At 41.1% G+C, this 72,089-nt stretch overlaps 3 protein-coding genes across 3 annotated transcripts in view; all 3 read left to right on the top strand.

Moving 5' to 3' along the window:
* LOC110341213 (T-cell immunoglobulin and mucin domain-containing protein 2) overlaps window positions 1–13,576 on the top strand; it is a 20,838-nt gene extending 7,262 nt beyond the window's left edge. The window contains exons 3-6 of the mRNA XM_040747972.1: window positions 3,393–3,647; window positions 5,483–5,532; window positions 9,364–9,475; window positions 13,240–13,576. Of these exons, the coding sequence (XP_040603906.1) occupies window positions 3,393–3,647; window positions 5,483–5,532; window positions 9,364–9,475; window positions 13,240–13,247 (425 nt within the window). The 3' untranslated portion in view covers window positions 13,248–13,576. The remainder of the gene's footprint in view (window positions 1–3,392; window positions 3,648–5,482; window positions 5,533–9,363; window positions 9,476–13,239) is intronic.
* A 12,642-nt stretch (window positions 13,577–26,218) lies between these two features.
* On the top strand, window positions 26,219–52,125 carry LOC106021285 (hepatitis A virus cellular receptor 1 homolog). The gene is made up of 5 exons (XM_040747934.1): window positions 26,219–26,267; window positions 28,566–28,901; window positions 36,073–36,122; window positions 38,516–38,624; window positions 51,950–52,125. The coding sequence occupies exons 1-5, from the start codon at window positions 26,219–26,221 to the stop codon at window positions 52,123–52,125; spliced, it is 720 nt and encodes a 239-aa protein (XP_040603868.1).
* Window positions 52,126–52,484: 359 nt separating this feature from the next.
* On the top strand, window positions 52,485–70,891 carry LOC121141086 (hepatitis A virus cellular receptor 1 homolog). The gene is made up of 4 exons (XM_040747932.1): window positions 52,485–52,533; window positions 57,888–58,226; window positions 65,013–65,120; window positions 70,791–70,891. The coding sequence occupies exons 1-4, from the start codon at window positions 52,485–52,487 to the stop codon at window positions 70,889–70,891; spliced, it is 597 nt and encodes a 198-aa protein (XP_040603866.1).
* The last annotated feature ends 1,198 nt before the right edge of the window (window positions 70,892–72,089 follow it).

Here is a 72,089-nt window from a genome sequence, read left to right as displayed (position 1 = left end):
GTCATACAATATTTTGTAGCAATGCAATCCAAAATATTTGAGACTTGCTACTTTCTTAGTCTAGAAGATACAATGAACAGAGAGCTCATTGGATCTTAAAAATTAAAGGGGAAAACCAGTGGACGCTGAGCAAAATGCAAACCCCAAATCTAGACATATTGCATTTTCTTCCTCTTTCTTTCTTTCTTTCTTTCTTTCTTTCTTTCTTTCTTTCTTTCTTTCCTTCTTTCCTTCTTCCTTCCTTCCTTTCTATTTTGTTTTTGTTTTCTTTCTAGACAGGGTTTCTCTGTGTAGCTTTGGCTGTCCTGGAACTTGATCTGTAGAAAAGGCTGACCTTGAATTTACAGAGACCCACCTACCTCTGTCTCCAGAGTGCTGGGATTAAAGGAGTGTTCCACCACCACTTGGCTTTACATTCTCTTTATTAATATAAGGGTATCTTTGCATTGACTAAAAGAGTTCGCTCATGAGAATTTCCTGACTTCTGGTGCTGTTTCTAATCCTTTCACTAAAGGGTATACATGGACAACAGAAATCAATACTAGAAAGAATCTGTCTATATTTTTAAATTAAGATTATTTTTCTGTAATCTCTCAGCTTCTAGACTTTGTTATTCATTCATCCACTCATCATTTTTATGTTTAAATTGATTTTTAAAGCTGTATTATTATTCTGTGGCTATGTGTGAATGATGTGTATGCAGTAGGTATACATACCATGATTAATTTACCAGAGTGCAAACTTGTAGGGTTGGTACTTACTTTATATATTTATATGAAGGTAAGTCAGCTGTTCAGTCTTCCAAGTCAAGTGCCTCTACCCACTGAACCATTATTCTGGTTTCCTGTTTATTGACTGATTTATTGATTTTTGAGACTAGGCCTTGCTTTGTAAATCAGGCTGACCTGTAACTTCTTGACCATGCCTTAACTTCCTAAGTTTGGGCTTGCAGGAATGTGCAAACACACCTTGTTAGGGTGAGGTCCATTCTGATGTGTCAAGGAGCTGCCTTGCAAAACTATGGCTGGGAGGCAGTTTAGGGAAGTCAGAAGAAGATGGTCATAGAGTATGCAAAGAATGATGTATAGAGACAGATTTCGGGAGGAGACATAAGGTTCCCCGTGCCTCTCACAGGTGTAAAATGGTATTATTTACCTGACTGAATTTGAATAACTGTGGATTCCACATGAGAATAAACCTTACACACACACACACACACACACACACACACACCCATACACACAGACATTCACACAGACACACACACACACATGAGAGGGGGGAGGGAGAGGAAGAGGGAGAGAGAGAGAGAGAGAGAGAGAGAGAGAGAGAGAGAGAGAGAGAGAGAGAGAGAGAGAGAGAGAGAGAGAGAGAGATTATTTTTTAAAAGCCTCTTAGGGGATGTGTAGAAATTTGTCAAGCATGCCTATAGCCTTCTCTTCTGTCCCTAGAACTGCAAACACACTAATCAAGTAAAGCCTGTGGTGTAGCTTGGGAAGGCACTTGTCTAGCACACATTCCTGCCTAAAACACTGGGGTTAGATTTCTGGCACCAGCATGAGGATAGGCATGGCATCATAGCATAAAATACCCAATTTCATTTCATTAATTGAAGGTTTTAGGAAGCTTAGAAATTTGTTAACAGGTCAGTGCTTACAGAGTGATTCTATAAGTGATCCAACAACTCTGTTTCATTTCTAACAACCAAGTCTATATTTTCTGCTGGTTTAAACACATCATCTATTTTGAACTTTCCCATCTACCTGGAAAAATACGTCCCCACAGCAAGATAAGCAAAAGTCTGAGCTGTTGATTCTTTCTGGATTTTTTTGTCATAGTGATCTTTTCACTGGATTGTTCCCATGCTTTTCTCTCACCTCAGACATTTCTGCTCTCCAGGGAGCTTTTGTACTGTGTTAAGGCCTCTGTTCACACTTTAGACTGGTCAGCAAATTAACCAGGCCAGGTTATAAACATAACCACTCACTGGTGTGAATAGTTTTATTGCATCACAGCCACACCCATCTTTGCTATGTTGTCAGAAGTGATTTTCAAACTGACATGGGTGCTTGCTCCTGATTTTTTGTTCCTGAACACAAGGCACTTAACTATCTGACCCTCTATAGGAAAGGGGGCTTGAGGGCCAGTGAGATGGCTCAGTGGGGAAAGGTACCCACAGCTAAGCTTGATGACCAGAGTTCAGTTTCTGGGCCCACATGGAGGAAGCAGAGAACAGACCCCTGACAGCCACTTTGGGACATCACGCTAATAAATGAATAAATACACGCATAGAATTTAAGGGGGGGAAATTCTATATCTGCTGCTTCTCTACACATCGTAGAAACACTACTGTTTTTTCTTTATTTCGAGGTAAACACACACTGCATGAAGGGATTATACTATATCTCACATAAAGAAGGGGTTTCAAAGCAATTTTTCCTTATTGCTGAGATTTTATTTTATAGTTACCACATGTAAAATTGAGGGAGATAACTTACAGGGGTTATGTCTGCTGACACTGAGAGTATGAGTCCTGACTTAGGTCCTATCTAGGAACATAGCATACTAAGACCATCGGTATGTGCTTGGGTGCTTACAGACCTTTGGATGCTGTTTATTTGTGAACTGTAGTTTGAACCTGCCTAAAATACTAACTCTTCAGAGTTTCAAAATCTAAAACTTTTAAGCATGGATTTAGTAAAACTCATGGAAAATTCACGAATTATCACATCCAGAATGATCAAGTACCTAAATTACAGACATAATAATGCTACACAAACCATTTTTATACTTGAGGATCATTTATAAGACAATATCTATATGCAAATATTCTGAATTGTTAAGAAAGATATAATTCTGAAACCAAACATTTTTGCATAAGGGGTATTCACCTTGTCTTTCTTAGAGAGGAAGGAACCATAAAAGACAATGTCCACTCTTTACCCAAATGTACAAATCCCATTTGTGTTGGGCTGGTGTGGGATCTGTATGCTAAGACACATGGCTATATGGTGTGTCCTCTTGTGACTGACTGTAGTGAACATTAAGGTCCTGGAAACTTTGGGTTAAGTCAGCAGCCAGTGAGGGCATTCACAGGTTCACACACACTCCCAGTATCACAGATGCTTAGAGATCTGAGGACCTGACAGCTGCCATTTATACTGTCCTTAGGAACATGGGCTCTGTTCTCATCTCCATGTCATCAGTGCAGCTGCCTCCTATTGGTGAGCTGTCCCCACAGCCCTGCCCTGCCCTGTAGTAGTTGTTCAGTGACAAGGAGAGAAGTTCAATCGAGGTACCTCTCTGGGGACAGCCTCTCACTGGTGCTACAACAGAAGCTCTTGTCCCTTCTTGTTTACTCATCCTTGTTTCATCTTGATTTCCAAATCCAGAAATTCCAACAAGCCCTCCAAAAAATTCCACAGATACAACAAGACCCACAACAGGAAGACCCACAACAGGAAGACCCATAACAGGAAAACCCATAACGGGAAAACTCACAACAGGAAGACCCACGACTACAATAAAGCCCACAACTAAAGTGAATCCCACGACTGTGTCAGCAAGACCCACACATGGACCATCATCACCCAGAGTCTCCACCTCGATTCTTACAACAACAGTACATATGCAAACTTACACATCAGGTAAATCCCAATGTAGCTCAGGACCCAGAGTCCCTCTATCAGTGGCTATAGAACATACAGACACTAAGTCAAGTCAGAGTATATATGGGTGAAGAGTTCTTAGCTGGGTCCCAACAACAGCTTCACAAGGACTGTTATTTTCCAGTCTTAAGATACATTTGCCTTCTTCAGTGTAAGAACTTAAAGATATTGATGCACCATCTCTCAATATCAGATTCCCAGGGTATTCACTACTAATGAGACTTATGTAGATCATTGGCTATGATAGTTGAGCATGGGAGGCGTCTGGATCAGCTTGGTATGAGTTTCTGGTGAGAAATTAAAGATTGACTAAGAACTACGATTAGGGTAGGGACATCCATGACCCTTTCCATCATTCTGAAATTGGTCCATGCAGCTGAGGCCATAGTTCAGTGAAGCTAACATTTAGCGTTTACTGAGCACTAGGCAGCATGCTTCATGCTTTATGATAGAGTTCAATTCTCAGACAATTATGTCCTATATAGCTGTGATCTGTTCCTATTTTATAGTGACAGGAACTGACAGAGTCAGAAAGTTCATGTTGGAGTTATTAAGAGTTATTAAGACAGAAAGTGGCTCAGTCTCTGTCCATGTTCCCTTGAGTTGAAAGCTGGTTCTTCTGACTCCAGGGTCAGAACACCTGCCCTGAGCACCATGTGGAGAGGGTTTGTATTGTTCCCACATCCTCACTGGAAAGGCATCATGACAACACATTTTAAAGAGACAATGGATGCCCTGTAAAGGTTTACTTTAAGAATATTTTAAATTATTTATGTAGTGTGACTATTATGTAGTGTAAAACACACAACAAGACCCACAACAACACACACATCAAATTCAGAGACTTTAGGAAGTGATTTGGCATGCTCATGCTTTTGAGTGAGGCCTTGTAGTTCATACATCAAATTACCTACAGGAAAAATTAATATTAATGGGTAGTACCTTGACTTACACATTGGAGAAGCATGTCATCCTGAAGGCAAATTTAGGTCCAAACCTTCGCCATGTAGGAATGAAAAGATAGCTGTTACAGGGACTCTCAAAGCTTCCTAAAACTTGTCCATCCCCTGGGTAGAAGTGGATTGTGATGACAAAAGAGTCCACAAAGCTACTTTTCTTGTTGGGGTAATCTGATGGGTGATATTTATTTCTTTTGCCTTTCCATGACCTTTTGGTAATTTCAAGCAGGAGGACCCTGAAGGAGTAGGCTGCACACCAAGTATGCAGAGTCCTCTAGGTTATAACTAGGGTTGTCAAGCATAGGATTTGGGAGAAAAAATGTTTTGATTCAGGTAGTTTCACATACTGAAGAAATGCAAGGATCTCTCAGGATTAACAGAATTTTTCAATACTTAGTTTCAGCCTGCTTCAGGAGATGGGCTCATGGACTGAGGACCTGTAGTATTCCCCATCATTGCATGGGCACTGTGTGTGCTTTTCCAGCTGAGATGTCTGTCATTTGCTAAACTTGGAAACATGGAGTCATGTGATGTCTGCTGCTTCATCTGTAAAATGCAGTGAAGTGCTCCTTGTCAGGACTTCACAACCTTTATATATGTCTGATATCAGTGGAAAGGGGATTCTGTGTTTCATTCATAGATGATAAAGTGAAAAAATAGATTCCATGTTATAAAATAGGCATTTCTAATATACTTTGAATATCTAAATGTTCAAAACTTGCTGTTTAGTGAGTCCTCCGCCTTACTAAATCCCACCCTAACATGGTATGACACATTGACTCTGTGGGTGACTATTACAGATGTAGAAATAATATATAAATTTTTGTGTTTATAATTTTTCCTCCTGTTGAGCAGATTGGAATAACACTGTAATATCATTGAACAACTCTTGGAATAATTACACTGTAAGTATATTCCTCCCCAACCACCCATGCTCGCTCCGATATCTTCTAGGAAACAGTTTGTAGCTAAAGGTGTTCGTAAAATTAGTTCACAAGTATTTGCATTAAAATAAGAGTCAGATATAATGGTATCTTCCTCATTCTCAGGACTCAGGAAGTTAATAAAAAATGTCACAAGTCTGAGGCCAGCCTGGATGAACATTAGGCAATGTGAACTATATAGTAACATCCTGTCTCAAAAACTGTAAATTAGTAAATTGTAAAGGGAAGCCTTCCCTTGCCAGCAGCTTTGGTTTATCCCCCGCCAGTCGCCTGGGCTCTGCCGTGCTGTAGTCCCTAAATAACACACAAGACGCGGTATTAATTATGAAGCTGTTGACCTTGCTTGTTTCTTCCTGGCTAGCTCTGACTTAAGTATTTACCCCATAATTGTCAATCTAAGTATTTCTCTTACCGGAGAAATTTCAGGGCTTCCTATCCCATGGCGGTTACATCTTGACTTCCTGTGTTTCTCCTACCCAGAGTCCTCCTCAACTCCTAGTCCCACCTATCTTGCTTCCCTATTGATCAACAGTCCTTTATTGACATATATACAGGACTTCCTCAACATCTCCTCTTTTCTGTTTAAACAAAAAGAAAGGTCTTAACTTTAACATAGCCAAATTATATATAACAGAACAGTTATCAAGTAAGAACACAGTTACAATATTTTGTCTATCAACATTCATCAAGATTTAAAGAAAATATCATCTATCCCATTTTGTAAGTCCAAAGTCCTATATGTAGCTTATCTTTTATCATAACTAAGGAAAACTATAACTATCTGCCTTCAACTCTATCAAAGACCACAGAAGAATAATATATAAATACTAGAATTGACAGAGACATCTTACTGTCTGGACAGTCACCTGAAGTTCCTCTATAATGTTGGGGCATCCATCTTCAGCCCATAGGCCACAGTGTGTCTGGAAGACTTCTCAGCAAAGCAGGAAATTTCAAACTGTCCATCTGCATCAGCAGTCTGTCAATCATTTTTCTGTGTCCTGCAGAAAGTCTCATAGACTCTTCCATGAAGCAGGAACCCTAAAGGACTGTTTGAGTTCAGCAGTCACTTTCCTGTGGGTCCTGCATATCCAGATTATACAGCAACAGTTAAGCAGTCTAGGTAAGAGCAGTTTCTTGCCCAAATGGCTAATCTTGCCATGTTGAAAGCAAACTCCATAACGAGTTTCTTCGATGCCCATCTTCCTCTCAGACGTAATTGGTGATGCCAGGAGCAGACATTTCTCATTGTCAAGAAAAACCCTAAACCGTTTTAAATGCCATTTTCTGAAGGTCTTTGAAAGGTTTGAAGACTGTCTATCTCAAATATATCTCTGTATATCTAGGAAACCTAACCAACCTAACTATAAGTTCTGACTATTATAAGTAACTATCTATAGTCTGTATTCAATTATGCATTATTTTTTAAAAGATCAGTATAAGCACAATACTTAATCAAGAGGAGAAGTATACATGTCACAAAATTGACCTTGAATTTGTATCAATAAATGAAAAACCATACCAATACAAAGTACTCATTTCCATATCATAATCCTCTTTTTCCTTTAAAAAGAGATTGGTTGTGATCATTAACCAATTATAAACAATCCCATTTAAATGAAAACAAATATTTATAAACAAGATGGCAATTAGGACGTCGCTCGTTCCAAACTGCTTCATGCTGGAAAGGGGCGCTGTTCATACCATGGGGATCATGACAAAACTCAGGAACCTGTATAAGTCCTTAGTTTTAGGGTCTGTAAGGCTGCATCATCTTAGCTGTTTCAGTTGTTGGATCACTTGGTCCACTGCTTCCGGGCGGGGGTCTTGGTTCATCAAACCACAGAAGCCTGGAAGGAATCCTCAGATTTTCATTTTCTGTAGAAACATAAACAAAAATTCCTTTCCCAAGTAACATATCCTTATACTTAAATTTTGAAGTCAAGACATTTTCAAAAGATATAAGTTGAAGTTCAGCAGCATTTATAATCAAGTGTACTTTAGCAGCTGTTCCTTCCTGAGCAATCAAAAAACTGAAAAACACAATAGCATACAGTATCCGGACTCTCTGTGAATTTTCCATCTTTACATGGCTTATTTATTTATCTATTATTACTTTATTTCTTTTACTTTTATTTCTTTATTTATTTCTCTGAGACAGGGTTTCTCTGGAAATCTGCCTGCCTCTGCCACTACAGCAAATCCTACCAGCCTGTGCCACCACAGCCGGCTTCGCTATTTATTTACCACTATGCCGTTTCTTTTTCTCTCTCAATCTTACGTATACTTTTAAACACACTGTAAACATTTAGAGATTTTTCTTCATCCAAGTCTGACTTTACTGTAAATCTTTACGTTTTTCTGGCCACATGTCTTATCTGTTAAAACCACGGCTGTTTAATCTGCAGTTTTTCCAAGATGGCGGGCATAAGTGTGACTTCAGCTTACCGCTTCAGTCCATGCTGACATCTAGCAAAAGCTACCGGCTCAGAGATGTGGTCACTACCATTTCCATTTGTCATTTGTACATACACACCTTTTAATTGTTAGCAGAGCCTCTTAAAGAACCTTGCTGGTTATTTTTTTTAATGCTAAGTCAGGAAGACTCCCTTAAGCGAGCCGTGTGAGTCTTTGCTTGTCGCTAGCAAAACAGAGCCCACCTGAGAAAAATGCTGCTATCAAAAATCCATGCTTTTCTCCATTCTTTTGTTTCTAAAATTCCCTTAAATCTTTTGTAGTTCTATGTGAAAATTCATCATCCCACTCCTGGTCACCATTATGTAATGAGAAGCCTTCCAGCCAGCCTGGTTCAAGAGCCGCATCAGTCCCAAATAACACACAGGAGGCTGTATTAATTATGAAGCTGTTGGCCTTGTTTGTTTCTTACTGGCTAGCTCTGACTTAAGTATTTACCCCATAATTGTTAATCTAAGTATTTCTCTTACCGGAGAAATTTCAGGGCTTCCTACCCGATGGCGGTTACATCTTGACTTCCTGTGTTTCTCCTACCCAGAGTCCTCCTCGACTCCTAGTCCCACCTATCTTGCTTCCCTATTGGCCAACAGTGCTTTATTGACATATATACAGGACTTCCTCAACAGTAAATATATAAAAATAAATTAAGAATTTGACGTTGATGCTGGAGAGAGGGCTCAGAAGTTAAAGACTCTGGCATCTCTTCCAGACATCTTGAGTTTAATCCCCAGCAACCATATAGTGGCTTACAACCATCTAAAATAAGATCAGGTGCCCTTTTCTGGTGTGGAGGCAAGCATGCAGGTAGAACACTACATGTAACAAATAAATAAAATCTTTAAAAAAAAAGGAGTTTGACGTTTACAAAAGACATTTGAATTCAAGATGTTCATTTACATTCTCATTGGCCAATCTCTGTAGAGCACACTGGTGATATTTTGTTTCACACACACAAAACACCACAGAAGGTGATTAAGCAGACAAAAATCACAAATATGATGCATGAGCCCATATTAAGTATGTGGTTAGATTTTTGACTGAGGTAGCTGCCCAAGCAGTCAGCACAACTAACACAGAACAGGTTTCCAACATGGTCAAAGACACTGATCTCCATTGTCTTGGAGTTCCACTGCCTTTACCACCTCAGATCCTTGCATCTTCCTGCATATCCCAGACTAGCCACAGGCCGGTAACGATGAAGCTCTAGTCCTAGAGTCTAGGTTAATGTCAAGCATGTGTTTTCTGTTCCTCTCACTTAGTGCATCTTGTGTTTACTGCTGTTTATTTATTGCCACTGTTGTTTTATTGTTTGCTTAGAAATCCATCCCTTCACTGAATCCACCCGAGAAAATGATTAAGGACTTCTCTCTTGGCACCCCCATTGCTGCACTGATGCTACTGCTGTTTGTGGGTGCCTTGGCTCTAATGGGTAAGTAATTTCTCATAACTGTTCCCCAAACAATGAGACCCAGGGTTCTCTGACTGCCTTTAAGCAAGTTCACATGCCACATGGGCTTTTAGTTGACATGCCTTCCCTATCTCCAGATCCAAGTCACACATGGTAAGCCATCTAATCCCCACAGGATGTGTTAGGATCCACACAACTCTGTGGCTGGTTTCTAGTATTTGATGAGTTTTCTGCTCAGTGATCTTACACCATTGCTACTACGTCTGCAAATATTCCTAATCTGTAAATCTCAAGGAGCTTAAATACTGCTGGAGATATTCAACTGAAACCATTTATTTATTTACTTATTTGTTTGTTTGTTTTTTCATTTCACATCCAGACCCTGATTCCAGTTTCCCCTCCCTCATATCTTCGATTCCCTTTCCCTGCTGCCCATCTGCCAACCCTCCTCCCAGCCCAATCTACACTTCCTCTGTTTCTGTTCAGAAAGCCAGGCTTCCTATGAATATCAACTAAGTACAGCATACCACTTTTTGTGCCTTCATTTTGTTTTGCTTTTAGTTTGGGTTTTTGTTTTTTGCTGTGTGATCATGTAGTCTGGGCTGGCGTTGCACTTGCTAGGTAGATGAGGATGACTTTCCTCAGGATCCTCCTTCTTCTAACATCCAGTTGCTGGGCTCACAGGAATAGGCTGCAGTGCTTGACAACACTGGTTTCCTAACCATGTCCTTTGTCTTTAAGCTGTTTCCATTAAATGGGAAACATTCCATTTTCCATGAAAAATTAAATACTATGACTCAAGAGATTTTTGGATAGGGTTGACATTTTTAGGTCACTATAAGACCTCTGATGTGTTCTCTCCTTTCCTACACTTGGGTTCTCACTTGTTTCCCAGGATCATGCTGTTGAATATTCTGGGATGTATTTAGTAGAAGATGTAAATTGGGCATTGGTGGAAAACCACCTGACAAATGCTGGAAACCACAATTTGTGGGTGATTCCCAGTGCTACAGGGTTCTTCATGAATTGTACAACTGTACACAGGTTTTTCCTATATGTAGTGCATTCCCTGTGTAAGAACTTCGGTCATAGACTTTAAAAAACATAGGAATGAGCCATTACTGATCTGTTTTATGTGACTGAACATAAAATGGGGAATAATGATATGCCTGTCTCTTGTCTCTGATGACACAAGGCTTTAGTCCTGGCACTTGGGAGACAGAAACAGGAGGATCTCTGAGTTTGAGGCCAATCTTGTCTACATTGGGATTTCCAGGCTAGCCAAAGCTAACCAATGAAATTCTATCTTGAAACACTTAAAAAATCAAGAATATCCCTGTCAAACTTCAGGATGTTTCTTTCTGGTTATTTAGGACTTGTGTATCTGGAAAGATTACTTAAGCTGGCTCTAGTGTCATTTGCTTATTATATCAGCATTCCAAGTCTGTGGTTAGCTTGGGTACATACTAGATGGTGTCTAAAAGGGAGAATTACTAAAATACCACTAGTGTGCTCTGTTCTTTAGTTCAAAGTTGTTCATTCTCAAGGACTTGTTCTCTGGCAGCCCATTAAAAAGTTCTAGCCTTTTGTTTGTCTCAGTAAACAATAATTTACCAATGCCATTCTAGAAAATTAGGCCATGTTGATGGAAATAGCAGACAATGAATGGAAAGAAGATCTTTTCTCCATAGTACAGGAAGGAGTTACCAAAAGTTACTGGTGATGCTTCCATCATAAACAGAAACTATATCAGTTTTTAAATTATTTTTTTATTTAGGTTAGAAACAATCTTGTTTTACATGTCAATCCCAGCTCCCTCTCCCTCCCCGCCTCCTTCGCCCTCCCCACCAGGTCCCCCAGCCCCCCACCCAACCTCCACTCCGATCCCCAAGGAAGGTGAGACACTCCATGATGGATCTCCATTAACTGTTATTTCATCCAGGGCAGGGCCTAGGCCCTCCTCCAAGAGTCCCGGCTGAGAAAGCCTCCCATATTTTGGTATGGGCACTCAAAGTCTATTTGTATGTCAGGGATAAATACTACACAAGGCCCCGTAGATTACCTAGACCTCCTCACTGTCACCAACATTCAGGGGATCTGGGTCAGTCCCATGCTTTCCACACAGTCATCAATCTGGAGTCCAAAAGCTCCCCCTTGTTCAGGTCAACTGAGAAACTATCCTTGATTAGGAGAAAATGAGCGATTGTGATGACATATTCAGTTTTCCTTTCAATTTCTCCCACCTCTTCCCTCCCCAATTTAGGCTGCATCCTTATGAAAAAGAAGTCAGGGTCTATGAGGTAAACTGGCATGGGTTTGTGTTCATTCTTTTTTAACTAACAGTCTTTAGAGTATCTCTCTATGCTCTTTTTCTTATAAATCATTCTTTACTAATTGATTCATCAATTGGTTGGTTGATTTGAAACAGGGTCTTATAAATCATTCTTTACTAATTGATTCATCAATTGCCTGGTTGATTTGAAACAGGGTTCACTATGTGGTGCAGACTGGCTGGATCCTGCTATGTAAACTAAGCCAGGCTGAACTCACAATCCTCTCGCCTCAGACTCTTTCACTCTGGGATAACAGGTGTGTTCACAATGCTTGACCCCATTCAGTAAAAAATAAAGATTAATGAGTCCCTTTCTTGTTACCCTCACCTCTCAGAGATGCATTCTGCATTCTGTATTTCTCTGCATTCAGGGTAGGACAGGAACAGAAGCCCCTTGGGTCCTAATCTCTTACAGGTATACACTGAGCTCTAAGTTTGGTTCCTGAAGCTGATATTGAAGGAGTTGCCCTGACCCACTCTTGTTTCACCCAGTGTTTTCTTTCATCGAGTACTTATTCTATTAAGAATTAATGAATTAAATCACAGAGCACATAAGCTAGTAGAAATGTCCTTTGAGGAACTTTTAGGGAAGTATGCTGGGGATGACAGGGTTAGGTGGTGGGCTGTTTCAGGAAGCCCCCAGAGAGCAGAAGATTTAGAGGAAGATGACTTCTGTGGTGCGTGGAATGTCACAGAACTGTGGTATAACCAGTGACTCCACACCAGTCCACTTCATTCACTACACTAGCCTTGCAGGCGCCTCAGTTTACTGTACTTGGGGAGCTCTGTTAGTCTCCCCAGTGTAAGTCCCCTGTACCTCCTCTTGCCTAGTGGTTACAACTATCTAGTCTTCTTAATTTGTCTAAAGATTGGCTGTACACAGGGCCATTTATTTCAATCAAAATCAATGTCCTTTTGGCTGCTATCTCTAGACTCACCTATGTAATAATAGGGGTATCACTCAGATCACCAGGCACTCCTAAGTCTTTCTAAAGTGGCACAGTGAAAAATAAATACATGAATATCCAGTTCCTAACCCAGTCCTAAATGCACACCCTGATTAAATATCTCAGATTTCTGTCTCTACATCTCACACTTCTGTGTTTTATTATATTAGTGTCTTGAAGGACTCCAATATGAACTGCTTTTTAAAAAATTAATAATTCTCATTTAGTCTGATGCTGTTAATAAAAACAAACAAACAAAGCAACAAAATAACTTTTCTAAGACTTAACCAAGGTCTGTATGGAACCCTAGGGGCCTGTGTGGTGCTGAATGGAGCTCCTGGAGTCCCAAGGACACATTATGAATGAAAGTTCTGTTCAGATCTGAAAGGTGATCTTTTGTTCATTCTTCACCCTCTCTCTCTCTCTCTCTCTCTCTCTCTCTCTCTCTCTCTCTCTCTCTCTCTCTCTCTCTCTCTCTTTCTCTTTCTCTCTCTCTCTCTCTGCAGGTTGGTAGCAGTTGGGGACCTTGAGGTGAAGACAATGTCTATATAATTGAATAGAGCCCTTTCCCTACAGCATGAGTGCCAGTCAGTGGCTCTCTGAGAGAACTTCTGCCTGTGATTAAAAAGACAGCAACAGGATTGGACAGCGCAAACAACCTTTACAGATCCAGGATTATTTTCTGTGTCTACTCATCCAGCAGTGGTGGAGAGGGTGACCTCCAGTACCATCCTATTTCTTACCTCACCACTGACTCAGTCTCTCCACTCAGTGCAGTGCATTCTCTCAAACATGAACATCTTAGAATGCTGTGTGTCCTTTATGTCAATAAAGTCGTTGTTAATACAGTAAATAGACTCCTGCTTTGGTTATTGAAACCATTAAGAGAATAGGATTGAAATGTTAAAAAAAAAGAGTGACGATGGGCGCGAAGGGCATCCTGAATTTGAAATACTTCTCAAACATTTCATGTTTTATCTATTTAATGTAATTTGAAATGTTACTATCCCTTCCCTCCCCAAGGGGTACAACCATGGAAACAAGCAGGTGTTAGTTTCCCTCATAGATAAAAACAAGGGAGTCTAATGTCACTATTAAAATCGGTCATGCTTTCTCATAGCTCTGGAAATGTGACACATTATTATATGGCTAATCTTAGAATAAGGATGGGTGTTTCAAGTCAGGAGTGGTTTCCATGGTGAGTATGGCAGAGGCCCACATTAGGGGAAGAAAATAGTAAACCAAGGGATTGAGGTCCTTAGTGCTTGCTATTTCCCCTGCAGTCTGACTTGAGGCTCAGTGTTCCTATACTCACCTGCTGGGCTCTGAATTAGGTGCTAGAAGGAGACAATGCAGAAATGAAGGGGAAAGGAGGGAGCAGGACACAGGCTCTGCCTGAGAGAAGTCCTAGTCCAGGTGTGACAGAGTTTGGAAATATCACTGGTTCATTCAGAGTCTAAATGTATAATTGTCTCCAGATCATATTTATATTTAAATTTATTTCAGAAGGACAAAGCATTTTCAAAGTGGATCAGTTTGTCACAATCAATGAAATATTGATTTTACTAAGAGTTAACAAAGCCTGTTGTGTTGGTATCTTCATTGACATTTGGTTGTTGAAAAAAAGTGTTACAAGAGGCTAATAATTTCCATTTCAGTGTCAGTAAACCCTGACTCCAGTTAGAAACCCTCAGCTCACAGGAGAGCAGGGTGCTGGATCTCAGTCCACATTCCACTGCTGATCTACAGAGTTCTAGGAATTGAGTGTGAGTCTGATTGAGGGTTTCTTGGGGAAGGTCAGATAGTAGGAGATTGCGTTCTTCACTTGTCTGATCTAAAAAATGTTTGTATTTCAAAAGTGTTTTCTGTTTCTTAAATTTGCAACAATTTCACAAAAAGTAGTGATTTAGTAATGATTACCAAGATTTATAGCTTTTCTAGAAAGATTTGTCAAGACAGTTCTACATTGGCGAGGCCACCAGATGGGGCCAGCCACTCCTGCACTATCCTGACCTCTTTTTGAATCCCACCTGGTGATTGCAAGGCTCTGAGATTGTGATGCCTGCTCTGTTATTCTGGCTTCCTAGAGACATGTGAGAGACATGAGGAGGGGTCTGGAAATCTGTCTGGCTGTCTGATGTATCATTTCCAAAATGTTGCTTGAACTCAAGAACATGGTGACTAATGAAATTCTGTGAAAGTATGTGGGACTGAGTGGAAAATAGTTCATATATATGGGCTCCTATACTGACTGTCAGTAGTAACCATAGGATAACCTCTATGTCTGTTTTCTCCACAAATTTGCTGTTATCATATCCACAATTAACTTGCGGACAGTGGTCATCAACAATGAGAAGTGACGGGTGAGAAGTCCTTAAGCAGTATGAACATTCCAGAATGTACGTTGCCACCTTAGCCGATGTTGAGTTACAGATGAGTCAATGATTTTCATATTACATCCAGGAATCTATTTTGTATGTGTCTAATAGATCTTTAAAATAATCATGTTTCCCTTTGATATAGTTGGTGTTTGTGTTTTTCCTATGCTATAGAAAAAAATCGTCAATTGAGAGAATCGATAGTAAGATCCAAGGTGAATTTTGTTAATAATGCCATCAATGAATCAATCTTGTTGATTTTATTAAATTTTTCTGGGGGTTGTTGAGACAGGGTTTCTCTGTGTAGCTTTGGAGACTGCCTTGAAACTCACTCTGTAGACCAGGTGGCCTTGAACTTGCAGAGATCCTCCTGTCTCTGCCTCTCAAGTGCTGGGATTTAAGGCATGGGCCGACACTGCCCACTTGAATTTTCTTTTAATCTTGACCGTTCTTTTTTGATAAATTTTTAAAATTTTTTAAAATTAGAAACAAACTTGCTTCACATGTCAATCCCAGATCCCTCTCCCTCCCCTCCTCCTCGGATTCCCCCAACTCCTCACCTCATCTCCCCTCTGTTCCCCAGGGAGGGTGAGGTCCTCCATGGGGGATCTCCAAAGTCTGTCATAACATCTAGGGTAGGGCCTAAGCTGAGAGACAATCTTGAACTTTCAAGACACCATTGAGTCTGTTACCTGAGACTTCTGTGGAATAATTAATTATAATACTTGACAATTATACTTTTCTTTTTGAGATAGGGTCTCACTGTATAGCTACAGCTTGGCTAGAACTCTCTATCTAGACCAGGCTGGCCTTAATGTCTCAGAGACTCCCTTGACTTTAAATTCTGAGTGCTGGGATTAAAAATATGTGACAGCATGCCCATTCTGACAACACATTTAAATTTATGAATCTTTGAACATCTTGTGGAGCAACAGGACCAGTTCTTCTCTGAGAACTGTGTGCACAACTTTGAGAGTAATGCAGGTAGGACCCAGAGTAATTGCCTGACTTCAGTCATGTACTTTCAGGAATAAAAACAGATTATTCTCTTTGAAAACTGACCTCACAACATTTTTTCAAGCTCACCAGTTCATTTGGGCCAGACATCTTCACCTTACTATGTGTAGGATCACAGGACATGGGCATATTGGGTTAAAATTTTCCATGATTTAATCAGGTGCTAAGTACCCTTCTTAGGGATGGGCATAGAGTCCATTTGAAGTCTAGTTCCTGAAAAGCTACAGGATGAGGGAATACATGCAAGAGCCCTCAATTCTGGTCCATTAATCTGCTGATGCATTCTGAGGGGAAGTTTTCATGATGGCACTTGGCATCCCAATCATGACATTTGGGACTAGGAAACTGGCATGAGGGATGGCTGGAGACCCTAGAAGACTCTAGTCTCCCCTCTGTGAACCAGTCACACCCTGTAGCTGTGGCTGCTAGAATTGTCTGCTGAGTGACAGTACTGAATAGAATATCTATATCAGAGATTCTCTATATCAGAGCTTTAGCTCATTCTCAGTGACTGTCCCTAGGACAGAGGCTTATTAGAGATGAAACCAAGACATACCAAGACATGTGTATCTCACTGAATGTCTCCTGAAAGGAATCCACCAAATACAGTGGGCCCTGGACTGGAAGAAGCTGGAGTATTCAGAGAGGAAGCTGTGTCCCCAGGACTTATGTTTCTGTCTGTCTGCCATCAGGGAGGGAGGAGGATGGGGAGGAGTGAGACTGGAGAGGCAGGCAGAGAGTCTCACAGGGGTAGAGAATAAGGGACCTAGGAGGACATCTGTTTGAGAAGACTCCCACTCTCAGAAAACAGCACTTTAATATATTATGGGTTTATATCTGCTCCCTAGTACACATGGTGTTAGAATATCAGAATTTGCTTCAGCAGCATGGTTCTAAGGTAGCTAGACTGATTGGGTAATGGGGCAGTAGGGGAAAGTCAATTATTTACCTAGCATCTTGTATAGGAAATCATAATAGGTTTTCAGAAAGGAAGGGAAGGGAGAGAACAATCTACATGCAGTGAGGTCATCTGAGCCTAAGCAGGAGCCGGAGGAAGAGATATGAGATAGTAAACTTGGCCCCAACTACTTTGGGTCCAGCAGGAGCTGAAACCAAACTTCCAGTTCTAAGGAGGTGATGGTATTGGGGCTGTGATGGTCTATAACTTGGTTTTATAGTGACATTGTGCTTTAATCTTTCCATGTGTTCATATTTATGATTCTCTTTTATACATCCATCTTTGCTTTTGTGATTAGCTGGAGGAGAGTGTAGAAGTTTGGGGACATGTCAAAGGCTGATCAGGCCTGGAGTTTGCAACTACAGTCACCTAGAGAGCTGAACACTGCCCACCGATCTACTCACTGGGATCTCAGATATCAGCGGCTGGTGTCCTGAGTGTTTCATCTTGGATGATTTATGTGTGCAGCTTGGACTAAAACCCACTGAGCTGAAGATCCTGGGAGAGTGAGGACTGAGGACAGAGTGCTTTCATGATGTCTCAATTAAGTCCTGCAGAGGAGCATAAAACACACAACATGAAACGGGATGGTATCAACAATGGGTGAGGACAACCAAGTAGGGGAAAGGGTATGAATCCTGTGACAGCAGACCTGCCCTGTGTCTAGATTGCAGGAGGTAATATTGGGAAAATCTGAGTGCTCCCATGCCATTGTTGTGCTCCTTAGAAAGCTGAGACACAGTTGTTAGCTGACTCTGTCCCTGGGCCTTCAAAGGACTCAATATATCCCCCCAAAAGCCTTTAAAAAAAGGCAAGAAAGAAAATACCCACTGTCTCTGGGGAAATCCTCAAAGGTGACCCCTATGCTACACTGCAGAATGCTGAGATGGACTAGCTGTCTGCACCAGCTTCTGCATCTGCAGAAGCCCAGTCATTTTAAAAAAAGACTTTGTTTTTCAAAAATAGTTTTAGGCCAGGTGGTGGTGGCGCACACCTTTAATCCCAGCACTCGTGAAGCAGAGACAGGAGGATCTCTGTGAATTCGAGGCTAGCATGGACTACAGAGTGAGTTTCAGGACAGGCTCTAAAGCTACAAAGAGAAATCCTGTCTTGAAAAACAAAACAAACTAACAAGCAAACAAAAAGAATAGTTTTAGAACCACTGTAAAACTGGGTTTAAAGTACCGAGATTTCCCAACCCACCTCTCTCTCTCTCTCTCCCTCCCTCCCTCCCCCCTCTCCCTCCCTCTCTCTCTCTCTCTCTCTCTCTCTCTCCATCTATTTATCTATCTATCTATTATCACTGGGGGAGAGAGAAGGGAAGGGGGAAGAGAGGAGAGAGAGGTCTGCTGGCATCAGCATACCACATCATGACACAATTGTCAAACTGATGAACCAACATTGGCACAATTGTCAACTGCCATCTATAGCTTCTTTCTCTTGCCATTGTACATTCTGAGTTTTGACAAATGTATAATGACAAGTATCTACTACTGTCGCCTCATGGAGAATAGTGTGACATGCCTGGAAATACAATGATCCACCATTCATCTCTCCCTGTCCTAAATCACTACCATCATTTTTCTTCTTTTTTTATTGTTTGTTTGTGGTTCTTGTTTGTTTGGGAGTTTTATTTTTAGATCTCTTATTTATTTTTACTTATGTGGTGTGTGTGTGTGTTTCTTTATGTGTCTCTCAACACAATGAATAAACACACTTGATAAATAAGAATGGTTAACATTAATTCCTTTGTAGCACAATCATATGTAAACAGCTATATAGGAAAGCAGTGAAGCCATACAAGATGTGTATGGAATCACGATTCCCTTTCCCAGCTCTTCCCATCACCATGCTTCCCCTCCTAGAGTCCCAAAATCAAAATCTTTTGCACACTTTGCTGCTCCCGGAAATACCTGCACACAGAGAAGACTTTCTGTACATGTGGACCTGCACCTTGATGTTCTCTGTAGCATTGTGACTGAGCATATTCTACACTGGGTCAACCAATCAGGTTAATGATTATATTATGGATACAGCATATTTACTTTCCTACTGGTAGACATTTAGAATTTTGCCAAAAATGTGCTTTTACAAACAACATCATCGTGACTGTCCGTGTGTCTCTCCCTTGCCATTTGTAAAATGTTGATGCCATTAGTGCTCAACTGCTTGATGATGAACTCATTCATAAAACTCCTCAGTCAAAATAAAAGTAACTGAGCAAAGGAAAAAAGACTATTTGCTATATGTTTGTCCTGTATGTCAGTTTCCATATATATATATATATATATATATATATGTGTGTGTGTGTGTGTGTGTGTGTGTGTGTGTACAGGCTCAAAAATTTCTTTGTGTGAATGTTGACCGCTAGATCTTAACCAAACTCTCCTGACCTGGAGTTGACTAAGCTGTGGTGGAAAGAAGGCTCAGTGCTAAGGGTGAGGGGCTCCAAGATCTGTCTGCTCCAGGCCTCAGTGAAGGTCTCTGAGGTTTTCACTGTTCCTTCCAACAATGACATCAACCATCCTCCTCAGGCTAACAATTCCTGATACACACACAACAGCTCTACCATCCTGGAAATTCAGGTAAAGACTATGAAATCTGACATTTCACACCCTTCTAGCTGCTTCTTTCTAGTCAAGGTGTCACAAGAAAAGACTCTAGGCAGAACAGCCTGCTTAAAGCTAATTGCATTACAGTAGCCTGGGAAGATACAGATCTCCTTGGATTATTTATTTCCTTATTGTTCCACCTTTTTTATCCTGAAAGAATTTGGATCTGCAGCAAAATTGTAAGTATTCCCGTAATCATCCAATTTCCTCTACTGTCAGCATCATACTCACCATGGAAAATTGATCAATATGAAGAAGCTGCCATGATACTGCTAACTGAACCCTGAACCTTAGTGGGGATCCTGGGATTGCTTCCTCAAGTGTGATTGCTTTAATTGGGTGTGATTACACCTGAGTATAGTTCTAGCACTATGCAGGGGAATTGCTGATATGAGATCAGCGTGGTCCGTAGAGCAAGTCCCTGTCTCCAAATGAACAAACCAAGGGTAGAAACATAGCTCAATGTTATACATACATAAATGACAAGCATTCAAAGATTATGTTAATCTATACTGAAATATTTAAAAATAAAAATAAAAATACAGTGAAAAAGACAAATATGGCGGTGCATACTTGAAATCTAGCTATACAGCAGGAAGATCAAAAGTCTAAAACCAGCCTCAGCTACATAGAGACTTGAGGTTCCTGGTCTACAAGAGAACTCATCTCAAAATAAATAACCACAAAATGAGCCAAGCAAACATCCAAAAAAGAGTGGAGTTCAACTTCAACACAAGGATTTCCCCATTCCTTGTCTCTCTCATTAAGTATTCCCACACTCTTCAGAAGAAAGCTATATAATTGCTTTGCACTTCTAGACCAGCACTGTCCAATATTAATATAGCAAGAAGCATACACGCAGCTTTAATATTCTACTATCCATGTTTAAAAGAAACAAGTCATAGGGCTTGAAAGAATGCTCAACAGTTATACATGCTTGCTACATAATGATTAAGGCCACACTGAGTACCCCAGCTTCCACATAAGAAGACCTAACCCCACAAACATCTGAATCCCACTCTCAAAGTGCGAATGGGAAGAAAGTAATTGCTGTGGTTTTCTGGCTTTCAGTCTGACAGAAGAATCATAAGGCCCTGGTACAGGGAAAGATCCTGACTGAAAGGAATAGGCAGAGTGACAGAAGAGGAAACTAGATACCTGAATCTACTCTGCATAGGCATGTGTCCACAACCGAGTGCACACACATATGCATTTATAAACACACACACAAATAACAGCATTTAAAATAGAAATAAATGACATTAATTTTAAAACCTATTTTATTTACCTCGCATTGTAGATCTTATCTCAACACAGAATAGATAGGAAAAGCACCAAACATTCAGACTCTTTCATTTTAAGTCTAATGAAATCAGAGTGCATTTCACATTTATTACATATCAAGCCACCTGAATGAACCATTATGTAGGCTCCTAAGTGACTATTTTTGAGACAAGGATTATTTTCTAATAAGATATCCAAGACAGGAACTAGACTAGGAGTCAACAACTAGGAATTGTTGTAGATTACAAATTTCAGCCGGACAATGAATGATATGGGACAGCCTTTTAAAACATCAGAGAGAAGTGTCCTAAAAGGGGGAACAGCCATGGAATAAGTGCCTTGACTTGGAGAACTCAGAATATCCTAAGAGTTGACAGAAAGCCAATGTAACTGAAACAGTGATAACAAGAAGTATATAAATAAATATATATATATTTAAGCACATGTACACACACACACACACAGAGAGAGAGAGAGAGAGAGAGAGAGAGAGAGAGAGAGAGAGAGAGAGAGAGAGAGAGAGAGAGAGAGAGAGACATTATGATCCTGGTTGTGGAGGTAGCTGAGCTTTAGAAGATTTTCCAGGCATCCATGAAGCCCTGGTTGGATTCTCAGCACAGCAGAAACTCATGGAGGCAGCCCACACCTGTGATCCAGCAGCAGTGGAGGAAGAGGGAACACAAATTCACTATTGTCTTTGACTAAAAGGGACTTTCAGGACAACCTGAATTACATAGTGTCTCAGAACCAAAGTAGAAACACAACACCCACAACAAAACTGAAATGATCATCCTAACTCCATTCAGTAAAGCCTAATGTTAATAAATTCCAATTACCTACAAGTCTTCACCCAAATGGGTGTGGGGACAGCATCCTACACCCACACCCCAAACAGATCTGGTTTGGTTGGTTATTAGTTTATGCATTTATTTGGTTTGTAGGAGTGAGGACACCCTCAAAATTTACATTTGCTTCTGGAAACTTGCTTGAACAATATATTACCCTCTAATTGCAGATGGGAAAGAACTCAAATCGAGTTTTATGTTTTATACAACTCCTGCACTCTGGGAGCCTCCGTGGAAATTTTAGTAACAACTGAAAGGTGGACCTGGGTATGGAAAAGCTTGACTTTAACTTTTTAAAGATCTCATCTCACCATGCATCTGGCCAGAAACATTCTCTCTCTAACGTTTCTGCCATATAACACAGATCCACCTGCCTCTGCCTCCCCAGTGCTGGGAACAAAGTTGTGCACCACCATCTCCTGCACTCCTTAAACTTTTGGAAGCAGACACTTTGAACTAGATTTACTTTTTTCAAATCCACCATCCTCATTTGGGTTGCTGGAAACATTTATTAGAAAGAAGTAAGTAGAATGGCATTCAGGGTTATAATAAGAGCCAGGTGTCCCCTCTGCCCTTGCTCCAGGGACTCCTGGTTTCCACAGTTTGTTCTTCTTTCTGGAGTGCAGTTTATTCCCCTGTAAACTGAGAGGGTTGGTCCAGATATTAAAGTTCCTTAACTCAAAAGTAGCATGGTCCCCAGGCCTAGAGTCACACTTCAAGTGAAGATCTTTGTTGCACTTGGAAAACAGCCCAGGGCACATTAGCAATGCTCCCACTCACTTAAGTTCTCCTATACTTTGCATCAGTGAGTAGATGCTATCTAATAGGTGGATTGGAGGACTGGAGAGACTCGATTTTCACACAGAATAGGTGAAAATATGGCCCAGAGATGAGGATGGACTTATAAGGCAGATTCCTCTATCTTTAAATAGCTCTGGAAGCATCCCTCACCAGCAGGGGACAAGAAGGAGAAACTGGAACAAGAAGTTTCCACTCTCTCTTAAGTGACAGGTAAGCAGGGTCTTCTACAGACCCATGTTAGAGAGAAGCAGAGCATAGTGCTCTGTGGAGTTTCTTTATCATATGGAATTGTATATGTGATAATGTGGGGACATTAGGACAACTTAGCATCCAATAGAATTCTCAGGATTCTTGGAAGGTGGATCTTCATTTAAATGGAATGGTGGACTTTGTGGATGAGCCATTAAAGCCTTCTTAAGCAAAGTTGACATGAGAAATACGATTAAAAATAACTGTAGAAAATAGATTGGTACTCCTGGTATCTATAAGTTGTACATAGCATTATATAACATAGAAATTGGAATGGGGAGATGAGGGCATAGATATATTGCTCTTCATTGACTTTTGTGGTTGACAGATGAGGAGATTTATGTAGAAAATAGCTGTATGTGGTGTGAAGAAGACCCTCAATTGGCTGCAGACATTTGAGGTTTTGTGTTAGCGGTGAGGTAGCCAAGGGCAGGAGTAACGAAATTTGGCTTTAGCTGGAGTGTTGGAGATGGGAAGGGGGCGGTCATTCTGGGAAGATGAGCAGTTTTTAGACTTGGACTTGTTCTTCAATGACTGGGAAGTCACTGAATTCTTTAACCATAGAGGAAATATTAAAAGAAAAGCTTTAAAATGAGTTTTCAAATATTCATATGTTAAAGGGATTCCTCCAACGCCCCCCCCCACACACACACACCTGCCCAGCCCCAGCCAGGACCTGTTAGAGTCTGGGGCCCTTCTTCCTGGGCTGTCTGTCTGTCTGCCTGTCCTTATCATGAATTTCACACCACTCAAGTGCTGCTGACTGTGTTTTCACTGCCCTGAAGCCCCTCCCACCACCACATCCCTCCCCTATGCATACAGAGACCTTAAAACAAGGATCAGATAATAGAGCAAATATGCCTCAGTGGGTACTGATTAGATTCTCACAACTGTGAAGTCTTATTCTGAACTTAACTTTTTATTACAGGTGTGTGTGTGTGTGTGTGTGTGTGTAGGTCAAAGAACAACTTCCAGGAGTCTATTTTAATCTTTTACCAATTAGTTCTTGGGGATTATGTAACTCATGTTATGAAGCTTAGCAGGAACTGACTTTACATACTAAGCCATCTCTCTGGCCCCTGATGGTGAACACCATCAACCCACAGCTTCTGCAGACACCCTTGGACCCCACTCATATCTAAGCTGCCACTGTTTACTGAAGTGTTGGACATCACCTTTTCGTTACTCAGAAAGACTCTTCTTCCTCTTTGTCAAGAAAGCAACTCAAGAGCTAAGGCAGAATGATGGTGAATTCAATACCTAGCTTAAATAGTCTTCAGATCATTCATACACACAGTGTTATGGGATTTGCTTTTGTTTTTGAGTTGGAGGATTTCATTGCAATCCTCTTTTCTAAGCCTACTGATTGCTAATATGATATGCATAAAATTATTATATCTGATATGTTCATTTTATTTTAAGACATGCCTTCATGTATCTTGGGCTGGCTTAGAGATTGATAGGTAACTAAAGATGACCTTGAAGTTATAATCATCTACTTCCTAAGTTCTTGAATTACAGTCACACACCACAATTCCTGGTTTGTCTGGTATGGAAGATGGAACCAGAGGTTCGTTCACAATAGGCAGCTGTCTACCACTGGTACTTTTATTATTTAACAAAGAAAGAAAGAAGCCCTAGGGTGATGGCAAATACTTTCAATCACAGCCCTTGGGGGATGGAGACACAGGATCAAGGTTTCAAGCCCAGTTTTGAGTCCCAAAGATATCACACACCAACATAAACAAACTCCAGACTATCTCCTCCAAACCCCATGGAGGGAGAAGCTCCTTCCTTCCCTGCTGACATCTCAGGCTTGAGTAACTCATCCTCTTTTGCTCCCAGCATATTGCTTTGCCTTCTGGGCCCAAAGACATGAGTGCCTTGGTTTCATTGATCATATTGCTTTCTATTGTCTCTTCCACACTGAAATACTGCCACAATGTGCCCTTGCTTGTCTGCCTGGTAGTCAGAGCAGTCTCCGGATGGTGCCAGGTGCTGACAGCCCTAAACCTCAGAAATGACACTGCATGACCTTGAAAAAAGGAGAGTGGCTCCTGAGTCCTATTGCCTGTGCCTTGATCCTTTGCATTTGTGTCCCTCCCCTGCCACAGGCACTCTCCTCCATCTGGACCTTTGCCCTCCCTCTTCCTTCTCCCCTGACATCTGTCTCTGGTTGGCTAATTCTCCTTCAACTTTGCTGGACTCCCACCCTCTCTGTGAAAGTATTAGGAAGTCCATTTGGGCCCGACTGCCCAAGTTAAAATTGCACCCATACCCATCTGGTCCTGCCACCAATGCTCCCTTAGCTTGCTCTATGCTTTCCTTGTTGTTTTCCTGCTCTGCTCATGGGTTCATTTATATATAGTAAGAGTGCATTCTATATTTTCAATGGTTTATAAACAAGTCTTTATTTCCTATTTAGATACCAGCTACATGAGACAAAAGGTCTTTGATTCATTGATAGAGTCTAGATTAATAGAACCATATGTAAACAAATAAATGAAACGAGTAAACTTCTTATTATATTAATATTTTCTATAGTAAACTGGATATCTGGTAATTTTATAAATCTATGACGTCAAGGCTATTATAAGCATATTACCATTTTAAGGTTTATAGTTATTGTTTTTAATAGTGTGTTTCTGTATGTGGTGACATGAGTGTGTGTGAGCACATGTATCAGAGGAATGTCTGTGCTTTCTGCATCTCCAGGGATAGTGGTTGTGAGCCTCCCAAAGCAGGTGCTGGGAAACCCCGCCCAGGTTTTATATAAAAGCAGTGGACATTCTTAGCCATGAGTCATCGTAGAAGCCTAACATTAATGTTTAGCTAGAATAGTATTTGTTCATACTCCCTCAGGCTCAATCTATTAGTAGTTGCAGTGGAACTAAAATGAAAAATTTCAAAACCCTGATCTTGGCCTATATGGGACAATGGGCTTAGATACAACACCTCTATTCTTCCCAGGCCATCTTGCTAATAATGAACTTGATTGAGGCTTAGGAACCAACCTCTCCAGTTACTTCCAGGAGCAGCCTGATCACCAGAGGGCAAGTAGACAGCCATTAGAAGATTGGTTCTTGCTTAGGGTTCTACAAAGGAATCACCCTCTTGTCTCTGCCTTCAAATTTTCTCTGTTTACCATCTTATTTGTGCCGAGACCAGGAGAGAGGCTGATGGCTATATGTGGGGAAGGACCAGGAAGAGGAGGCTGTTTGGGAAGACAGGGGTCCCTAACAGAGAGGCCTATATGATTCATGCATTCAGAACTTCTCAGATACAGTGCGGATAGTGGCTGCCAACCATAGTGTCTTGTCATTGTCCTTCAGGTCACCATCATGATGCATCCTCAAGTCCTCCTATCAGGCCTTTTACTCCTTCTCCCAGGTAAGTGAGAGGTGAGCTGGGGACGGCTAGGAGGATGGAGGTTCAGATGAAACATTCCCTGGGGTCTATATTACAGGTTACGTAGTAAGCAATGAACCTGGATGAAACTGTAGCTCCAAAGACATTTCTTAACCTACAAGAATTTCAAAATTTATGCCTAAAAAGTCAGACCCGCAAGACTACTACATGTTACATTCAAGTAAGTGTGGATACAGTGCATGCATGTTGTAGGCAATGCATGAGGGCTGAAGGCAGGACACGGAAGGGCAACCTAATCTTCATTTGGCCCATATGCTGTATAAAAAGAACACTCCTTTTCAATTATTGTATTAAAAACAATAATTGAAAAAATTCTATGTTAGTGAATTGCATACCAATTTTTTGAGGCAAGGTCTAAGGCAGCCTAAGCTGCCCCACCCATACAATGGACAACTGGGAATGACCTCAATGCTTCCCAAGAGCTAAGATTATAGAAGTGTGCCCCTACACCTGCTATATATTCTAAATTTTATAATCTAATCTCTAGGAAGTGCGATTGTGGAAGGTCATTAATTCTTATCAAACATTTCTATAACTTTACTATAAAGTTTGTTATCCTAAAAAATTATTAAGCAAAATCAAGTGACAGGTGTCTCAAGGAGAAACACATACCTGTTACATACTCATTTTCTAAAACAAGGAACATGGTTTCTCATACCATGTCCCATACTCATGGCCTAGGCTTAAAGACAAGTATTAGTTAGCTCACTCACTGTTTCGTGCTGTTTGCTTATCTGTTTGTTCCTGTGCTGGGATCCAATCCAGAGGCTGGCATGGGCAAGGTGAGCATGGTACCCGAGAGCTGCATCTTCAACTCTCAGACCTCCCTTACATAGAAGCAATTTGTGTCTCAACAGAGGCATATTAAAATCATTACTTTAGGTTTAAAAGTTGCAAGGATTAGTTCTTGATTTAACATTCTGATTTTGTGGTTGTACTTTATAAGCGAGCCCTGTTCATTTTCTGGAATGTTAACATATAAGCATGGATCCTTGTTCAGGTTTGCATTTTTTTTAATTTTTAAAGAATTGATCCTAAAGCCGCATTCCTCCTGATGTTATTGCAAAACCGATTGTGAGCTTGCCCTGGTGGTGCACAGTTTTAATCCCTGAACTGGGGAGGTAGAGGCAGGCAGATCTCCATGAATTCAGGCAGTCAGAGTTCTAAATACTGAAGCTAGGCAAGGGTTACATAGCAAGACCTTGTCTCAAAAAAAAAAAACCGAAAAGCATATGTGCAAACAAAAGGAACTGGAATTCTGAAAATTATGTTGAAGTTAGTAAAGCTCTGCCTTTACACCAACAATGCTGCAAACAAGACCTAGTCTTTGTATAGGAGAGGTGAGTAAAGTTAGTGGTTTCATTTTCAGCAGCATTGAGGGGAGTTAAGGTCGGTTTGAGGCAGGGTCTCATGAGCCCAGGCTGGTTGTGAATTCCCTAGTTTCCTGACTTCACCTTCGACTTCTAGCTTGGCAGGCACCCATCATCATGCACAACTTCTGGGAGAGCAGCTTTAAAATTTTAAGACTTAGAGCTAATGTCAGCGGTACATGCTTGAAGTCCCATTTCTCAGGATTCTGAGTAAGTATGAGCCAGCCTGAGATACAGAGCAAGATACTGTCTAAAATCAAGCCAACAGGTCAGGCGTGATGATGTGCGCCTTTAATGCAGGCAGTCAGAAGGCAGAGTTAAAGGTGGATCTCCATGGCTTTCAGGCTAGCCTAGTCTACATAGAGAGTTCAAGACTTTTGATAATTATCTATTGATCTCTGCCTCAAAAAGAAAGGAAGGAAGAAAGACAGAAAGAAAGAAACATAAAGGAAGGAAGGAAGGAAGGAAGGAAGGAAGGAAGGAAGGAAGGAAGGAAGGAAGGAAGAGAGGAAGGAAGGAAGGAAGGAGAGACAGGGAAATAAATAAATACAAAAAATTCAAAAGTTCCAGTGTGAATATAATACAGTGTGATAAGTTGCTTTATCCACACGCATAGCTGTTATATAATCACTGGGAAGAACAAGCTAACAGAAAATTGTTTATAGTGAAAATGTTAAGCTATGAAAACTCTACAAAGAAAAATGCAAAGAAGGCCTGGGGCATAATGGTGGAACACATGTCGCCCGTGCCCTATCTCCCGGGGTCAGGCCTCAGTTGAGCCAAAAGGAAAAATGGGAAAGAAACGAAGAAGTAAAATCAATTGTAGGCAAATGATGAGTGCTCATTCTTCAATTCTACTTTCTTTCTTTTTATTTTTTTTAAATCACAGCTGCTGTGTATTGTTTCCCAGAAGTTCATGGAGTTCTGGATCACCCTGTGAAACTGCCATGTACTTATCCAATCTCTAATGGGATCTCATCCATGTGTTGGGGCCGAGGGGAATGCGGGGATACATGTGGACAAACACTTATCTGGGCTGATGGACACAAGATCTACTATCAGACAAACAATCGCTACCAGTTGAAGGGACAGCTTCTTGGAGGGGATGTGTCCTTGACAATAGAGAATACCACTGAGAGTGACAATGGTCTCTACTGCTGTCGAGTGGAAATGAAGGGCCCAAATGGTGTACAGAGACTTACCGTCTCATTGCAAGTTCAGCCAGGTAAGCCGGCCTTGTTGCTCTATGTCTTGCAAGTGAACCGAGTCTCTGTTTGTTAGCTATTTGTTCTTTTCCTAGAACACGGAAATGAAGGTTCTGAAAACCGTGCTTGTGCTTAAACACTTGCTTTTCAGTAATTTCTAAATGGCACAATCTCATGTATCTCAGGTTGTCCTTTAATGACCATGTCCCCACCACCGCCCCACCCCACCCCTGCAGTCCTCCTGCCAATAGCACTCTAGTCCTGATAATTCAGTTGTATACCACCAAATTGTTTATTTATTTATAAGCCCTAAGATCAACTGTAATTCAAGACGAAGAGCTAAGCCAGGACCCAGGTCCTAATTGTACTTAGAGCAGTCTTGTTTTTCCATGAAACTATATCTATTTTCTGTCCTGAAACATAGTGGGGAGCTTTATTTAAACTCTAGTGACTTGAATGAAAGGGTGTCCCTGCCTCTGTGTTAATGTCTTGTGACAGTAAGTCACCTGTCCCCTATACTGTAAAAGCACTACAACTCTAACCTGAAAAGCAGGCGATGCAGGGAGCTGCTGTGCTGATGAGCTGGCTTCAACATGGTCTGCTGACCTTGCTGAGCACTGGCACATGTATAGTGGAGAGTTCTACTCCATGTCTGCTCTGTCTTGGGCCTTTGAAATAGTCTTCACACCATGTCACAAATTATCCTTTTACATACAAAAATGGCCCCTTGAGAAAATATTTCCCTTCCTACACCTGTTCAGTGGTTACTAGTGAGTAGTTCATGAAAGCCCCAGCTCTTAAATCTTTATAGTTTCCTTTGTGGTGTGGACATCCTCTGTGTTTAAAATGATGGGATCAAAACCCCTTGTCACAATGTCCAGCTGCTTGAAATTATTAACAGTGAGCTATTATCAAGCATAGAAATGATTTCACGGGTCAGTGTTTAAAAGTTCTCTGTCTGGCCAGTCAAGGGATTCAAAAGTGATGTTCTGCCTTATCCTTTAACCACCCTTTATTATAATTGCTTGTGTTTTGAACACACCAAGCTTCCTCTCCAGCTGTCCTAGGACCCTCATCAGCTCCTTTGGACTTTCTAATCTACCTAAGAGAAAAAATGCCCCAGAGCAAGATAAACAGCCCTGAGCTGCTGATTTTTTTCCTGGTTTTGTTCTCTTAGTGGTCTTCTGACTAGATTGTTGGCTTGCTTTTCTCCCACCTCAGAGATTTCTAATATCCATGGAAGGTTTATATTGTTCTCACGCCTCTGCCCACACAGTAGACTGGATCAGCAATCCAATAGTTTGGATCTAATATTGTGAATAGGTGTGTGTGTGTGTGTGTGTGTGTGTGTGTGTGTGTGTGTGTGTGTAGTTTTATTGCAGCATAGCCATATCCACTCCTTGCTATGATGTTAGCAGTGATTTTCAAACTGATGACATGAGTGCTTTTTCCTGAACACCTGTGTTTTTGTTCCTGAGCCAAAGACACTTACTATTTGGCCCTTATAGGAAAGAAGCTTGAGGGCCAGTGAGATGACTCAATGGGTGTCTTAACTGTGGTTTCTATTGCTCTGAAAAGACACAATGACTGTGGTAACACTCATAAAGGAAAAACTTTAAATTGGGGTAGCATACATTATCATCTTGGTGCAATATGATGTCGTGCAGGCAGACATGGGGCTGGAAATGAAACTGGGAGTCCTACATCTTGAGGGGGTCGGGGGCTGAGAGGCTGAGAGAGGCAGAAAGACAGAGAGACAAAGAAATAAATAAATAAACATAATTTTTAAATTTTAAAGCAGACTGAACTCTACTTCTACTAGCTTTCTGCATGTTACACGTGAGCATATTTCTTTTCCTTCTTTGAAGGTTAAAACTGTCTTGATTAAAATGGCACCACATCCTTTAAAGATAAGAGTGTTCAAAGTAGTTACTCCCTGTCCCTGGGGCTTTATTTTGTAGTTAGCAGAGTTAGGATCTAAAGAAGCTGTGAAAACTGTCAGCTCACACAAGCACTGTGTGCACTTCCTGGACTTCTCCATGGACTCTTTCCTTCCAGTCACTGTTTTCCCTTAATCCAGTCTTGAATTTCTGTGTACTCTCAGAACATCAGTAAGCTGCTTGGATTCTTAGAGACACTTCTGATTTTTTTTTACTGATTTGTCAATTGCAGGTTAAGCCTGCCTTGTCCCACTATCAGATCTGCAGTGCCTCAAAATCTGAAACCTCTTGGGCATGGCCTTGGTAATAGACCTGGAAAATTCAATGCCATGAAGTAGTAATACACAGAATTAATCAATAGTTTATAAACCTACCTATAAGTTATGTATATAAAGTGAATGATTATAAATGCTGTATCTATCCATATGTAGACTTGAGCTCCATCTGTGAGCTCTATGTAAACTTTACAAAATGTTCAGAACTACACAGATTTTGAAACTCCTGATACCAAAAATTTTTAAATAAGGAATAGTGACCCTGTTTCTCTCATCTTGAAAGAAATCATAGATGGCTGTGTCTCCTCCCTATATAAATATGCAGATCATTTAGTGTTGGGCCATGCATGGGAATACTTATGGGCCAAATAACCTAGTTAGCCTTATGATGCAGCACTGTGTGGTGTGTCCTCACAGAACATACTGCATTGAACATGCTGTGGGTGAACTCTGTCACCATTGAGAAGATGATCTGTCCCAGGGCGCCATATCCTCTCAGTGTCACAGAGATGCTGAGAGAGATCTGAGGATCTGACCCCTGTGGTTTAGAATGTGTTTCAGTTGGAACGTGGGCTCTGTTCTCATCTCCATGTTGTCAGAGCAGCTGCTGCCTGTTGGTGAGCTGTCTCCACTGCCCCACCCTGCAACATCCTACTTATGTTAGTGACAAAGAACAGAAGTTCAGGAGAGGAGCCTCTGCCAGGAAACAGCCTCTCCTTGATGCGCTAGAAAGTGGCTGTGGCGAAGACTCTTCTTTCTTCTTGCTTGGCTGACCCTTGCTTTCATATTCAGGAGTTTCAACAAGTTCATCAAGGAGACTTACAGATACAAGCAGATTCAAATCTGTCGATATACCCAGACCTACTTCAAGGAACACCAAAACTACTCCACGAAAACTCACAACTACTTCCAGGAAACCTATCACTACTCCAAGAAGACCAGCAACAACTAAAAACCCCACAACTACTACAAGGAGACCCTTAACCACTCCAAAATTCACAACTACTCCAAGGAGACCTACAACCATCACAAAACCCACAACTATTCCAAGGAGACCCTCAACAACAATAAAACCTACTACTTCAAGAAGACCCACACCTCCTATAAAACCTACAACTACTCCAAGAAGACCCTCAACTACCACAAAACCCACAACTATTCCAAGGAGGCCATCAACAACCATAAAATCCACAACTACTCCAAGGAGACCCTCAACATCCATAAAACCTACTACTCCAAGAAAACCCACACCTCCTATAAAACCTACAACTACTCCAAGAAGACCCTCCACTACCACAAAACCCACAACTACTCCAAGGAGACCCTCAACTATCACAAAACCCACAACTATTCCAAGAAGACCCTCAACTACCACAAAACCCACAACTATTCCAAGGAGGCCATCAACAACCATAAAATCCACAACTACTCCAAGGAGACCCTCAACATCCATAAAACCTACTACTCCAAGAAAACCCACACCTCCTATAAAACCTACAACTACTCCAAGAAGACCCTCCACTACCACAAAACCCACAACTACTCCAAGGAGACCCTCAACTATCACAAAACCCACAACTATTCCAAGAAGACCCTCAACTACCACAAAACCCACAACTATTCCAAGGAGGCCATCAACAACCATAAAATCCACAACTACTCCACAGAGACCAGCAACTACCACAAAACCCACAACTACTACGAAGAGACCCTCAAGTACTACAAAGAGACCTTCAACTACTACACAACCTACAACTATTCCAAGGAGACCAACAACAACCATAAAACCCATAACTACTCCAACAAGACCCTCAACTAGCAGAAAACCCACAACTACTTCAACAAGACTCACAGATGCTCCAAAATCAACCAGAATTTCTACCTATACTCCTCCACCAACAACAAACACACTTACACTCAAACCAGGTAAAAAGCATGTTTCAGCAATCAGAGAACTTCTCATGGGATGCTGTAGGACATCCTACAGAGAGCAGCAGGGCAGTCCTAAGACCAATCTAGGTGAAGGTTTCTTAGATGGGCTCTGAACAATTACTTCACAATGTCTGTGTTTCTCTGGCCTTTTTATGTTTGTCCTCTGCTATGAAAGAGCTTGAAGATGAAGGACACCATCTCTTTTTATCAGATTCCCAGGAAACTGACTATAGCCATAGTCAGGCTTAGGTTGATCATTGATCTAGGAGACTTGATGAAGATGGTGGGAATCTGGGTTAGTGGGCATGACTTTCTGGGGAAAACTAAAGTAGGAATGACTGAGAGCTAGGGTCAGGAATAGCAGGATTCTGAACCTTTCTCACCCATTCTGAAATGGGACCCTTCAGCTGAGGCAGTAGTGCAGTGAAGCTGACATTTAGCATTTCCTGAGAACTAGGCAACATGTTCCATGCTTTATGATACAGAGTTTAATTCTCAGACAATTATGTCCTATATAGCTGTGATCTGTTCCTATTTTATAGTGATAGGAACTGACAGAGTCAGAAATGTCATGGTAGAGTTATAAAGACCGAAAGTGGCTCAATCTCTGTCCATGTTCCCTTTAGTTGGAAGCTGGTTCTTCTGACTCCAGAGTCAGAACTCTGGCCATGGGCTCTGAGATTTATGTTTGGAGGGTTTATTCTGTATTCAAATCCTCCATGAAGAAGACTTCATCCTTCTCCCTCTTCAGGGGCAGTTGGTGCTTTCTAAAGTTTTGCTTTGAGGATCTTTCAATTTATTTGTAAAGCAGGAAAAGGTAAAAAATGTTTTTAATATATATACTGATGATTTACATGTTGGAGTTAAAGTCCTTAAGGGTTCGGCATGTTCAAGCTTGGACTGGATCCATGGCTCCATAGCTAAAAGCAAGAGTCCTTGTTGAGGAGATCCTGAGTTAGACCCAGGCACCTACATTGCACATCACACAAATGCCTGTAATTCCACTTCCAGGGGATCTGAGACCTTTGGTCTCCATAAGCATTTGCAAGTAAGTCCAGAAACCCACAGACAGATGGCAGATGTATATGCACACAACTTAATATGAAATAAATTTTATGCATATGCTTTGACTGATACCCTAATGTTTATACTTCAAATGTCTGCAGATATGAATTTAGACTTAATAATAATGGATAGTTTGTTAGAGATAAGGAAAAATTTGCAATCCAGAGACAAGGTGGGTCTAAATCTTCTACAACCAGGAGTGAAAAAAAATAATAGATACTTAAAGCTTTTTCTATCCCCTGGTGCAAGGCTGGATTCTGAGAGACAGCAAAAGGGTCACAGATTTTTGTTTTGTTTTTCTAGATTAATCTGCTGGGAAGTGTAGATTTCCTTGGCTCCCAATGGCCTGTGGGTACATCAACTGAAGCACTGGGCTACAAGCAGAGCTTGTAGAGGGCTATAGGTTATAACTGAGATTTTAGAACATAAGGATTTGTGAGAAAAACACTTTGCTCCAGGCAGCTCTACACATTGGGGAACTGTGAGGATCCCCCAGGATTCACAGAACTTTTCAATACTTGGTTTCTGCCTGCTTCAGAGGATAGACTCATGGGCTCTCGAGTTTGGAGAACAAGGATAAGTTACTGACTTCACTGAAAGCTGAGATTTAGAAAAGCAGTGACAGTTGATGTGATCATATGACTATCTGGGACGGTATTAGTTGATTTTTATTTTGTTGAGATAAGATCTTTGTTGAGACAGGATCTCAACTTGACTGGCATGGAAATCATGATGTAGACCAAGTTTGCCTTGAAGTCACTGAGATCTCCCTGTCTCTGCCTCTAGTGATAAAAGGTGTTTGCCATCATGCCTGTTAGTGTTGAATTAAAATTTTACCTTCTTTCACATTTGAGTCACTCTTACACCTGGAAAGTTGTGCTTAAGGTCCTAGGTCACAACAGAGTCAAGACTGTAGATGCTACCTAACCTAGTCATTGTCTTTGACTCCTTGGAAGTGAGTCCCCAATGAGTAAAAACTGTAAGCTTAGTAATGTGACAATGTGGAGGGCTATAAGTCATCAAACTTTACTCATGTTGGGCAATGCCAACTTTAGCAGTAATTGGGGACTTCCATAGAACTGTAGTATTACCACTCATGTTTTGGGCTGTGTGTGTGTGTGTGTGTGTGTGTGTGTGTGTGTGTGTGTGTGTGTGTGTGTACTGCGAGCAGATACTTCTGTCATTTGGTAAAACTACAAATGTAGAAGCATCCAATGTATGTTTTTTCAAGAGCTAAATGAAACAGGTACTCAAGGTTAGGATGTAAAGCATTTGTTCATTGCTGTTACTCAGCAGAATGATAATTCTGTATACACAGATGTTAGAAAGCTTAAAAATTATAATCTGTTCCCCCAAATAAGGTATTTCAGAAACACCCCAATATATGAGTGGAGTTCAGTGACACTCCTGTCACATGAAATCCCAATGTGTCACATGGTGTCTCGTGGGTGATACTATAGCTGATTTCTGAAGCAACTGGGATCCAAGCCAAGGCTACTGATGTATTAGATAAGAACACAAGAGCTGTTTTGGATGCTGTGGTGGTTCCACTCATTTTGAGAAGCGTCATCCTGACCTTTCAGTATGTGTGTGGCCTGTGTGTGCTTAGCAACCTCAGATAACATGGAAGAATTGATGAGGTGGGACCTTGAACTATTCCAAAACTAAGTGCTCTGGCTCACCTACATTTAAAGAAGAAGAAGAAGAAGAAGAAGAAGAAGAAGAAGAAGAAGAAGAAGAAGAAGAAGAAGAAGAAGAAGAAGAATTTTCCTTGAAGCCAGAACAGAAAGTTTAAGACATATAGCTTCCTAGATAAATTTAACAAAATATTAGCACTTAGTGAGATGCACTTCGTGCCTACGATATTCGTTCGTGCTGTTTAAGTTTCAACACATCATAGAAGCTATTGTGAATATGTGTAGTGCCTATAATACAAATCTAACACTTTTCTAATGACCATTTTCATTCCTTTTAAGCAGATTACACAGACTTTGTGACATCTTCCCACCGTTCTTGGAGTAATCACACTGTAAGTATCTCCTTACCTGTGTTAATGGCGAGATTCATTGTCTATATTCCTGAAATCATGTTGCATTTAAAGACTTGTAAATGAATTTAGTTCACAGACTTTTGTCTCAAAAGAAGAAGAAATAGAAGAAGAGAAAAAGAGTCAAGCATAATTGTTTATTCCCTCATCGTAGGATTCAGGAAGCTGTCACAGGGGATGCCAAATTGAGGATAGTCTGGATTAGCAGGTCAGCTTGAGTTACACAGTGAGACCTTGTCTCAAAAATCCCAGAGAGACAAAGACAGTATTAATTGTACAATAATAAATCCACTGTAAAGAGAAGAATTTGATCTTAAAAGGTTGTTGTATTTATTTTGATGGGCAAGTTTATTAGAGCTGCATAATAAATGATATTTTGCAAATCAATGGAGGGAGGTAAGGACACAGAGAGTTATTGTCCACAGTTAAAATAAAAAGAATGAACTTACTAGAGGAGAATAAACTAACATACCATATTTATGTGTCCTAGTGCAACATGAGAAACCATCATGCCATGTTGAAAATATTGTTAATTAAGCAGACTTGTGCTGTTTTTAGCACAACCCTGCATGATAAAGTTGTACCTGAACTGTGTTAACTGCAATACAGTCATCTGTACCAGCAAGAAGGAATAGTTTAGAATTGAATTCAAAACAAGAATTAGCAAAATCTGGACTCTGGAGCTGTCTGTCTGCCTCTAATTGCATTGAGAGCAGTGCACAGAGATATCGTAGTGTGCTGGTATGCAGGTTTTTAGTTTGTTTTTGAGACAGAGTCTCCCAGAGACCAGCTAGCCTTGAATTCTCTATGGAGCTGAGAATGATCATGAACTCCAGAACCTCTTGTCTCTACTTCTCAAGTTCTGGGATTTTTAGGTATGCGCCCCCATGACTAGCAACAGCAGCATACATTTTTAACCTTTAGATTAACTCCCTGGACTCTGTCTCACAAAGAGATTGAAAAAAACATATGGAAAGATGTGTGAGACAGGTTGGCCATTGCTGCCATTCATAATCTAAAAATGTTATGAAGTAAATGTCCGTGTGGATACGGTCCACAAGACTGTGATCCAGGCACTCAGGAGGTGTAGAGATGAGGATCAGAAGTTCATTATATTGGTTACCTAGTGACTGCCAGGCCAGTCTAGGGTACATGAGACCCTTTCTCAAAACCAACACACATTACTTTATATCCCCACAGTGTTTTTCAAGAATACCTGAGAATCTCTTTCCTGAGAACCCACTGAACACGTTGTTTGAGGACATAGAGTCAGGGCTCACAGAGCTTAACTAACTTGTCTATGCTCCTGCTGACTAAGCAAAGGAGCCAGGATTGTGAGTCCAGAGATGAGGCTCATACACAGCCAAAGACCTTGTCTCTGGTCCTCACTTTCCTTGCAGTTAAACCCACCATGGGCTCTGGTGAGGGTTAGTAGATTAATGCTAAGCTATTAGAGGGGCCTCACCTACTGCCCAGCCTGTCTCCTGCTTATTCCAGTATGTGCTGATCCCTGATCACCTGCATCTGGGCCCTAGGGGAGATTCCTCATTTCTGTCTGATCACAGGGTGTTAATCAGGCTGCATCCAGGAACAGCTTCTTCTGAATGTTTATAAAGATGTAGATCTTCCTGGGCATAGGGACCCATGGCTTTAATTCCTGTCATCAGGGGGCAGAAACATGTGCATCTCTGAGTCAGAGGTCAGGCTGGTCTTCGCAGAGAGTTTCAGGCTAGCTGTGACTTGGCTACAAAGTAAGAAGTGAGACACAGTCTCAAAAAAAGTGGAATCAAGAATTGCCTTTTGTAAGAGTATTGGGATCTGTGAGGAAAGACCAGGCTCAGCAGCTGAGCACACTCTGAAAACATCAGAGCACCAACTTAGGTAGGAACCATTGTTTTTTAATAGAGGAATAACCTAGTGAATATTAGTGAATATCACAAAATATGCAACCACGTTGTCACGTCAAACCTCATAGAAAACATTTCCATCCTTTTCCTAGACACTTTGAATCTTGCACTGTCTAGAGTTGAACAGTTCAGTACCAGCTCGGGTTGTTTGATTTTTACTTTCATGCTCTAGTCTATTTTATTTAAACATGCGATCTCTCCATGTGACCCTGGCTGTCCCGGAACTGCTATGCATTCTTGGAACTGTCTGCCTCTGCCTCTGCCTCTGCCTCTGCCTCTGCCTCTGCCTCTGCCTCTGCCTCTGCCTCTGCCTCTGCCTCTGCCTCTGCCTCTGCAGTACTGGGAATCAAGGTACACAGTCCCACATACTTGCTTGTTCTAGAGTAGAAGGAAAGTCTACATTGAGGACTAGGATGTATTTTCTGCTCATCTCATTTGGTGCCTCTTCAATGATTGATGTTTCCTTAGGAAGTGGCCCCCACATCTCACCCCCTGAAGATCTCCACTATGGGCCTCTATATTGGAATCTCTGTGTCCACTGGGGTGCTGCTTCTCACGAGCATCCTGTTGGCCATAAGTGAGTAATTTTATCAAGACTTCAGGGTTAGGAATGGGAATGGGTCTCCCTGAGAAATGAGCACAAAATCCAAGGAATTTTGACAGAGCAAATCTTTTATACCAGGCCGGGCAGTAGTGCACACCTTTATCCCAGCAATAAGGAAGCAGAGGCAGGCAGAACTCTGTGAGTTTGAGGCCAGCCTGATCTACAGAGAGAGTTCCAGGACATGCTCCAAAGCTACACAGACAAACCCTGTCTGGAAAATCAAAATCAAAACAAACATAGAACCTTTTACCCCTGTAGCATAGTATAAAATCACTTTAAACCCACTGAGCAAATTATGCCTGCCTCTGAGTGCTGAGAGCTTGGCTTCACATTCTATGAGACCAGCCATGTAAAGCTGTGCAGTGACTGGAGAGAATGGTGTCTGAATATAGATTCTGACCCTAGGAAAATGCTTACTCCACAGATATTCTTGCTAAATGGTGTCTTCCCACTTTTCTTTCAAGATGGCAGTTCCTCTAACTTATTTATTCCTTCGGTAGGAGACAGTATGTTTCATTTATATTTCCCAGACCTAGTAACTAGAGCAAGGATTCTTAGCCACTGTGACTGGATTCAAGGAACTCCACATGCCATGGGGTTACATTCCACATGACTGCTCTATGTTCCCCAATCCAAGATACATATAGTAGTCCTTCTGAATTCCAGGCATGTGTTTCTACATACTACGCCCTGAGATTATTCCCAGCACTTAGGAAATGTTCAGTGACCACTGTTACAGCATCATAAAGTTTCCTGTTACATATACCTTGTAAAACTTAAATACTGGTGGCTTTTTTTCTGAGTACCAGTGTTTGTTTGATTTGTATCCTTTGGCATTTTCGAGACAGGATCTTGTACATCCCAGGCTGGCATGGAACTTACAGTGTAGCTGAGGCCAGCGTTGAACTTTTTAATCTTCTACCATCCATGTGCTGTACTTACAAGCATATGCTTTATGTTTCCTTTGTTGGTCACCTGAAGAGAAAATTTAAACTCAAGTTTTCCACAAATGAATTTAATGTGGGGCTGGAAAGGTGGCTCTTCACTTAGAAGTATGTACTGCACTTACAGAGGATGTGAGTTCCATCCCAGTTCCTGGATGGGTGACTCATAACTGCCTGTAACCACAGCTCTACTTGATGCCTCCATAGGATGCCTCCACTTTAGCAGGTTCCTGGTCTAGAGTGTATATATATACACATACACATACACATACACACGCTCGCACGCATGCATGCACGCATGCATGCACGCACGCACACACATACACACACACACACACAGAGCGAGAGCGAGAGCGAGAGCGAGAGAGAGAGAGAGAGAGAGAGAGAGAGAGAGAGAGAGAGAGAGAGAGAGAGAGAGTTCTTGCACAGGGTGAGATCTTGATGGCAGCACACCTTCACAAGACCTATGGTGTGTTCTGCCTTAGCCTGGAAATCTGGTTTTGACCATGTGATATTTATGAGTGTTCTGGAACGTATATTTAATAGAAGAGGCAAATGAAGCATTGGAAGGGGAAACTACATGGCTAATGCTAAAACAGAGTTCTTTGAGGATGGAATCCATACCTCAAGACCATTTCCTGCTGAGATTGAGAGAGCAAGCTCAGTGTTTCTGTCTGTGTAATCCACTCCCTGCGTAAGACCCTAACTCGTCAACTGTTCAAGACCTCACACATGAGCTCATTACTGATCTGTCTCACATTACTGGACAGTATAGCCTACTTTAGTGACATTTTAAAGGGTCTTTGATGGAAGAGACCATTAGTAGGACCTTGTGTTTCAGGCCATCTGGAGATTTCACGTTTAGCTTGTTCTCCAGCAGCCAATTTACAAACCTACACTTCATTTTTTTTTCAGTGAAAGACAATTTTAAAATGCCATGCTAGCACATTAGGGATGCTGTGTGTGTGAGGGCACCAGTCTGTGAATGAAGAGAAAAATCTTCCTGTAGGGTGTAGGAAGGAACCTCTCAACATTATAAGGGAACAGTTTAATTGAAAACAGAAATAATACCCTACTTAGAAGAAAATATAATGAATGTGTTGATGACATGTTCAATTTTCCTTTCAACTCCCCACTCCCCCCACTCCATTTCAGAGTGCAGTCACAGGAGAAAGAAGAAAAAGAGGTAAGTTGTCTCGGCTTTGCCAATTGCTTTGGAACTTGTGGTCTTGTAGATTTCTCCTTGTTCCTTTTTTCCTTTTATCCTCTTTCTCCTTCTCCTCTTTTTTTATTTACTTATTTTTAATTAAAGTGTTCCTCATATTACCCATTTTGGTCATGTTCCTTTCCACCCACCAACTAACTCCTCTTAGATCACATCACTTTCTACCTACCCTATGTTATATTCTCTCTATCTCAACAAAAGGAAAAAAAACAGATGAAACCATAATACAAAAATGAAGATCAAAACAAAAGAAAAAGACTTTTGTTCTGTCAGTTGTCACATTCGCTCACCTGAGCTTTCTGACCCTAACATGGTTCTGTACATGTACGTTTGCTACCCACCCACGGGAGAAAAGCTTTGTCCCATCTTCTTTGTAAATGGCAGCACAAGTGTTCTTCATGTGGCTGACTGGTTCTACATTTCAGCAGTAGAGATGGCCATTGTACAAAAGACAAAACTGCACTCTGTCAAAACACTACCCATGAGTTAAAGTTAGTCCATTTTCTACTCTGAGTTGCTACTCACATAGCAGTCCACTGTGGCCATCAGAGTAAAATCCCCTCCCACACATAATGGGAAAGGACGGCCCACAAACACCAGTAGTTCTTTCCCCAAATTAGTCCCTCTCCCGACAGTGCCTGATGTTTTTGCGCATGTGTTGCGTGAGCGTGTGCCACACTATGAACTTTGCAACTGCTTCCCAGACCACCAGCCCTGTGGAAAGGGCCTGTTTCCTTGTTTTACACATTTCCCCTCTATGTTAGCATTAGTGTGTGCAGATACTATTTTAAAACCATTTCTTTTTTAAACAAGAATTATTTATTATTGTGGTGGGAGGTGATGTTGCTATTGTTGGTGAGCGTGTGTGTACACATGCAGTTCAATGGCATCTGTGAAGGTCACAGGACAGCTTTCTGAAGCTGGCTGTCTCCTTCTACCTTTCTGTGGGTCCAGGGATCTAGCATGGGTCACCAGGCCCTCCTAACCCTTTCTAAAGGACTACAATCCTACGCTAAATATACGAGTCATCTAGTCCTTAGCCCTGCTCCAAAGTGCACACCCTGATTGATTAGGTAACTAGGTTTGATGTTGGGTATCTGTCTTTTTAGACATTGTACTTTTGTGTTCTCTTACATGAGTGTCCTGATGGATGCCAATATGAATTATTTTTGTTTTAATGTTTCCTAATGTTCATTAAGCAAACCTTTCTATGAATTAATATCAGGTCCCTATGTGGTGCTATTCATTCCCTGTTACAGTTTTGGGAATTGGGATCCTGCCATCCTGAATACCCCATCTTGCTGAATCGTAAATGAAAACTCTGCTCACACCTAAAAAGTGACTGGCTTGTTCTTTGTCTACCAACTCTCTCCGCAGCTTAGTCATCTTCCACGCTTACCAGAACAAAACTTTTCAGTCTCCAGAGCAACCTAAAGCCACTGAAGACAAGTTCAAAATTATTGATGACACTTTTCACTCAAGTGTTATATCCTAGTTGCCCTCTGAGGGGCCATCATCCCAAGACTGCAGAAGAAAGCAATGGGATACAACCACACTCTAATATTTATTTTCTGTGGCAGTTCATCTGATGTTCCCACTTGGAGCAATTGTGGAGAGAATGGCCCTCAAGCAGTTCATATGCATAGTCACTGTTAGTATAGTGCTTAGTCTTGTCACATACCAGGGAGTGTTCTTTCAAACAGGAATGCGTAGAATTTCTTGCATTCCTTAGATGCCATATGCTGTGTCCACAAGAGACAATCATTGGTAATGCAGGAAATGACCTGCTATCTTAGTTACTAAAACCACCAAGAAGAGAGGACTAGGATTTAAAAGAAAAAAATGAAATGTAAGTGGGGAGGACATTATAGAAGTGCCTCAGAATAATGTTTTATTGTCACTCAAAACATCGTCTTCCTCACTTTCCACAAAGGGAATTAAGTCACAGGAGCTGCAGGTTTAAGTTCTCTGGTAGAGGTGCATGTGCTTTCTAATGTCTTATGACATATGAAATATGATCCATTGCTATGTGGTTGATCTTAGGGTAAGGATGGGTGTTTCATGTCAGGAGTGGTTTCCATGGTGAGTATGACCCAGGAATTAGGGGAAGAAAACAGTGGAACAAGGGTGTGAATTCTTTAGTGCTATTTCCCCTGCAGTCTGACTTGATGCTCAGTGTTCCTATTCTCACCCACTGGGCTCTGAATTAGGTAGAAAGAGGAAGCAGAATAGGACCCAGGCTCCCTGCCTGAGAGAAGTCCTGTTCCAAGTGTGGCAGAGTTTGGGAATATCACTGGTTCATTCAGAGTTCAAATGTATAATTGTCTCCAGATTGTATTTAATATTTAAATTTATTTCAGAAGGACAAAGCATTTTTCATAGTGGATCAGTTTGTCACAATCAAGGAAATACTTGGTTTTGCTAAGAGTTAACAAAGGCTCTTGTATTGCTATCTTCACTAACAGTTTGATTGTTGGTAAGATCAAGGCAGTATTAATTTCTATATAAGCTTTCTGCCTCTTGAGGTTTGGTTCCCCTAGCTGTTGTACAAACACACACACACACACACACACACACACACACACACACATATGCACACATGCACACAAACACAAATACACTAAATAATTAAAATGTAATATAATTTTAGATAATAAAGTAGAATGAAGCAGAAAAGACAAATGAATAAATGCTGATTTATTTTTTTTAGTGATTTACCTAAAATAACATTTGTACTGACTATTTGCCAAGAATGACTTATCTAGTTACCTACCACAGAATGATCTGGAGAAACAGCTGAAGCAATGGGCCATTGACCTTGACAATTTACTAACTGACATATATGCTTCTCTAAAATCTTGTGTATTTGTCTACTCAATTTGTATTATTTAATTATTATTGCTTAAATGTCTGGTTGTTTTCTAATGAGAGAAAATTGTGTGGATTCGGATGGGGGGAGATGAGAAGGATCTCAGAGGAGCTGGGGGGAGGAGAAACACTAATAATAATAGATTGTATAGAAAAAAATATTTTTCAATAAAAGAAAATAGGAAAAATGAGAATGCCATTGCACCCGTCATTGAAGCCTTTCCATAGCCATCCAGGCTTTGGGCCATCAGTGCCATCTCCTGTCTTCCCCTTTCATTGAGCTCAAGTGATTACTCCAGGGAGAGGCCCACAACAACAAGACATGGATAAATGATTATCTTCTTAAGTGAAATGGTGACCACATCTTATTTGGTGAAATTTGAGAATATCCCAAATTAATTTTGAGTCAGAGTGCATTTTCCCAAAAGAGGAAACCCAGAGGTTTGTGTGATCACCCTTGGATGGAAGAGGAAACAGAGATCCAGACAAGGGAAAGGCCTTGACCCGGGTCACCAGGTTAGTTTGTGACTAATGCAGAATCTTAACACTTAGTGCCTTTTTCTCATCCCAACATGATAAAAATGGCTTGGTTGGCCAGGCAATGTGGTACACACCTTTAGTTCCAGCATGTTGTATGCAGCGTCACCAGTCTACCCCTGAGCTACCCTGTTAGTCCATGTGCTATAATCTTAAAACAAGAGAACATGCACACATAGACACCTACCACAAACTACAAACTTGTTCAAACCAGGGGTTCCCACTGCTGGCTGTACCTGGTTCGGGTGGAGCTGTGTAAATGAGAATTCAGACTGTAACTATAGTCATGATGTTCCTGTTTCAAGGAAGGGCCTGAGCACTTGTTGCTATGGTACTCTCCATGTGATCTAATGATCAGGCAGGGTCGTGAACCTCTGTTCTAGGCCTTTCTTCCCCTTCTCTAGACTGCATCCTTGAGTATGAAAATACATGGAAGGTATGTCACTGGCCTTCACAGGTGAGGCCTCTTCATCCTAGGTCTTCCCATACTACCACCAGGACTGTAGCAAGGGAAGTCAGAGATGATAATAATCTATATCTTTTTATGATATCATGACCCATGAGTGATTCATACATGGAAAGTTCTACTCACCTGGTGTGATGACTAATTGCAGGTCTAATTCTTTTTATCATTCCCTAGACCAGGGAATTCTACCCTGCAGCAATCCCATGGTCATCTACAGTCACATTCTCTATGGTCAGGGACACATCTCCTTTGAGGAAATTCCTCTCTAACTAGTATCTTCTGGATTTCTTATATGTTATGTTTCTTTCATCAGTGCTTAGAACCCCATTGCCACACTGTGATCAAGGACAGGGTCCCAGAGCCAGGTAGAGTGTAGCTTCAGGGCAGATATGCATTCTTACCAACCTCGACTCTAACTACATCTTCCAAAGACCCTACACAGGGAGGGAAGGAGGACAAGACATGCAGGACTGAGCAGGTCCATTTCTGTTGACAATGCATCACATAGTTAAAGAGTGAACTATGGCTGCCCTGTTGGGAGGAGAATTGACTCGGTCAATGACTCTCTGACATTACAGGAAGCAGAGAGCCCTGTTCAAACACCTGCTATGGTTTCACATGCCTCTAGTCCTGGAGCTTGGCAGGTGGAAACAGGAAGATCCCAGTTAGAGACCAGTCTGAACTATAGAGCAAGTTCCAGGTAGTCTAATTGATGAACTCATTTCTCAAAAAACAAACAAAAAAATTAATAGGTCAGAACTGAAGACTTACACCCATAATCCCTATACTGAAGAGCCTGTGTCAGAACTGCAGTTAGTTTGAGGCCAGTCTGGGCAACCTATATTCATTTCCTAAACTGTCTGCCTCCATTGGTCTGAGGTGGAACATGGGAAATTTCATTTCTCACATTTCCCACATGTTGTGTGTCCTTTACTCCCCACACCCCACTTTCAGCATCACGGGCCTCAAAAAGAATTGTTAACAGATCTTTGAAGATAAAAGCCTGGGCTAATTGTGTCAACTATCAGAAAAATAGACATCATTGACCAGGAAAATGGCCCACCTATTGAGTTAGTCTGTTCATTTGCAAAGGAAAGGTAACCTCTTCTTCATTCTCTCTATCTCTCTCTGTCTCTCTCTCTTCCTTCCTCTCTCCCTCCTTGTCTCCATCTCCCCCCCTCTAGTGAATAAAACACTTTAAAAAACAGAACAAGTCACCTACACATTTGAAACTCCTTATGTGTTGTATTGAATTTTAAAATAAATTCCTCTATAATAACACAGCTATATAATAAAGTATTCTAACCATGTGAAAGGTACTTGAAAGCTAGACTCCTTCTCCCAACTCTTCCCATCCCCAAACTTCCCCTCCTGGAGTCTAAACATTAAAAGAATTGCATACACTGCTGATCCCTAACAATGTGTGCGCATATAATTGGGCACCTTGATTTTCTCTGTAGCATTGTGATTGCCAGCACCTATATCAGGTTGTTCAATTAGGCTCCCTACTTCTATCATGGATACCTCAAATTTACTTACCTGGTTGAACATTTAAGTTGCTCCCAAACATATGTTATTATAAATTGCCTCATGATAATGATGCTTGTATCTCCATCTTGCCCTCTGTGAAATAACCTTTTGCCATCTGAAAAGCTCCAGGCCTGTACATGCATGTACGTAGTAGTAGTAGCAGCATGTCAGAGATGAAGGAAAGATGTGAAAATGTGAGAACATGGCATAGAAAATCAAAGGCCAGCTGTGTAGGCACAGCTTTAGCTCTCCAGTTAAAATGGTGCTTCCCCAAATGTCTGTCTGTCCTGGAGCTCAGGAGAGTGGTAGAGACAGGATAATTGAAAATAAAAGGCAGAGGAGCTACATAAGAAAGTTACAGGTCATTCTGAGCAATGAGACACTTCCTCCAAAATCAAGGAAGTCAGGTGGCTCACTCAGGAGGCTGAAGCAGGAGGACAGCCATGAGTCCCGGCCCAACCTTGGCTGCAGCGTGAATTAGAGCCTAGCCTGAGATACAGAGGATTTCAGAGCCTCCAGCTCAATTGGTCAGGAGTGAGTCTGGGAAGTTGCATTGCTGCTATTTCTTCTCATATACTGGTCCTGCTTCTTCATGTACAGAACCACTGCCTTGGGGAGAATTGTGGATCAGTTCTGTGAACATGAAATGATGGGGCTAATGGAGGTTGACATTCAGAAAAATGGGCATTGTTGCCCATGAAAATGGCCCCATCAATCTGGGATCTGAGCTAGTTGTCTGTTCATTAGGCAATGCAGGGATGATCGAATCACCCCAATACAGTGAACAAATAGGAAGCTTGTACACTTCAAACTATTGGGGTCGTTATCATGTTCAACATTAATTCTTTTCCATACATTTATATGTCCACATCTATATAGGAAAGCAGTCAAGCCATATGAAAAATGTAGGAAATAATGACTCTCTTTCCAAACTTTCCCCATTCCATGCTTTTCACTCTGGGTCCAAATATTGAAAAGTTCTCCACAAATTGCTGTTCCCTGACACTGTGGGAGCAAACACGAGTCTACTATGTGCATGAACATGCACCTTGATTTTCTCAGTAGCATTGTGACTTTGGCATTATATACCTGGTGATTAATCAGGCTTATATCATGGCTTATATCATGAATGCATCACATTTATTTACCTAGCTTCCCACTGATAGACATTTACCATGCTGTCAAAACCTGTGTTGTTACAAACATCATTTCTATGACCATCCCTGTTTCTCTCTTCTGCCATCTATGACATACTGATGTCATTGCTGCTCAACCATGAGCTGAACTTACACATAAAACTCTTTACTAAAAAAGCAAAAGTAACTGGGCAGTTCCAGGAAGACTGTTTCCTACATGCTTGTTCTATAATAGATTTCTACATCAGCACCCCCTGTTGGACTAGAGAAATTCCATTATGCCTAATTTGACCACTAGATCCTCACCAAACTCTCCTGCCCTGGAGTTGACTGAGCTGTGGTAGAAGGAAGGCTCAGTGCTGAGGGTGACAGGCTTCAAGCCCTGTCTGCTCCAGGCCTCAGTGAAGTTCTCTGAGGTTTTCACTGTTCCTTCCAGCAATGACATCAACCGTCTTCCTCAGGCCAAAAGTTCCCGATACACATGCAACATCCTAGAAATTCAGGTAAAGACTACGAAATCTAACATTTCACACCCTTCTAGCTACTTCTTTCCAGTCAAGGTGTCACAAGGACACTCTGGGCAGGGCGGTCTACTTGAAGCTAATTGCTTTATAGTAGCCTAGGAAGATACAGATCTCCTTGGATTATTTATTTCCTTGTAGTTCAGTTTTTTTTACTGAATCTGGATTTGCAGCAAAATCACAAGTGTTAATATAATCATCTAATTTCCTCTAATGCCAGCATTGTACACACCATGGGACCTTGACCAAAACCAAGAAACTGGCATGATACTGTTAACTGAGTCACATTTCTTACTGGGTGTCCTGGGATTGGCCCCTCAAGCATGAATGGTTAAGTTGGGTGTGGTTACACAAGAATGAAATTCCAGCACATTAGTGAAAACCTAGTACTGGGCAGGGAGATTGCTTACATGCTGTCCACCTGGTCTACATAGCGAGACCCTGTCTCAAAAAAGCAAAAATCTAAAACAAGGGTTGGTATACAGGCCAGTAGTATACATAAATAAATCAGCTAAGTAAATTACATATAAAGATTATGCACATCTATACTGATACATTAAAAAAATAAAACGTAGAGCAGAAAAGACAAACATGATATCTGGTGCTCCAGAATGAGATCTGATGGGCAGTCTAACAACAGCCTCAGCTACAGAAACTTGAAATTCTTGGATTACATGAAACCTCATCTCAAAACAAACAAAAAAATCAGTCAAGCATACATGGAAACAAGTAGAATCTAAGTTAAATGCTGGAACTTCCTGGTTCTCCTTTCACTGAGCATTCCCAGGAGAGATCTGTATAATTACTCTGTACTTCTAGACCAGCACTGTCCAGTACTAATACATACATTAAAAAGAAACAGGTGATAGGACTTGAGAGACAGCTCAGCAGTTAGAGGTACATGCTGTATAATCTTGAAGGCCAGACTTAGCAAGCCAGCATGAACATAAGAAGACAGTCCCAGCCAGGCGGTGGTGGCCTTTAATCCCAGCACTGGGGAGGCAGAGGCAGGTGGATCTCTGTGAGTTCAAGGCTGGGCTGGACCGACAGCCTCCAAAACAATACAGAGAAACCCTGTCTCATAAAAACCAAAAAAAAAAAAAAAAAGTTCCGCAAGAACACCTGATTTCCAGCCCTGAAGTGTGTGGGGAAGGGGGCACAAGGGAATTGTGGTCTTACAGCTTCCAGTTTAATGAGAAAACATGAGGTCAGGATTCGGGGAGAGATCCGGACTCAGTGGAATAGGCAGAGAAATAGAAAAGGTCACCAGACACTCTCTTCTACCCTGTGTGTTCATGTTCACACACACACTGGTACAAACACACACCTGCATATCCACAGAGAAATGAAAACAAAAAACTAAAACCTCCATTGAACATACTTTAGTATATTAGTGAGTCTTCTCAAATACTCAGTAGATATATAAATATAGAATATCAAGGCCAGAAAGATGCCTCTGTGGTTAGGAGTACTTCCTGCCCTTGTAGAGGATCAAAGTTAGGTTCTCAGCACCCACAGGACAACTCATCCAATGTATCTCCAGTTTCAGAGGCTCCAAGGCCCTGCCTTGGTGCCTGAGGGATCATCCAAGCACATGGTGCACAAACATACACTCAGTCCTTCCCACTCATATTAATATAATATTAATAAAAAGAAAATTATTTTAAAAAATATAGAGATTTGAACTAAAAGTTGTCTTACTTCATCATGTTTCTCTACCAAGTACTTTGAAGAGTCTGGTGGTCCCCCCCTTACACACACACACATTTCCATTCTACAGACATATGTATGTAAGTATGGTACTACTTTCTCTGTAGACCATGCTGCTATACAACACAAGATCTGCTTGTTTCTGCTCCCCAGGGCTGGGATTAAAGGTGTGGGCTGCCACCCCCAGCTCTCTTAAATTTTGGGAAACAGACACTGTGGATGTATTCTTTCATCTATTCCATTCTGAGAATGGGCTTCTAGAAAACATTTATTAGAAAGATTTAAGTAGAATGGCATCCATTCAGCTCTTGCCCTTGTTCCAGGGACTCCTGGTTCCCACAGTTTCTTCTTCCTGGAGTGCAGTTTATTCACCTGTAAATTGAGAGGGTTGGTCCAGGTGTTAAAGTCCCTTCACTCTGCAGCTATCTCAAAAGCAGGAAGGTCCCCAGGCCTAGAGTTACACCTCAAGTGAAGATATTTGCTGCTTGGGAAACAGCCCAGGGCACATTAGCAATGTTCCCACTCACTATGTTCTCCTATAGTCTATATCAGTGAGTAGATGCTATCTAATTGGACTGGAGAACTGGAGGGACTCAGTTTTCACACAGAACAGAATGGAATTCTGGGAGAGACTCGTCTTAATTCCTTGGGCATCTCTGGAAGTCCAGCAGCAGCAGAGAACTAGAAAGAAAGACAGTAACAGGAAGCTGGGGCTCTCCTACCTAACTGGTGAGTACAGTCTTCTGCAGAATCGTGCTGGAGGGGAGCAATCAGGACAGTGCTCCTTGGAGTTTCTGTATTATATGGAATGACATATAAGATGTTGTGGGGTTGTGTGTGGGGCATTAGGACATTGGTGAGTGAGTATTAGACATTAGGGCAACTTAGTATCCAATAGAGTTCTCTGGCTTCTTGGAAGATGAATCTTCATTTAAATGAAATAATGAACTTTCATAGGTGAGCTATCTATTTATTTTGGTTTTTGAGACAGCTTTTGTTGTTGTTGTTGTTTTGTTTTGTATTTTGTATAGCCTTCGCTGTCCTGAAACTCACTCTATAGACCAGGCTAGCCTTGAACTCACAGAGATCTGTTTCCCTATGCTTTCTGAGTGTTGGGATTAAAGGCATGGGCCACCATTGCCTTGCTTATAGATGATCTGTTAAAGTCTTCTCAAGCAAAGTTCACCTGAGAAATAAGAAGAAAGCTGTAGAAAATAGTCTGGTACTTTTGGATTAATCCCTGTTTATTTAGGTGTATTCTGTGAGTAACATGTAATATTATCCAAATGATACAAAAATGGGACCAAGGAGGTGAGAACACAGCTACACTTTCAATCTTGTTCATTGACTTTTGTGGTTAGCAGATTAAGAAATATGTGGAAGAAATGATTTTTATGGAATGTAAAGAAGAAACATAGGACAGCTGTAGGAAGACTCAGTGACGCTGAGTTTGTGTCAAGAAAGTATCACTGACAGGCAGGTAGCACACATCTTTAATCCCAGTACTCGGGAGGCAGAGGCAGGTGGATCTCTGAGTTCTAGGCCAGCCGGGTCTGCAGAGTAAGTTCCAGGACATCGAGGACTACAAGGAACCCTGTCTCAAATAAACAAACAAACAAACAAACAAACAAAAAAGTCTACTGTGTGTGAGGCAGTGAATATCTGTATGTGCCCTGTCCTCAGCAGATCTCAAAAGAAGACAGAATGGCCAGTGCCATGTACTGCCAGGTAGTTTTATTTGACAAAAAAAAAAAACCTTAAAGCTGGTACTCATGAGGGCTTTAGATTTCTAAAATTTGCCTACTAATTAACAATTTTTATACTTTCTCATACAAAAATGTCTCAGTGTTTGGACAGCCATTTGCAGCATTAAGGGTCTGATCCCTTCCAAGTACAGAGGCTGTTAGTGTGAGGCGTGTGGGGTCCTAGGTCTGAGGATGCTGAGCCCATCACAGGCATTCTCATCATAGCTGTCACTGGCCTCAAGAAACTATAAAAGGGTGTACATTTCCTCTCTCAGAGGAAGTCATGGGGTCTTTTAACAGAGTGGAGTTAATGAAGTACTAGGCGAGCTTACTTCTATTCTTATGGTTTAACAAATAAAAAGCAAAATTTGGAATCTAGAAGTTGGAATCTGAACACACATAGCATCCTCCATAAATGGGTTTAAAAGCATTGGGGATTGTATGAATATTAGGTGCCTGTAAGTAAATAGCCCAGCATCTCCTTCATAGAAGATTCTCCAAAAACCTGAGCAAGCATTAGTGCTATTTTACCTAGCAAGAAATTTAGGCATGGGGACGGAGACTCTGTGAATGGAAGGTTTTGATTTGTACGTAGTGCTTTTCTGGGTATCTCTAGACACACACCAGGAGGACGTGCTCTCAGTCACTGTGTGTGGCAGCATGAGTGATGCTTCACTTTCTTGCTCAGTCCATCTTCTAATGATGAACTTGGATGTGGCCGAAGGACCAACCATGGTGGTCCTGAGCAGAGGGCAAGCTCATCTTCACCATCAGAAGGTGGTCCTTGCTTAGGGTTCTACAGGAAACACTCTTGATTCTGCCTTCAATTTTCTTTCTGTTTGCTGCCGTATTTGTACCAAGACTAAGAGTGAGGTTGATGGTTATTTGTGGGGATGGACTAGGAAAGAGAAGGCTGTTTGGGTAGGTAGCTTTCCCTGTCCAAGGTATATAGCCCTCCACCACTGGGAACTTACAAAGCTCTGTATGAAACCTTTGAGTATGGATTTTTGTGGCTCAGTAGAACAGGCCCACATGATTCACACCATCAGGGATCAAAGTTAAGTTGCCTTCTGAGAATTAAGACACAAGATACCATGTGCTGAGTGCCACAGCCAATTAGAATATTTTCTTTGTGCTTCCAGGTCAACACCATGACGCATCCTCAAGTCTTCATTTCAGGCCTCATACTGCTCCTCCCAGGTAAGTGAGTGGAGGGGTGTTGCGGAGGTTGGATGTGACATAGAAAGAATACATTCCTTCATATTTGCTGATTATGAATTGTGTAAGAGAACAGAACCAGGGTAATATTGGAGCTCTGAAGAAATTCTTTACTTGTATGTTTCAAAATTGATGGCCAAAAAAAATGAGAACCACAAAAGTATGTGAGGAGTGAGTCCACGAGCATTCATGTGATAGATTGGAAGGGGTGAGTACATGTGCATGCATGTGGTCGACTAGTAAGGGATGGGTTTGTGTGCATGCATGTGGTCGACTAGTAAGGGGTGATTATGTATAGGAGCATAGGATGAAGTTATTTCCTATCACATGTTTCCATAATTTCATTATAATACCATGTATTATATTTGTGTTCCTGAAAAGGTATTAGGTAAAAAAAATCAAGTATTCTGTGTCCCAGTATGAAATATACACTCATTTTTATACAATAAGAACTGTACTTTGTCAGGTCATATCCCAAACTCACAGCTTAGGTGATTAGTTAGTGAATCTCACAGTTGGTTGTTGTGTGTTCTTGGTTGTTTGGCTGGCTGGCTGGCTGGCTGGCTGGCTGGCTGGCTGGCTGGCTGGCTGGCTGGCTGACTAGCTGTTTGGCTGGTTGTTTGGCTGGTTGGATGGTTGGTTTGTTCCTGTGCTGGGACCCATCCAGGGCCTGGCACTGTATCACTGAGCTCCATCCTCAGACCTCAGAGTTTCTTCAGAGGCCACTGTGAAGGCAATTGACAGCAGAGGTTTTCTTCCACCATCCAAAAAGTCACATATTTAAGTGTTTTAGTTTTAGAAATTGAGTTCAGCTCAGTACTTAACCGAGGGAGTCTGCCTCTTCTGCGATCAGCCACTGAATGAAGTTTCTGTTTCCCAGACTCTCTGGCCATGGGATTGTAGGCTGGCACTCCCCAGATCTATGTCTAAAATCCCTATATGAGAGAGTACGTGCCATGTTTCTCTTTTTGTGACTGGGTTACCTCACTCAGGATGGTTTCTTCTAGTGTCATCCATTTGCCTGCAAATCTCAGGATTCCATTGTTTTTTTTCTGCTGAATAGTACTCCATTGTGTAAATGTACCACATTTTCTCTATCCACTCTTCAGTTGAGGGACATCTAGGTTGCTTCCAAGTTCTGGCTATTACAAATAATGCTGCTATGAACATAGTGTAACAGACATCTTTGTTGTATGAATGGGCATCTTTTGGATATATGCCTATGAGAGGGGTATTGCTGGGTCTTGTGGTAGGTTTATTCCCATTTTTCTGAGGAATCTCCATACTGATTTCCAAAGTGGCTGAACCAGTTGGCTCTCCCACCAGCAATGGAGGAGTGTCCCCCTTTCACCACATCCTCTCCAGCATAAATTGTTATTGGTGTTTTTGATTTTAGCCATTCTGACAGGAGTGAGATGGTATCTCAGAGTTGTTTTGATTTGCATTTCTCGGATGGCTAAGGATGTTGAGCACTTTCTCAAGTGCCTCTCAGCCATTTTAGACTCCTTTTTGAAAATTCTCTATTTAGTTCTGCAGCCCACTTTTTAATTGGGTCCTTTGATGTTTTGGAGACTTGCTTCTTGAGTTCTTTGTAAATTTTGGAGATCAACCCTCTGTCAGATGTGGGATTAGTGAATATTTTTTCCCATTCTGTGGGCTGCCTTTTTGTCTTGCTGACTGTGTCCTTTGCCTTACAGAAGCTTCTCAGTTTCAGGAGGTCCCATTTATTAATTGTTGATCTCACTGTCTGTGCTAGTGCTGTTATGTTCAGGAAGCTGTCTCCTGTACCAATTTGTTCAAGGGTACCACCCACTTTCTCTTCTAAGAGGTTCAGTGTAGCTGGATTTATGTTGAGGTCTTTGATCCATTTGGACTTAAGTTTTGTGCATGGCGATAAACATGGATCGATCCGCATTCTTCTACATGCCAGTCTCCAATTATGCCAGCACCATTTGTTGAAGATGCTTTCTTTATTCCATTGTATATTTTTAGCTTCTTAGTCAAAGATCAGATGTTCGTACGTGTGTGGGTTAATACCCGGGTTTTCAATTTGATTCCATTGGTCTACCTGTTTATTTTTGTGCCAATACCAAGCTGTTTTCAGGACTATAGCTCTATAATAGAGCTTGAGGTCAGGGATGGTGATGCCTCTGGACATTGCCTTGTTGAACAGGGCTGTTTTGGCTATCCTGGGTCTTTTGTTTTTCCATGCAAAATTGATTATTGTTCTTTCAAGGTCTGTGAAGAATTGTGCTGGGATTTTAATGGGAATTGCATTGAACCTATAGATTGCTTTTGGCAGGATTGCCATTTTTACTACATTGATCCTACCTATCCAAGAGCATGGGAGATCTTTCCATTTTCTGAGGGCTTCTTTAATTTCTTTCTTTAAAGATTCAAAGTTCTTGCGATACAGGTCTTTTATTTGTTTGGTTAGCGTTGCCCCAAGGTATTTTATGTTGTTTGTGGCAATTGTAAAGGGTGATGTTTCTCTGATTTCTCTTTCAGCCTTTTTATCATCTGTATATAGTAGGGCTACTGATTTTCTTGAGTTGATCTTGTAGCCTGCCACTTTGCTGAAGGTGTTAATCAGCTGTAAGAGTTCCCTGGTAGAGTTCTTTGGGTCATTGATGTAAACTATCATATCATCTGCAAACAGTGAAAGTTTGACCTCTTCCTTCCCAATTTGTATCCCCTTGATCCCCCTTTGTTGTCGTATGGCAATGGCTAGAACTTTAAGTACCATGTTGAAAAGGTATGGAGAGAGTGAACAGCCTTGTTTTGTTCCTGATTTAAGAGGAATTGCGTTGAGTTTCTGTCCATTTAGTTTGATGTTGGCTGTTGGTTTACTGTATATAGCTTTTATTATGTTTAAGTATGTCCTTGTTATCCCAGATCTCTCCAAGACCTTTATAATGAAGGGGTGTTGGATTTTGTCAAAGGCTTTTTCAGCATCTAGTGAGATGATCATGTGATTTTTGTTTCTCAGCTTGTTTATATGGTGGATTACATTGATGGATTTTTGTATGTTGAACCATCCCTGCATCCCTAGGATGAAACCTACTTGATCATGGTGAATGATTGTTTTTTGATGTGTTCCTGGATCCGATTTGCCAGTATTTTATTGAGTATTTTTGCATCAATGTTCATGAGGGATATTGGTCTGAAGTACTCTTTCTTAGTTGTGTCTTTTTGTGGTTTGGGCATCAAGGTTATGGAAACCTCATAGAAAGAGTTTGGCAAAGACCCTTCTGCTTCTATTGTGTGGAATACTTTGAGAAGAATTGGTATAAGCTGTTCTTTGAATTTCTGGTAGAATTCTGCACTGAGGCCATCTGGACCTGGACTTTTTTTGATTGGGAGACTTTTGATGACTGCTTCTATTTCCATAGGGGTTATAGGTCTATTTAAATTGCTTATCTGTTCTTGATTTAGTTTTGGCAAGTGATAGCTATCCAGGAAGTCATCCATTTCCTTTAAATTTTCTAATTTTGTGGAGTACAGGTTTTCAAAGTATGACCTGATGATTCTCTGGATTTCCTCAGAGTCCGTTGTTATGTCCCCCTTTTCCTTTCTGATTTTGTTAATTTGCATGTTCACTCTCTGCTGTTTGGTAAGTTTGGACAAAGGTTTGTCTATCTCGTTGATTTTCTCAAAGAACCAACTCTTCGTTGCATTGATTCTTTGTATTGTTTTCCTCGTTTCTACTTTATTGATTTCAGCCCTCAATTTGATTATTTCCTGGCATCTACTCCTCCTGGGGGAGTTTGCTTCTTTGTGTTCTAGAGCTTTCAGCTGTGCTGTTAATTCTCTGGTATAACTGTTCTCCAATTTCTTCGTGTGGGCACTTAGTGCTATGAACTTCCCCCGTAGTACTGCTTTCAAAGTGTCCCATAGGTTTGGATATGTTGTGTCTTCATTCTCATTGAATTCGAGGAAGTCGTTAATTTCTTTTTTATTTCTTCTTTGACCCAGGGATGGTGCAGTTGAGCATTATTCAATTTCCATGAGTTTGTGGGTTTTCTGCAATTTGTGTTGTTGTTGAATTCTAATTTTAAAGCATGGTGGTCTGATAAGATGCATGGAGTTATTCCAATTTTTTTGTAGCTGCTGAGGTTTGATATGTTGCCAAGTATGTGATCGATTTTTGAGAAGGTTTCATGTGTTGGTGAGAAGAAGGTATGATCTTTTTCATGTGAATGAAATGTTCTATAGATGTCTATTAATCCCAGTTGGGTCATTACTTCTATTAGAGCCTTTGCTTCTTTGTTGAGTTTCTGTCTGGTATTCCTGTCTAGTGGTTAGAGTGGTGTGTTGAAATCTCCCACTATAACTGTGTGGGGCTTTAGATGTGATTTAAGTTCTAATAATGTTTCTTTTATGAATGTGGATGCCTTTGTATTTGGGGCATAGATGTTCAGGATAGACAGTTCATCTTGGTGGGTTTCACCTGTGATGAGTATGTAATGACCTCCTTCATCTCTTTTGATTGATTTTATTTTAAAGTCTAGTTTGTTAGATATTAGGATTGCTACCCCCTGCTTGTTTCTTGGGTCCATTTGATTGAAAAAAATTTTCCCAACCTTTAACTCTCAAGTAATGTCTGTCTTTGAGGGTGAGGTGTGTTTCTTGTATGCAGCAGAAGGAAGGGTTCTGTCTTCGAATCCATTCTGCTAGCCTGTGTCTTTTTATGGGTGAGTTAAGGCCATAATGTTGAGGGATATTAATGACCATTGATTGCTCATCCTCCTTCGATTTTCAGTGGTTGGTGGTGGTGGAATTATGTGTGGAATTTCACCCCTTTGTTCTTTTGGCTGTTGGTAGAGAGGGATTATCTAATGCCTAACTTTTAAAAATTAGATTAGAGCTTGTCTCAGTGCATGTTTGTAATTCCATCTCAAGTGCAAGCAAGCTCAGGCTATAGAGCAAGACCCTGAACAAAAACAAACCAACAGATCAGGCATGGTGGGGCTTTAGCCCTAACCCTCAGGAGGTAGACACAGGGGAATCTCTAAGAGTTTTAGGCTAGCTAGTTTATAAGTGCATTCTAAGCCTGCCAGAGCTATGCAGTGAGCTCTGACTCAAAATGTGAAATGAAAGAAAAACAAACTAGCAACAACAACAAAAATAAGAGAGAAAGAGAGAGAGAGGGAGAAGAAGAAGAAAAGAAGAAGACAAAGAAGAAATGCTAGAGTGCATGTCTCTAATGCTTCGTGCCCCATGTTTAATCCTTGGTTGACACAAAAAAGAAAAAACCGAAAAAACAAATGCAGACATAATAATGAAATTGTCTGAAACCAATGAGAACTTATTCTGTCTCCCCTTCTTTTCTACAGCTGCTATAGAATCCTTCCCAGAAGTGCATGGAGTGGTGGGTCACCCTGTGACACTGCCATGTACTTACCCTGTCTCTCATGGAATCTCACCCATGTGTTGGGGCCGAGGGGCATGTTTTTCTGATAAATGTAATAATGTTGTTATCCTAACCAATGGCTACTATGTCTACTATGAGAGGAGCAATCGTTACCACCTAACGGGAAAGATTCTTCAAGGAAATGTGTCTTTGACAATAGAGAAAGTTACTGAGCGTGACAGTGGTCTCTACTGCTGTCAACTGGAAATGAAGCGATGGAATGGTGTACAGAGACTGACCATCTCACTGAGAGTTCAGCCAGGTAAGCCAGCCTTGTTGCTTTGCTTATGTCTTGCAAGTGAACCGAGTCCTCTGCTAATAATTTGCTGTTTTCCTAGAACAAAGACATGGAGGTTTTTATAAACATTTTTGCTGTTAAACACTTGATTTTGTTTTTTGTTTTGAATTGTAATCTCATGTATCTTGATGCTTGTAGCTCTCTAGTTCTGAGAACACAAGTAAATTTCATCACATGCAGCCTTAAATTCCCCCTTTGAGGCACAGAATACCTTTTACATGTTTGGATGAAGCTCTAAGATCAACCTTACTTCAAGACTAAGAGCTAAGCTAGGACCCAGGTCCTAACTGTATTTGGGACAGTCTTGTTGGTCCATGAAACCGCATCCACTGTTAATCCTGAAACACAGTGGGAGCTTTAGTTAAGCTGAAGTGACCTGAATGAAAGAGTATCCCTGTCTCTGAATTAATGTCTTGCAACATTAAGTCACCTGTCCTCAACACTATAGAAGCACTACAGTTGTAACCCGAAAAGCTGATGAGCTGGGTTCCACAGGGTCAGCTGACCTTGCTGAGCACAGGCACATGCATAGTGGAGAGTTCTACTCTATGTCTGCCCTGCCTTGGGCTTTTAAAATAGTACTCACATCACGTCATAAAATTATCCTTTGACATACAAAAATGACTAAGTGTAAAGTGTTTCTCTTCTAAAACTTTCCAGTGGTTTCCAGTGAGACCTTTCTAGTGAGAAGTTCATGAAAGTTCCTGTTCTTAAATCTTTATAATTTCCTTGGTGATGTGGACATCCTGATTTTCTTTTAGCTTTTAATTAAAGGCTGAGTCATGAGAGTATACCGTTTTCAGATGATAGGTCCTAATTCCCTTTACTAAGGGATTACACTGACAATAGAAGCCAATGGTAACCTATCTGTATTCTTTTTAAATTCGTACAACTATTTTGTAATTACTCAGTCCTATAATTTGCTATTTATTTTTATTTCTTTTATGTATTTGTTTATTGTTGATACAGGATCACAGTGTGTAGTATGACTGGTCTGGGTGTCCATATGTAGATCAGATTGGCCTCAAACATACATATCCAACTGTCCCTGTTTTCTGAGTGATGGGATTAAAGGCCTGTGTCACCATGTCTAGTTACATGAAATTATTAATAGTAGGCTTTAATCAAGCTTAGAAATTCTTTCATAGGTCACTGTTTAAAAGTCCTCTGGCTGGCTGGTCATGGGTCCACAAGTGACACTCTGCCTTGTCCTTAACAGCCAAGTCTACATTTTCTCCTGGTTTAAACACACAGAGTTTCCTCTCCAGTGGTCCTAGGCCCCTCATCAGCTCTTTGGACTTTCCCATCTACCTGGGAGAATAAAGTCCCAGAGCAAGATAAGCACAGCTCCTGAGCTATTGATTCTTTCCTGGTTTTGTCATCATAGTGATCTTCTGACTAGACTGTTCCCATGCTTGCTTTTCTCTCCCCTCAGAGATTTCTACTCTCCAGGGAGGGTTTGTATTGTGCTCAAGCCCCTGCCCACACAGTAGTCTGGTTCTTCAAACCATAGCCAGGGCCATCTCTGGTTATGTGGCAGACCCACTCACTGGTGCGAATAGTTCTACTGAAGCACAGCCACAGGACTGACTGCTATGTCGTTAGCTGTGGCTTTCAAACTAGTTGAGGTGTGTGCTTGCTGCTGAACACATGTTTTCAAGTTTCCAAGCTGAAAACATTCACTATTTGGTCTTTACAAAGAATAGGGCTTGGCAGTCTTGAGATGGCTCAGCTGGTAAGAGTACTTGTTGTCAAGCCTGGTGACCTGAGTTCAATTCCTGGGACCCACATGGTAGAAGGAGAGAAACAACTCTCTCAAGCTGTCCTCTGACCTCTACATATGGGCCACAGCACACACACACACACACACACACACACACACACACACACACACAAAGGGAGGCTTCATTCTCCACTTCCCTGCATATTATAGGTACATACATCCCTTTTCCTTCAAGACAAACACTATCTATATTCCAAATTATATTTTATCCCTTAAGGGAAAACCAAACCAAACCAATTATTCTCAGTTTCCAAGGTTTTGTTTTGTAGTTAGCCAGGTTAGGATTGAAGGAAGCTGCTTATGAGGAAAACTGTCAGCTGACAAAAACACTGTGTTCCTGCTGTAGTCCTTCACTCATTATTTCTTTCTGGCCACTGTTTCCCCTTAATTCCAGAATTGGGTTTCTGCACAGTCTCAGACAATCAGTAGCTGCTGGGATTCTTACAGCCCTCCTGACTCCCCTGATTTGTGAATTACTGATCAAGCAAGCCTAATATGAGAATCCAAAGTCTGAGTGTAAGGAAAATGTGGCAGAGAAGCATATTCCATCTCAAAACTGGCTGAGACTGCTTTATTGGAACAGCCAGTGAGGAGCCCTGTGGAATGATACTTGAGTGTGTTTAAAGGGGCAAGGAACACACACACACACACACATACACACACACACACACAATAATACACATTCTCTCTCTTTGTGTGTGTGTGTGTGTGTGTGTGTGTGTGTGTGTTTGACTCAATGTCCTCCAGAGTTGCCTTTGTGAGGTACTCCTATACTCACGTGATCCACCTTTTGGCTGCCATTCCATGACACTGATCCATTAAAATGGACCTTTGATGAAATTCACAGAGATAGCAGATATTAGATAATGGTGACCTCTAGATTTTGAAAGGGAAATCCTTAGTGTGGACTGTCTCCAGGCAGACAAAGTAAATGAAAATAGAAACCTCAAGACAGAGTAGACAGTGGCAGCAGCATGCTACTCTTCTGGGATGTGAGAAGAGAAGACAAGAAAGAGTTTGGGTTCCCTTTCTAAAATGTGATATCAGAGAGCTCTCCAGATTGAATCAGTCATTGGAGCATCATTGTTCCTAGGATTATTGAGACCAGTGGCTTTTAGTCTTGTATCAGAAGAATTTGGACCAAGTTCTTACTGTACCCATGCCAGCCTTCAGTTAGTAAACATTTGCAGAAACAAAGACTAAAAGGAATTTGGTTTGTCTCATGGCCCATCACGCTGATAGATGCCTTCTAATACATGCTGTCTTGTTTAAGTACGTAAAGGCCGTTTTTTTTTTCTTGGTTGCTGTTGCTAGACTGAGAAAATAATAATTCTACTTGGAAGACATACAGATTCCATTTAAGCTCTTAGATACTAGTTTGTACACCTTTGCACAAGTTATTGAATGGTCCTCACTAGAAAAAGGCGATGATATTATCTGTGAAACAAATTTCACAATATCCATCCCCCTCCTCACTGCTCCTTCCATGACACAACAAAAATGATATTACCAAAACTGGTATTCTCCAGCATAGTGTTGAGTTTTATGCACACATGTCTGTTTAGCAGACAACCTCAATTATGAAGGTCGCTTTGCTAATGGACATGGTCAACTTTGGGTTCAAATTTTGCCTGACTCACCATCATGCTTCCTTACTGAATCACTTACTTTTATTTCTAGAAGGTCTTACTTATGTCAGGTCTTAAGTCACAAACAAAGCCTAGACTGTAGATGACACCTAAACCTACTAATTGTCTTTTGTTCCTTGGAAATGCTCCCAGAATAAGTAAATTATAAGAAGAAAGATGTGAAAATTTAGAAGGGCTATGGGTCATTTATGTTATTTATGGTGGGCAGTGTTAGGGTTAGCAATAGTTAGGGATGTCCATTTATTGGAATGGTACTGGGCATATGGGTTACCAGCAGATATTTTCCTCATTTGTTAAATTTGGAAAGAAATATTAAATCATTTGTCTTCTGTTTATTTTCTGTAAGAGGCAGTTAAGGAACTTACCATGATATAAAGTGCTTATGTATTGCAGATACATCAGAAATAGAAATCAGTACCTGAGACATAGGCAAATAGAAATAATAAAAGAATATAATCTCTGTTAGAAAATAAGTATCTCAGAAACAGTCTGATATGTAAAAGGAGTTCAGTGACTCTCCTGCTATGTGAAATTTGAATCCTTACATAAGAGACACATTGGCTTGTCGGTGATATTACAGATGAATTTTAAAGTAACTCTGATCCAAGTTGAGGTGCTGTTTACACATTAGGTGAGAATACACACTGGCTAATTTTCATGTCATGGTAGTTCCATGCTGAGTAGACTCATCCTGACATTTGGATGTGTGTGTGTACTGACTATCCTCAGCTCTTGAGGAAGTATAAGTCATTGGCACCTTAAACTGTTCCACAATTAACTTCTCTGGCTCCCCTAAATTTGTAGATAAACCTGGGCATATAAATGGGAGTTTTTTCCTCATATAAACAGCAAGAAGAGTTCATTTCCATGAGAACAGAACAGAAAGGGTAAGATGCAAAACTTCCTAAGGAAATTTAGTAAAATGTTAAGCAGTTAGTGTCATGTTCTGAGTGCCCATGGTATTTGACAAGGCTGTTTTATATTCAAGCCATTATTGAAGGTGCATAAATATAATTAGGGTCTGTAGTGAAAATCTAATTTTTCCTTTATGCTGAGCAGATTGAAATGACACTGTGACAGTATCTGCAGATCACCCTGGATCCTCCCGCATCAATAGTCAGATTCACTTGTCTATCTTCCTGGAAGCATGTTGCCTTTCAAGACTTTGTCCAAAAACTTAGGTCTCAGCCCTTTGGCTCAAACAAAAGGAGAAGGAAAGAAAAAGAGCCAGCCATAGCGGTGTATCCCTTAATCTTAGGATTCAGGAAGCTGAGACAAAAGGTCACAAGTTTGAGGCTCCCAGAACAAACTGCACTACATAGTTAGACATTGTACAAAAATAAAAAGATATTTGTAAGTACATAATAATAAAAAAATTAAAAGAACAAAATAAGTTAGCCCTTTAAGAGGATGTTTGCTTCTAAGATGCCTAATAAATGATATTTTAGAGATGCCTAATAAATGGTATTTTACAAATCAGTGAAGGTAGGAAAAAAGGGAGAGAGAGGAGAAAGGGAGGGCGTGACAGAGGATGAGGAAGGAGGGAGACTGGGACAGGGAAAAGTGGAATGGGGAGATACAGAGATTTCTGATTCTTTCTATGATCAAAAATCTCAGGAGAAAAAAGAATGAGCTAATTCATGGCAAGAAATTCATTCCATGGAAGACCTCACTTATCATTAGAGACATGAAGTCTGGAATCAACAGAACAGAGTCGAGGCCACAAGAAATCTAACTGCAATGGAATATAAAGAGTGTTCCGATAAAGACGGCCACACTGGTTAGAATGCCACTCAGCATCCTATGTAGAGCCTCAGTACTCTGATAAAGATTGCCACGCTAGTTCCACACACTGAGCATTCTATATAAAGCCTGTGGTGATATTTTCCTTACAAATACCTCCCTATAAGGTAATAAGGTCTTAGACAGGTTTGATTCTGCAGAATCCTTCTAGACTTGTTTTACAGTGAACTCTAGTTTAAGGAATGCTTGCCTGAGTTCTGTCTCTACAAATACAATTAGATTTCTTTTTTTTTCTTGGCTGTTGGAAGAAATAGCCTTTACTTCAGTATGTGTAAGGAACACAGAAGAAAGAAGAAACGAAGTTCAAAGTCAGAGAAGAACCCAGATAGGAGGTTGTAAGGAAAACGTGGCTGTGGAAAGGGCAACTCTGGACTGGGTGCAGCATAGCCCTTTTTAGCATGTGCAAGGACTATGGCTTTTGAGTTTGGTCTCTAGCAGAACACCTTCCAACAAAAACAAAGCAAAACACCCAGAAGGTGTAGACATGAGGAGCAGAAGTTCATCATTTTGGCTGCCTAGTGAGTGCCAGATCAGCCTAAGGTATATGAGACCCTGTCTCAAAACCAACACAAATTACTTTATATCCCCACGGTGTTTGTCAAGAATACCTGAGAATCTCTTTCCTGAGAATCCACTAAACACACTGTTTAAGGATGTAGAGTCAGGGCTTACAGAGCTTAACTAACTTGTACTTGGTCTCCCTGACTAAGCAGATCCTCCCTTTCCTTGCAGTTAAACCATCCATGGGCTCTGGTGAGGGTTAGTAGATTAATACTAAACTATTAAAGGGGCCTCACCTGTTGCCCAGCCTATGTCCTGCTTTTTCCAGTATGTGCTGATCCCTAATCACCTGAGTCTGGACACTAGGAGAGATTCCTCATTTCTTTCTGATCATGGGGTGTTAATCATGCTGCATCCAGGAGCAGTTTCCTCTGAATGGTTTATAAAAATGTAGATCTTGCCGGGCATGGGGACCCATAGTTTTAAAGCCAATCAGCCATCGTGGAGCAGAGTCTGGTTCATCTCTGTGAGTTCAAGGGCATCCTGAGTCTACATAGTGAGAACTGAGACAATCTCTTAAAAAATGTAGCATCTACAATTGCCTTTTACAAGATAAGTAGGGTCTGTGATGAAAGACCAGACCAAGTAGCTATGCCCATTGGAGTAATATCAGAGCATGTCAACTTAGAGAAGAGCCATTGTTCTTCTCAGTAGAGATATACTCTACTGACTGTTAACACAGATATAAACACAAAAATGATGTATTCCTTAGAATTTTGACAGAGATATACATCCATGTAATCACTCTGAGCAAAAAAAGAACACATTTCCATGGTCCTTGAGTATACTTTATGGCCTCAAGTTCCACTGTGCATGACTATCTCTGATTATTTAGTCTTACTGAGTATTCTAGATTAGCTTCAGGCCAATAAAGGTAAAGTCTATGTTAAGGTCTAGGATGTGTTTTCTGTTCCTCTCATTCAATGCCTCTTCAGTTTACTGCTATTTCCCTAGGAAATGATCCAACACTGAATCCAAAAACGATCATGAAAAAAGGCTTCTATATTGGAATCTCCATTACCTTGATGCTTCTACTTCTTGTGAGCATAATGGTTACTACAAGTAAGTAATTTTAAGACAGATCCCAATGGTTATAATAAATGACCACAGAACCCAAAGAATGTTTTCTCTTTAAAACTTTTTTATTTATTTTACATACCAACCACAGTTATCTTCCCCCTTCCCCTACATCCCCCCCCAACCCATCCTCTATCCACTCCTCAGAAAAGGTGACACCTCCCATAGAGAGTCAACAAAGCCTGGCACATTAGGTGATGAAGGGCCAAGCCCCTCCCCCTGCATCAAGGTTGAGCAAGGCATCCCACCATAGGAAATGGGCTCCAAAAAGCCAGTTCATGCACCAGGGACAGAGTCTAGTCCTACTGCCAGGACTGCACAAACAGACCAGGCTACACAACTGTCACCCACATGCAAAGGGCCTAGTTCAGTCCCATGCAGGTTCCCCAGCTCTTGGTCTAGAGTCCTAGAGCTCCCACTAGCTAGGGTCTGCTGTCTCTGTGGGTTTTCCCATCATGCTCAACCCAGAGAATTTTTGCAAAGCAAAAAGTTTTACTTGTACAGAAGCGTGCAAAGCCACTTTAATCCACAGTGGGGTCTCAACGGGCCTTTATGTGTAAATCACTGGGTCCTATGCCTCTCTTTCTGAGTGCTCAGAGCTTGGCCTCACTTTCTATGAGACCAGCCATGTAAAGCAGTGCAGTGACTAGAGAGAATGGCGTCTGAGGATAGAATTTGACCCTAGGGAAACGCTTACTCCACAGCTATTCTTGTCTTGTGGTGTCTTCCCACGTTTCTTTCAAGATGACACTTCCTCTAACTTATTTAGCTTCTTGGTAGAAGACAGTACATTTCATTTATATTTCCCAGACCAAGGAACCAGAGCAAGGATTCTTAGCCATTCCTTCTGCTATGGGGTCTATATTTCACATGATTTCTCTGTGTTCCTCAATCCATCATACATATTGTAGTTCCTTCTGGATCCCAGGGATGTGTTAGGACCTAATAAGCACCGAAATTATTTCTAACATCTGTGAAATGTTCTGGGACCTTGGTTTTTTTTTTGTCACTGTGTGTATCTGCAAAAGCAGTGAGTGCTCTTAACCACTGAAGCCAAGTCTCTAGCTCCAGCCATATTTTATATTACTTCTTTTTTTTATTATAATGTAGAAGTATCATTTCCCCTCCCCCTTTCTCCCTCCAAGCTCACCCACATACCACTGTGTGATCTTGCAAATTCATGATCTCTTTTCATATAAATTATTACATGCGTGCATATATATGTGTATGCATATATATTCCTAAATATAGCTTCCCCAGTCTAGCTATTGTTCTTTGCATGCATGTTTTCTTTGTTTCAAGACATGGAATATGAGATCATTATTGACCTGTTTCAGAATATGCCTGAACATCAAGCTTCAGGATGTTTCCCTCTAATTATTTGGATCGTACTTGTTCAAAATAATTATTTAAGCTGGCTCTGGTGGTATGCACCTGCAGTTCCAAGACTTGGACTGCTGAGGCAGAAGAATCATAGCTCATGGACTTTAAGAGGGAAATAGAAATTGCATAAAATACTACAAATATGTTCCCTTTCTTAGCCCAAAGTTGTTTATTCTCCCCCGGGGGAGGGTGGTTACTGGGAGTATTTGGGGAGGAATTGGGAATAGGTGGGGAACAAGTGGAGCACACCTCCTGAAGTACACCAGGGAGGGGGTGAAAGCCAACCTAGTGTCCCTTCAGTGAATGTTTTTAAAGAGTCCTTGATGGAAGAGATCGTTAATAGGACCTTGTGTCACAGGTCACCTTGGAGAGCCTACGTTTAGCTTGTTCTCCATCAGCCAAATTAAAAACCTAGACTTCCTTATTTCTTTCAGTGAAAGACAGTTTACCAATGCCATTCTAGCATGTTAGGGATGCTTGTGCGGGTGAGTGCACCAAACCATGAATGAAGAGAAGAAACTTCCTGTGGGGTGTAGGAAGGAGCCTCCTGGTTACCAGGGACTGGTTCAGCTAAAACCAGAAACAATATCCTTGATTAGAAGATAAAAAGCACCATGAGTGTTTTTGAGGACATGTTCAATTTTATTTTCAACTACCCCTGCCTCCTCTCACCCATATTTAGAGTGCATCCTCCTGAAAAAGAAGCCAGGATCTCTAAGGTAAGCGGACATGTCTGTGTCAATTGCTCTCGAACTTGCAGAGTTTTGTTGTTATTGTTGTTCCTTTCCTTCTCCTCCTCACATTTATCCTCCTCTTCTCGCTGTCCCAACTTTCCCCCTCTTCCTCTCCTCCCTCTCTGCTCCCATCTCCCTCCTCCTCTTCTCCCTCGCCTCCTCCTTCATTTTCTAGGCAGACAGCTCTTGCCTGGTTTCCATTGCTCACCTTGATTCTAAAATTACCTTCCTGAGCCCCTCTCTTGTTACTATACCTCCCAGGGAGGTGTCAGCATTCTGATTCCCCTACCTTTGTGTCTGAACTGGTACTGAAGGAGCCTCTCAGCACTGATAGCTTTTCTCAAGCACTGAGTGGCAGATTTTGCTCTTTGGAGTTCAATTGAATAAGTTACTTTGATTTCCCTTTTCCATTTATTTAATGATTCCTTCATTGGGTGCCTATTGTATTATAAACTTGTGAATGGGGTAGAGACCTCCCTCAGTGTTTATGCTCTTGCACAGGACCCAATCTTGGCTCCTAAGAGCAATGTCGTAGGGCTCACAATTGCCTGAATTTCCAGCTCCTGGGTGGGGTGGGGGGGGTTAACATCTGCATTCATATGTACATATGCACATACACATAATTTAAAATAAAACTTAAAAAGACAACTAGGCTGAGCAGTGGTGCCACATGCCTTTAATCCCAGCACTTGGGAGGCAGAAGCAGGCGGAGCTCTGTGAGTTTGAGACCAGCCTGGTCTACAAGAGCTAGTTCCAGGACAGCTTCCAAAAGCCACAGAGAAACCCTGTCTCAGAAAAAAAAAGACAACTTGTGGGCACACATGTTATTCATATACATACATTCAAGCAAAAACATACGCATAAATACGTAATCAATATTTTTTCTAAAAACTGATGAAAAATCAGAAAATATATAAACTATTAGGTCATTTTAGGAGAGCTTCCAGGCAAGAAGCGTGGGGATGATAAGGTCACCTGTTTGGTGGGTTGTGTGAGTGAGACCCAGGGAAGCAGAAGATTTGAAAGATGGTAATTCTTGCAGCATTAAGGAGTGCAAAGGAACCCCGGCAAGGCATCATACTGAGTCCTCATCACTCACTTCTACTAGAGTCTGTCTGCTTTGTAGGCTATTTAATTTACTGTGTCTGTAAAGTTTTTTCAGTCTCTCCCCCCTACAAGCCATGTAATTATCTTCACTGATATACAGTCATCTATTCTGTTTCATTTTGTTCAAGACTGACTCTATATAGGAGTTTTTTTTTCAATCAAATTTCACAGTCATCTGGTTACTGTCCACTGCACCTAGTTCTCTTTTGTGGCCTGTTTCTACAAAGACTTCTCTGGGTTAATCACATGAGCCAATCCACAGCCAATGTATCTAGCTGTTATTGTTTCTGAACAATCCTTCACAATATGACTACATTACATACCAAGTAATGTTATTCTAAGCATTCTACATTTGGAAAACGGGTTCAGAAAGAAAGATATCCCAGGTCATACTATGTAGAACATACTATGTAGAGACCTCACTCTTAGAACATCACTTTTAGGCCTCAGTATTTAGAATTATTTTCATTAACTTCTGAAATGGAAAGGAAATACTCCTGATAGATGAAAAACACAGCATTTATCTAACCATTGCTTTCCATTTCTGACTTTGTATCTTTTTTCAAAAGTTTTATTAATTCTCATTTTTTATTGTATGTACATGTGTGTGTTCCTATGAGAAGGATAAAGAGAAAGAGAGACAAGGAACAAGGGAAACAGAAAATGTTTGAGTCTGTTGTATACACATATGTGTACACAGAGGTAGAGAAGGGTGTTGGATGCACTCTGCTGTCTCTCTCTACCCTTGGCCATGGAGGCAGGGCCCCTTCCTGACTGGATATCATCTGTTTCCAGTGAGGCTGTCAGCCAGAGAGCCCTGATGATGTTCCTATCTCCATTCTGGGGTTATAGACATGTGAGGGTGCTTGGCTTGCTGCATGGTTGCTGGGCCTGAACTCTGGCATTCCTGTTTTACAATGAACATACTGATCCCTAAGTCATGTCTCCAGCCCCAACTCTTGGATTTGTTTCATTATTATCATTATTATTATTTGGTTAAAAATAAAAACACTGAAGAAAATGTAACATATAAAAAGAAAAACAAGCTGTTTGAGGCCAGCCTAGACTTCTAGCAAAAACAGTAAAAACAAAAACAACAAAACTAAGCTGGCAAGTAAACCCAGTCCACTACTTGATAAATGCCAGGCAAGTTTTGTTCATGTTCTTTGTAGTTCTCAGGGAAGGTATGTTCATTTTCGTTCTACATGTCAGTAGTAGAGATGGCCACTGTGTGCAAATGACAAAATTCTACTGTGTTGAGACGAGTTAAAGTTAGTCTGTTTTCTGCTCTGATTTGTTCCTCCAAGAGTTCTAGAAGCTCAAATATCAGTCCACTGTGACTCCCCTGATTAACATGGGCAAAGAATGAACTCTCCAAGTGAAGCTCCTCCCACAGCTGATGGCACGGCCAGTGCACAGATACCAACAGGGCTCTCCCAAAATTAGTTACTTGGCCTCAGATACTCAACATTTTTATGCTTGTGTCATATGTATGTCATACATGTATGTAATCTTTGGGACTGTGTCATGGACCACCAACTTTTGTGAAAAGGTGCTGCATTTTTTACATAGTTTTGTATTCTAGGCTTAATGTTAGAGAAGGTAGAAACTATGCAAATTTCAAAACCCTGGCCTTTTAAATAAGAATCTATTTATTATTGGAGAGAGAGAGAGAGAGAGAGAGAGTGTGTGTGTGTGCGTGTGTGTGTGTGTGTGTGTGTGTGTGTTCCAAGGCACCTGTGGAAGTTGGAGGAAAACTCTGTGGAACTGACTCTTTCCTTCTAACTTTATATGGGTTCCAGGGATCTCACACATGTCACCAGGCTCTCCTAATGCATTCTAGAGGGTCACAGTGCAAAGCTGTAAATAAAGCAGTCATCCTGTTCCTAGCCTAGTTCCCGAGTGCACATCTGGATTAGGTAACTCAGTTCAATGGCAGGTATCTGTCTCTTTGGATCTTCTACTATATGTTCTGTCACGTGCATATCCTGGTGGATGACAATATGAACTGACATTTTTTAAAACAATTCCCGTTTGGTCTGATGCCTATTAAACATGCTTTCCTATGACTTAATACTAGGGCCCTGTGTGGCACTGTTCATTGTTATAGTTTTTGTGGATGGGACTCCTTGAATTCTGAGTATATACCATAAATGAAAGCTCTGCTCAGACCTGAAAGGTGATCTCATGTTGTCTTTTAACACCCCCCCTTCTGCAGCTTGGTAACATTCTATGTCTCTAGGACCAGAACTTTACAAAATACAGAGAATGTGCGACCACGAGCCCAAGAGAACATCTACATTATTGAAGATAATCTTCCTGTCTTCCATTAAGTTGCAGTAGAAAATGACAAGATATCACCAAGCTGATCACACTTTTAAGCTCCAGGACTATTTTCTGTGTTTGTTCATCGGGTATTCCTGCTCCTCAGCAATGGTGGAAAAGATGATCTGCCAGCTGTCTGTCCTCACACTCACTGTTAAAATGATGTCCAGTCTCTCCACTCATTGCCGAATATTTCCTCAAACATGAACATTTAACATTTGGGGTTTCCTGTAGGCCCCATAATTCTTTTGTCTCTAAAAGAAAAATCTTTGGTAATGCAGGAAATGGACTTCTGTCTTGGTGACTAAGACCATCCAGCAGAGAGGACTAGGATTTAAGTCAGAAATAAAACAAAAACAAAAGTGGGGAGGGTGAGATTTAATTTAGAAGCACTTCATGATGATGTCTTGTCTATTTATCATAACTCAAAATGTCACCTACCCTTACCATCTCCAAGGGACTCTAGTCATGAGAGTTACAGGTTTTAATTTCCTTTATAGATGAACAGAAGTGAGTTTAATATCACCCACCATGAGAGGTGTGTAGACTTTCTCATGGATCTTGAAATACGGTGTGTTGTATGTGGCTAATTTTAGGATAATAATGGATGTTTCATGTCAGGAGAGGTTTCCATGGTGAGTACGGCCCAGGCAGACATCAGGAGAAGAAAATAATAGACCAAGGGATTGAGGGTATTAGTGCTATTTCCACCACAGTCTGACTTGGTACTCACCCAATGGGCTCTGAATTAGGTGCTAGTATGAGACAACGCAGAAATGAAGGGAGCAGGACACAGGCTCTGCCTGAGAGAAGTCCTAGTCCAGGTGTGACAGAGTTTGGGACTGTCACTGGTTCATTTGGAGTTCTAAATGTATAACTGTCTCCAGATCATATTTACATTTAAATTTATTTCTGAATTAGGTGCTAGAATGAGAGACAACGCAGAAATGAAGGGAGCAGGACACAGGCTCTGCCTGAGAGAAGTCCTATTCCAGGTGTGACAGAGTTTGGGACTGTCACTGGTTCATTTGGAGTTCTAAATGTATAACTGTCTCCAGATCATATTTACACTTAAATTTATTTCAAAAAGACAAAGTATTTTTCACAGTGGATCAATTTGTCACAATCAATGAAATACTTGGTTTTGTCGAGAGTTAACAAAGGCTGTTGTGTTGGTATCTTCCATTGCCAGTTTGGTTGTTGAGAAGAGCAGAGTTTGCAAGAGGGTAATAATTTCTATTTCAGTTTTAGTAATCCTTGATGCTCAAACCATAGGGGAGAGGATACTGGATCTCAGTCCACATTCCACCGCTGTTCTACAGAGTTCTAGGGAATAAGTATGTGTCTGATTGGGGGCTTCTTGGAGAAGGACAGAGCATTGAAGGGTTGCTGAGTGGGGTTTCCT

The sequence above is a fragment of the Mesocricetus auratus genome, unplaced genomic scaffold (assembly GCF_017639785.1).
Source record: "Mesocricetus auratus isolate SY011 unplaced genomic scaffold, BCM_Maur_2.0 Super-Scaffold_100007, whole genome shotgun sequence".
Lineage (NCBI taxonomy): Eukaryota > Metazoa > Chordata > Mammalia > Rodentia > Cricetidae > Mesocricetus > Mesocricetus auratus.
This window is presented reverse-complemented; position numbering and strand designations above follow the sequence as displayed.

Coding starts and splice junctions, on each gene's coding strand:
- LOC106021285 (XM_040747934.1), top strand. CDS start 26,219: ATGATGCATCCTCAAGTCCTCCTATCAGGCCTTTTACTCCTTCTCCCA. Junction 36,123..38,515: donor GTTCTTGGAGTAATCACACT/GTAAGTATCTCC, acceptor ATGTTTCCTTAG/GAAGTGGCCCCCACATCTCA. Junction 38,625..51,949: donor GAGCATCCTGTTGGCCATAA/GTGAGTAATTTT, acceptor GGGTATCTCTAG/ACACACACCAGGAGGACGTG.
- LOC121141086 (XM_040747932.1), top strand. CDS start 52,485: ATGACGCATCCTCAAGTCTTCATTTCAGGCCTCATACTGCTCCTCCCA. Junction 52,534..57,887: donor CCTCATACTGCTCCTCCCAG/GTAAGTGAGTGG, acceptor TCTTTTCTACAG/CTGCTATAGAATCCTTCCCA. Junction 65,121..70,790: donor GAGCATAATGGTTACTACAA/GTAAGTAATTTT, acceptor CCTGCTCCTCAG/CAATGGTGGAAAAGATGATC.